This window comes from Lactuca sativa, chromosome 2, assembly GCF_002870075.4.
Source record: "Lactuca sativa cultivar Salinas chromosome 2, Lsat_Salinas_v11, whole genome shotgun sequence".
Taxonomy (NCBI): domain Eukaryota; kingdom Viridiplantae; phylum Streptophyta; class Magnoliopsida; order Asterales; family Asteraceae; genus Lactuca; species Lactuca sativa.
In genome coordinates, this window is record NC_056624.2 from 170,600,772 (window position 1) to 170,672,860 (window position 72,089).

The following is a 72,089-nucleotide window of genomic DNA, read 5'->3' on the forward strand; positions in this document are numbered from 1 at the left end:
ATCGTCATAGCGATTCATACAGAGTACAATATTTTCTTTAATCGTTCTTGTAATCTTCTAATCCTCTACAGTTGATGTTCTTAATCGAGCTCTTCTGAGGATTTTATTTAATCATTCGACACGTTTGATTCAAGCTGCTTTGTTCTTATTATTGCGTTTTTACTGTTTCATATTCATATACTTGTTCAAGATCTAATCGATCTTTATAGATTAAAAGTTGTTTTAATCCCATCAGGTTATAACCGAGAAAACTGCATTTTCAGGGACTTAAACTGTTTTCAATGAAAAATATGCTGAAAAATATCAATTTCAATAATTTTTGGTGTTAAAATGTCAAGAAAAATGATTTAAGGACCAAACCGGAAAGTTATTTAATTAAAGGGTTGAAAAAGTAAATTTTACAAACAATGAGGGGCTGAAAACAGAAAACTTCCAAGGCTAATTCAATACACGCAATTTGATCAAATAATGGCACCGCGACTATCGACGAAATACAATACACAACAATACCAAAAGTCGTTGTTAAACGAATTGGTTCGGTCTCGAACCAATAAAAATCCGAAACTACTAACACGACGATACTACGATTCATACAAGTAACGTTTGGGAATTCAATATACATGCGAGTGTGCACAGACGTCTACGCACCATCTTTGGGCCCCAAAAGTGTAAAATCTTGTTTGTTGGGCCTAGCTAGCCCAATGACCTGATCTTAAGGCCCGAAGACCTCTACCTTACGAAGTGTTGGGTTTTACCGATCTAACACAACGTAAAAGGACTTTCAATGGCTTGTATACTACTGGTCCCCAAGGGTCCTTTGGTATTGCTAGTAAAGTCGACATTTCATGCGAGGTGGGTCAGGGACCCCTCGTACATTTTTTATCCCCAACCGGTTAATGGAGTCATCGGGGTCTTCGTGTCCTCTTTCTCCTCGGATGTGGGACTACACGTAATCAGGGCGGTTGGATAACGTGATTAGTACGGACGACGCCTACGGGATCGTTAGTATAGCTATAAACTGGTCGTTTGTGTAACGCGTGTTTGTAGTAATTAATCATGCTAAAAAATAATCCAACGTCGCCTGGGATTGACACTACACGCGTTGCAATGGTTTCAATGTAAATTCATGGAATTCAAAGAATTAGGAAAACATCGGGTTTTCCTAGGGTTTTTTTTCAATACATACGGATTCGAAAAGCATACAACTCTAATGAACAATTCTTACAAGTATAGAAACAAACAAGCATACCTATGGATCTTCACAAACGTTTTCAAAAGCATTTCTTTTCAGAAAATATCGGATTTTCTGGTGGTTTTCAAACGATACGAAACATGTTTTTTTATTAAATACCGCTTATGAACTCACCAACATTTCACATGTTGACGTTTTTTCAAAATACTTGTATTCTCAGGTAACCAGTGAATTCAAGGAAAATGTACTCAGTGATGGCTTGCAGTTTACTTATTAACGAACCGAACAATTTATTTTGGGAATGTAATGTTTAAACAATGTACTTCATGTAAACTTTAATGGTTGTATTATATTAATGCATGGTGACGAATGTTGTTACGTTTCATATATATTCAATGTTATGGTATTCAATTGAGTCACGGCAGCTCCCGAACGTTTCCGCCGCCTGGTTCGAGGGTGTGACATTATACTAGCATACTGTGCCTAGGGCTAACCCCCGGGTCTTCTACTCATAACTATATGGGTCGGCATTGTGGCCGTAGACCCATTCATACAAAGGGAAACTCACCTGCACTGGCTGAACTCGCTGATGATCCCACTAGCTGCTTCCCGACAACTCTCTGAACTCCTGCTCCACTCGTTCCTCGAGCCACCAATATCAATGCAACACTGAGTCTAACTGACCCCCGAAAGACAACCAAGTCAACTCTGGTCAAAGTCAAAGTCCTGGTCAAAGTCAACCTTCCAGGTCAACCCTACTCACCGAGTCACCCTATTGACTCGCCGGGTTTATATGTTCAGAGTCCTTCTTTTTGCGACTCGACTCGCCGAGTCAGTCCATGACTCGCCGAGTCTACCGATTTCCGAGTCCTGACCTGTCCAACTCACCGAGTCTCCATTCGACACACTGATTCGAGTCTCAACTTGAAGGGTTTGGGGTTCCGCGACCAGACTCACCGAGTCCAAGAATAGACTCGCCGAGTTCCTGCCCAACATCATCTGACTCGACGAGCTGTTCATCCCACTCGTCGAGTTTCTCCAAATCTTCATGCTACTCGCCGAGTCCACTCAAAGGACTCGCCGAGTCCATTCAGATCTCCAATCATGCAGAGGACTTTTGAGTCATGCAGAGACTCCAAACCATAGATCCATACTTCTAAATCTCAATCCCCACGTAAAGTTGCAAACTTTACGTATAACTAAAGAGATCTAGGCTCAAAACATATTAGGGTTTGGTTTAAGGACAAAAGGGCCTCACCAACTACTCATCTTCTGATGCTTTATGACATATTGGACCATCCCAACACTAGATCTGAAGTGGCAACAACATATCTAAGCCTCTAAACTCGAATTGGGTCTCAATCAACCATAAAACCCCCAAATCTCATAACAAAAATAGATCTAGATGCAAAGAAGGGAAAATGGCAGCTTAATACCTCCAAGATGAACACAAACTGAAGTATATCTCAGATATACACCTCTCCTTTGAAGCAACCTTCTTGATCTTCAAGTTCCTTTCCAAAATTTCCTTCCTCCAAAGCTATTTCTCTCAAATGATGGAAGCCCACACGAAATATAGGGTTTACAGGTTCTCTAGGATGATATGGAGGCTGAGGGAGGGACATAACACCCTTTATATAGGATACAACTCCCGGAATTAGGGTTTTCCTCGCACAGACTAGACTCGCCGAGCCTCCTTGGCCGACTCGCCGAGTCGGTCACTTACTCCTCGACCCGGATCCCGCTCGGACTCGCCGAGTTCCTCCTTGGACTCGCCGAGTCTCCCCTTAAAATTAGGGTTTTTCTTTCCTTTCTTGGCCTTCAAAACTTTGGGTGTTACAGAGATTCCTCAATTGTGATATCAGCAGCCAGTTTGAGAGGTGAGTTTCCTTCAGTAGGAACGAGTCTAGGGCACCAAGGTCGGCCCGTATATGTGATATGTTAGTAGCCGAGTGTGGGCGGGGCCCGAATCTCGTAGTATTATTGAGTATAGTTATGTGACTGTTTGATAGGAATACATATATTTGTTGTCTGGGTGATACTTGTATGCATGTTAGTAGCGGAGTGTGGGCGGGGCCCGAATCTCCTAGACAGTGGAGTGTGGCCAGGGCCATAATCTCCTAGACAGCAGAGTGTGGGCGGGGCCTGAATTTCCAAGACATCAGAGTATGGGCCCCATGAGAGTGGGCGGGCCCGTATCTCCTAGTTGCATGTTATGTGCATGGTATGTGGTAGTTTGGGGAGACTCACTAAGCTTCGTGCTTACAGTTTTCAGTTTTGGTTTTAGGTACTTCCGGTAGCAAGGGGAAGAGCTTGGGATGACAGCATGGCATACACCACAGATCTTCAGCCTGGGATATTTAAGACTATGATATTTCGATACATGGTCTTGATACAACGTTTTGTTATGACATTTGAGACACACAATTTGTGATTTTACCATGTTGTTTTATGAATTGTGGGTTTTTCTTAAATGATTTAAAACGAAAATTTGGGACAATATTTTTGGGATGTTACACCCCTTAAATCTCACAAGAGCTTCAAGATCACCAAACATGGGCTAGGGGGTCGAATTAGGGTTTTTAGAGCATGGAGGATGTCTTAAAAATGATGAAAAAGGGTTATCATAAAGCTTATATAGGGCACAACACAAAAATATTAGGGTTTTCTAATTGACCCTCGTACGCCCAGCGTATGAGGCCTCGAACCCCTGCACCACCTTTGCGTTACGCCTAACGTATACCTCTTTATGCCAAGCATACTGACCTGCACAACCGTACGCCCCGCGTACTAGGGTTCCCTCCAAAACCCTAAATACTTCGAAGGCCATAACTTCCTCGGTCTAAGTCCGTTTCCGACGAACTTTATATCCACAGAAAGGTGTCGAGAAGCCATACACTTTTAGCAACCCATCATAGCCTTGAAGTTCCCCGAACCAAACCCAAAATTCATAAAGGACCAAGATAACAAATTACGATTATACCCTTAGGCTCCGAAACACCATCGTACACTCGGATCACTTAGACTTTAACATCCTCATCCAAAAAGGGCCAAATCCTTTCTTCCCCAAGTTCACAAGCCTTATGATAACTGATGATCGGGACACAACCTCGAATAATGAAGCGATTCGAAACCGGGTGTTACACAACCTAATAAACCTATATAGTTATTAGTAGTATCACAAACTTGTTATATCGGTGGAAATATCTCCGACAGTAATATATCATATGTCAAAATAATAAGTATTTGATTCGTGAATGTAAAATGAATGGTTATTTTAGTGTGCTGGATTAAATCTAAGTGTGTTGTAACCATATTTAGGTGTACTTGGTGATCTAAGAAGCTTATGATGACAAATTAAGATAATTCTTAGTTAAGGACCAAGGGGAGTACATAATATTGAACATATATCCCCATAAGATGCCTTGTGATGAGATATATTTTGTATTGCTTGTTAATGTATGTGTTTATCTGCGTATTTTACTCGCAATGAGTTTTTAAGATGAAAAAAGTTTAAAGACTGTGGATGTCTTTTAAAATGTTTTATCATTTTCTAACAGACATGTGATGTTGTATAAATCATGATCTTGTTGCATTCATTAATACAGAGATATATGTGAAAAGCCTAGTACAATATGGAAACTTTATGTTGTACATATGTGGTGGTTTATATCCTTCCTTAATTTTCATAGAAAAATGATATGATCAAAGTTGTTAAAATCGGGATCTTGTTCGGAGGATTGTAAGATCATGCGATCCTACCTATAAAACCTTGTCGGATTGCAATATGATCTTTTTGTATGTAAGATCGCAAACAAGATTGTATGATCGGTATTTGATCCGATCCTACTAATCCATGAAATTTTCCAAATTTTAATCAAAAATTTATTATCTTTACCTCTATTTTGTTTGACCTAGTTTCTTACCCAAAGGTAAGTCGATAATAGCTCCATTCTTGTACTGTTTTAGGAATTGTAAATAACCAACAACCTTATAATTCTTTTTCTTCTATTACGTTCATCCTCATCGATGGTAGAATTTGAGATTTAGATGCAGATTGTTATTAATTTCTCTCTTCAACAGTTCAAGCTCAACAATAGATGTGAGTTCTAGTTTCTTTTTTGAGTGCTCAAGCCCTTTTTATCGAGAGCTTGAAAACTTGTGGTTTTTAATTGAGCTTCAAAAGTTTAAATTGTTATTAATTTCTTTCTTATAGTTAAAGTACATAAGGTGTTAAATTTTTAAAGCAACTAACATGAAAGTTGTAAGTTGTTATTATTGTATGATAAATGATTAGTCTTAATACTCTTTTAAGATATTTAACCATGTCATTAACTCCTACACAACCACTTATTTTGTTGAGCTATTTAAGTTTGAAATTCGAAAAAAAAAGATTTTATAAACAATCAATTACCTTTTATATCACTTTTTTGTGAGATTTTAAGACTGCGAACCCGTTCTTGGAAACTTGAAAATGATCTTATGTATACTCCCGATCTTAAAACATTGGATAAGATGGACAATTTTTTTGGAAACTACAAGGACAAAGCTCATTCCTACAAAGCTCGTTACGTTTTCATAATTATCCTCAAAATGATTATGCTAAACCATAAGGACCAAACTTGTAATTTGAAACCAAAAAAGAAAAAGAAATACAGATACAAAATTAGAGCATATACATAGACTATGTTGAAAAAGGAAATCTCCACTCCACTTTCAACTATTCCCATAAAGATTTCTCCATACATTCTCTGCAAAAAGACACTCATTCCTACATACAGTAACCCTTCTTTTTTCTTTTACGAAGCTAAATACAAACCCCTGTCATTTTCCGTTAAATAAATCACACAATTTTTTATAACAGCAGAGATCAAATTCTAGTCTTTCACAATATACACACATTTTTTTTCTATCCTAATGATTTTTAAATGAAACATACACTACGTGTTTTCTAATTATACCTTTTTTTTTTTAAATCTTGAAAATCACAATACAATCTATCTTCTGTAAATGTTTTTCAAACTTCACATGATCTATCAAAAATAATGAGAGATACCAATCTGATCAATTGTTATCTAATATTATTATATTCTATTTTTGTCGTGAAGAATTGTTGATCGAATTTAATATTTCATTTTAATCTTTTTGTTTCAACGACAAGAAGAAAGTTTGTTGGAAAATCTTGGGGCACTGTATATCAATCAGATCCAGAAATTTTGTACAAATAAGTGCAAAATCAGTTTTTCAAATTTGGGTAAAAGTTGATAGTTTCTGTAATTACTTTGATTAAATTCAAGTAGAATCTAATCCACTTGTTCTTCATCGGAATTCTTATTAAAAAAATCGTAGAAGAAATTTTGAAACAAAAAATCAGTATTCAATACTACTACGCTGTTATTGTTATTGTAATGATTTCTGGAAATTATCTCTACATTTTCCAAAAATAAGATCAAAATTTATTCAGGAATTGTCACCAGAACAGGCCTCCATGCTCGTCTAAGTAACCGCTGCCGTAACGTCCCCGGCAAATGCCTAAATCTTCTTGACCCACCGCGCCGGCCAATCAGATCGCCGTCACCACTCCACCGATTCGTCTCTTCACTACCTTCACGTCCACCGTCATCAAGCGGCGGAGACACCGAAGACGACACAAACAAGTCCTTTAACTTTCGTCTTGCACCGTTATCCTTCCCATCCTCCGACGAAGAATCAACATCGCTTCCTCTCCGATCTACAAACTCATCAGGTGGCGGCAACCGCCGGGTGGTTTCGCCGCCGCCGCGACTCAGTAACATCCGTAGCGTCTTCCGTCGGCGGAGGTGAATAACAGGGCTTGAGGAAGGACTCCGCGTAGGACTTCCGGCAACCGCGCATTGTGTCGCTAACATCTTGAATTTCTGCAGCGTCGCCATTGATTCCGATCTAACAAAAGGTCATGTAAATCAAATTGTTTCTAGAAATCGTGATATGACAAGAAATGGATCAATCATGAAAGAAAAACCTAGATCCGAGATGCTTATCGTGTGATCTAGCCATAGAAAGTATAGATTCTTTGTTTTTTCTACACACTAGAGAGAGAGAGAGAGAGAGAGAGAGAGAGAGGTTAAAGAAGTGAAGGAAAGCAACTGTTAACGCCGGCAAGGTTAAAGTGACAGGTGATAATACGGGCGGATTTGTAGGATGGAATAGCGGTGGGCCATGCCACGTGGACGATAACAGGTAGTTCCGAAACGGTCTTTCCCCTGGGTCACGCCGTAGGGGATACTTCTACTACATGTACTTTTTACTTCTTTCTTTACAAAATAACAATTTTTTCATAACAACTTTAGAGTATACTTATTGTTTTCTAGCTATATATATACATATATTATTTTATTCAAAAATTTATTTTATAATGTGCATGAATCTAGTTTAGTCTTGTTGGTCTTTTATATTCTTTTAAATTGTTAACCAAATACACTACAAAAATTAAATACTTTATTTTCTATAAACATTATTGTTGGATAGTCAAAAGGTGTCTATCCCCCTTAAAGGTAGTGGATTTAAAGCGATCGTAGCTCATATGTGTCATTCTCTTAGTTGTTTCTTTCAACCTAAGCGTCTATTGGTTGCGACTTAAAGTTTTAGAATGGAGATTGAGATTTGAAATCGAGAAATAATTCTTTAACGGTTAGTGTTTCATAGTTTACAAATAATTTTATTGCTCTAGGTTGCAACATGAAATTGTCAATCACACAATTTATTTTTATTATAACAAATGGTGTATTGAACTATTTAAATCATAATTCATAAATTATAACACATACATGGATGCTGGGGTTACTAGGTATAGTGATGGTTGTATGTTGCTTGAGTTTACAACTGTGCACAATTTGGTGGTCTCAATCTTCTTTAAAAATATTGATGCATATTTGATCATCTTTTCAAAACAGGGGAATTGCACCCAAATTTACTTCCTCTTGTTGCGTAAATGAGATCATGTGACATGCATAGGTTGAAAGATGTTATCAAGAGAGGTATGCACACATCGCAACATAGAGTAACCAAGAGTCTTTTCCATTGTTGAAGCCTCGCTTTCCTCTTTCATATATTTCATGAATTACATACAAAGTTGAATGAAGAACAAAAAAAAAAATTAATGATTTGATTTGGAACTACTAAATGAAGGGCTAAATAACTCTAGATTTTCAACGCATCAAGAAATTGGTTGAGATATATGGGAGAGAAATCATCTCTTATGGCCTTCACCTCCAACACAACCCGAAAATAGAGAATTCAACCCTCTTTTCATCAATTCATTTATGCAAGTAGGGAGGATCTAAAGCTAACCCCCTTCTATTTGAGGTCAGGTGGCCTTACCCTCTATAAGTACCCAACCTTCTTTTTGTTCTTCCTTCTAGTCACCTCCACGAACATGCCACTTAGGAGTATCTACAAAACATATTCTACAAGATATCATATTAGGACTTGAGGTATACCCACCACACCATTATACCAAAAATGTTGTCATATCACTACCACATAATCACTACACCCACACGACACCATTTTAGTGTAATCAACACTCCAAATCATCATACCAGTTTTTTTAATTATCAAAGAGCCTTTGGCTAAAGGTTAAGGGTTCAAATCCCTTGGTGGACAAAAAATTAATTTCGCAGTAGGGTCTAATTGATGTGTTTTAACCATTATTATTTTTTAATTATTTGATATAATTGATATTGATTGAAATTTCAAATCAATTAACAACTCATGGTAAGTGTAACAAAAATTTTGTCACTACATTTTGGAGTTCATATCAAATTTATCCACATATTTAATTTTTTTTTTCACTTGAATCTTGTTCGAGTAAGTAAGCTCATCAAACACTCATTATTTTTTGTTACATTTATTTAATCTATTGGCAAATCACTTTTTTGTTTTCATTCGCCATTTGTGGAACCAAATATTACACAACTAAATATGTAAATATGTGGATAAAAATTTGATATGAACTTCAAAACACACACACCATGGAATGAGAAGAAGAGAGATGCAGAAGGAAAATAAGAGAGAGGAAGAAGGAGATTGGCTCAATGCATTGGAAACCATCATCTCTTCTCCTAGTCGTTTGTTGCCTTCCCTTGTAGATACCACGAGAGACCACGACCATGACACTGAGAATGGTGTGCATGACTGTGTCTACCTTGCTACTGGGCACGAAGGCCTCTTGTGACAAGCACATCCCATGACCTTAGGTTGTCAACAGTTGTGATCTAACAATTATGATATAGTCCAAAATACATTTATAATAATAAAGGCTATATATCATTCGTAAACAAGTAGGCACATAATGATAATAATATTTAAAAATAAAATAAAATACCAGAAGAGACTTTAGGTTTAGTCCTCTTGCCTGGGGGAGTTCACTCACACCCGGGGCTGCTTCATTCTCTTAAGCCTCAGAATAGACACCTTGCTGAAGCCCTAGGAGGGGAAGGAGTTAGTCTTCTAGTTTATCCCAGACTAATTGGACCCGGACCTTCTTTCTTCTCCTGCGGAGCCCTGATAAAGTAACCGGCGGCAGGTTAGTAAAGTTCTCCTGCTTGCGGATTTTTCCCTGCGCTGATTCAGGAGCCTTCTTCTTTAGTCTAGGATTGAAGCTAAGGGCCTGCCTTCCCAGCTACTGAGGTAAGGGGCAAAGGATCCACTTGATGAATGGTACTAACATGAGGGAAAACATTCCTCCAAACATGAGAGCTTAAATCAGAAAGAAATAGGCTTAGACACCACATCCAATGGATGACCCTATTTAGATCTCATAAACTTGCCCCAGAGAAACTGACCAACAACATAAGCCCCCGCAAGTTTGGCATGCAATTTTTTTTTATGCAGGTTAAAAAGGCGTGGAACTCCTGCTGGAAGACTCGGCTGGTTTTTCGAAAGTCTAGAAGATAAGGTGTAAAATGTAAATCACTAGGTGTTGGATTCCCCTATAGTGCCAGACTCTACCACAGTCAAGTTCGGTATTTACTAGCAAGGAAAAGGGTAGGATCTACCAATACGGGTGGCATGTGAACCGCTTTGGAGTGAATCGGTTAAGAACCGCAGATGGCACATCGAATCCCCGCAGCCACTTTGTTGAGTTGATAGATAGATAGATGAACTAGCCCGATGAAACTGGCAATGCTCTCTTCGGTTTTCATCCGGTTGGCCCCTAGCGAGTAAAGTGCTTACGCCCCTTTAGAGAGAGGGGCGCGCTAGCGCTTGACTAAGAGAATAGGGGGGAAAGTTTACTTTGAGAAAGAAAGAAAGGCCTTCTCTTCTATTTCGATTCTAACATTTGTCTGGTAAACTACTAGGGGCTCCCCATGGTTTAGTAAGGGAGGGGAGATTTGCTCCTCAAAAGCCCGCTTCTCTTTGTCTTCGAGCTTGAATTCTTCAATCCACTGATCCCAGTTCGATACTGGTCTTGTTGCACTTCTTCGAGTTAATGACGGATAGCCCGCTAGGGACTGCTTGGCTTGTTCTTATATGCTAATTGCCTGAAATCCCTTTCATTTTGTCAATAAGGGAGAGGTTGGGAGATAGCTCTTAGCAAACGAAGTTCGTTCCCTTTCGTCAAGTAGGTAAAGTAGGCATACGAACCACTTTAGCTTTGCCTTAGACTCTACTGGAACAAAGCAAAGAAGGAGGCGGAATGGAGAAAGGAAAGGGACAAGGGCGGTCTTGCTTGGCGCGAAGGCTGCTGGTTCGGAACTCCCCTATCTATTTGAATTGATTTACAACGCCTATTTTCAAGCGGAATTGCTTCTCTTAACTTGAAAGAGGGTCTCTCCTGTCCGGCTCGATATGAACAAGGTAGGCTGGTAGGCTTCTATCTGACTATTAGTACATGCAGTTCTCCCCTTAGCCTTAGGGCAGGTAGGAAAGAAATTAACAGACATTCCTCAGTAATATCATCATGACTCTCGAAGTCATGCGCGGTAGCAATACCAAACCAAATACGACGAGTAGTGGGGTCCTGAGCATAACTCATTTTCATAAAGGGGGCTATATCAAATGAAACATCCTTGAAAGAATCATACGGAAGCTCTCTCGGGGTTGATAATTCTAGTATTCAGGCTATGCTATTATGCCTATTTTCTCTCAGCCTGATCATGAACTCATAAACAAGATGGAGTCTAATATATCCCTTGTTTGACTTAAATCCAAAGATATGATGCTAACGTTCCAAAGGAACAAGCTGCTCAGACTAAGGGATACTTATAGGACTCTGAACCTATGAGAGAAGCAAACACTTCTTTGCTTTGCAGGAATTTTTTTTTTCCAGGAATTCTTCTCTAAAGTCTTACCTGTGCGGGGGTAGGGGCGGATGTAGCCAAGTGGATCAAGGCAGTGGATTGTGAATCCACCACGCGCGGGTTCAGTCTCAATTCATACTTAGCCGCGAGCAATCTACGTTTGTGATCTCGTATGTCTTTCATTCGTACCTTCCCATTCGGATTGGTTTACTTATACGGATGATATGCTGGAAGACTCAGCACTTTTAGTCTGCGCTGGTGAATGGAAGCCCCCCTATCAAGCAAGAAAGAAGCGGCTCTTCCCACGGCGGAGTCCGCATTGACTCAGATCTAACAATACAAGGGCAATGATCAGAAATGCCTCTAGGCAAAAATGCCGCTTCAGTAATGTGAGGTCGTCCCTATGTATTACATATCCTACTCGGAAGACCGTGGTAATACGAGTAGGGTGTTACCTGCGTAGGGAGCTCGACGGTTGTAGCACTTGTCCGAGTAAAAGATCAAACAACAAGAAGAGAGCCAATAGCTATTATAGAAGGACTTAACAATTCATGGCATGAATTAGAGTTGAACGTACGTATGCCCCTTTCGAATCGTTCTATCATTCGAAGTAGGAGCAGGGGTAGCGGGCAGAGAATGGTATAGACTGGAGCATTTTCTGCATCGGTGGATGAAGAATCGCGAACATAAGAATTTCTGGTTGACCAGGGAACGGGATAATTCCCACTACCGCTGGCAGGCCAGCCGGGCCGTGAGCACGGTGGGGACGGGCTTCCCAAAAAGCCAGCCCGGGCCGGAGTCAGTATAGAATGAAGGGGACGGCCCTAATGTTGTGTTGGCAAAGCCAACTTCTTGGGTTTCGGGCGGTGAAAGGGGAGATGGGATGAGTGAGGGTTCAATTCTAGAAGCCGAGATCAAAGCGTTAGTTCAAGACGTGACTTAGTGGATCGAAACAACCAGTAGAGATTTCGGATCTTATTATACGTGACCCCGAGCCCCGATTCTGATCTTCTTTTCTGGTAACTGCCGCTTCGATAGAATCTTCCGTGGCAGAAGCCTATGGATAGAGATCACCTTCTCCGCTCTATGCTGACTTGGTCAAGGTACTAAAATAAAGTAAAGAAGATCATGTTCTTACAAGAAAGAATCTCTTCTCCGAATCGAATCTACGCATAGAAAAAAAAGCCTTTGACCTTTCTATTCTTCTTGGTTGTCCTCTCCCGGCCCAGTAGTTCCGCAACTACTACCGTGGTTGTTGCCAACGGGGATCCCCCATTCCGAAAGGTTACTGGGTCGGCCGTTAGGTCCAAAGTTGTATGCCACAGCTATGGTGCCGATAGATTCATACTGAGAAACAGAAGAATTCCGTACGGGTACAACTTTTATTTGAACGAAGTGAAAAAATGCGATCTTTGTTGTCTAATAGAACAAAGACTAATACCTTAATTTTCAGACAAAACTTCATAAAGGGTCTCTGTGGTTTTCAAAAGTTGCATGAATGGTCATTTTTGATAACACCGTTCGTTTTATTTTGTTAGTATGAGGGTAATTTGGTCTTTTTAAGTAGTAGGGACTGAGTTTGTGATAACGGGTAAACCATAAAAACCATTTATGGAATTTATTTATATAATTTAATTTGAGTAAACTGCAAATTTGGTCCTTGTGGTTTGCAAAAAATTATGTATAGAGTCCAAAATCTTTCGACTTGCACCATTGGTCCAAAATCAGATTTTTTTTGTGGTTTTAGTCCCTGTACATGTGGCCCAACTCATATGTAGAAAACATAAATAAAATTAAGCACGAAAACATAGGTTGTCGATAATTGTGATCTAGTCCAAAATACATTTAATTATGATACTAAAGGCTATATATCATTCATTAAAGAGTAGGCACATAATGATAATAAATATTTAAAAATAAAATAAAATATCACATATACGTAAAACTGTCTAACCCATTTAAGCTATAATTTTTAGACAAAACTATATAAGCGGTTTCTATGGTTTACCAAAAGTCACAAACCCATTCCTTGCTAACTTTTTTGAGGAACATGTTCCATATGGTTTCCAAAAGTTGAATGAATGGTCCTTTTTGATAACACCGTTCGTTTTAGTTCCTTAGTGTGAGGGTAATTTGGTCTTTTTAGGTAGTAGAGACCGAGTTTGTGATAACAGGTAAACCATAGAAACCATTCATGTAATTTATTTCGATAATTTAAGTTGAGTAAACTGCAAATTTGGTCCTTGTGGTTTGCTAAAAGTTATGTATAAAGTCCAAAATCTTTTCGACTTGCATCATTGGTCCAAAAGCAGAAACTTTTTGTAGTTTTAGTGCCTGTATATGTGGCCCAACTCATATGTAGAAAACATAAATAAAATTAAGCACAAAAACATAAAAAAATAAATCGAAACATAGACAAACTTGAATTTATACCGACACATATATAAAAAACAAGTTAAAGAATTAACGAGTGAAAGTTCTAAAATCATGTCGATACGTTGAACACCTTCAATTATACCGACACATATATAAAAATAAGAACATAAAAAAATAGTTCTTTTAGGTTAACGAACGGATGTTATTTTGGAAAATCAAATTATGTACAATACGGGGGATAAACATGAAAGTTTATAAAATGTAGGGATGAAAATAATATTTTACGAAGTTCAAAGTGAATGGTGAAAATGAAATTTTAATAAGTAAAAGGGTGAAAAGTCATAAGCTCTTAAACTTAAAATATAGAAAAAATGGTATCTCTAGTTTACCCCTGTAGTAGAGCCACATAAATTTTAAGTTTGGGGTACAAACATTATCAATATATATTCTATGTAGTTACCCATCATGGACATTAAAAAACATTGTACAATGTCTTTAGCGGGGGTACAATAACATAGAGCATGTTTATAAATAAATTTATATAAAACATATTTTTTGGGGATGTTGCAGTACCCCCAACGCCCATATAGCTCCGCCACTGGTTTACCTATTGTCACAAACTCAGTCCCTGGTATCTAAAAAGACCAAATTACCCTCACACCAACGGACTAAAACCAGTGTTAGCAAAAAGGATCATTCATGCAAGTTTTGAAAATCACAGGGACCATGTTCTTCAAAAAATTTAACAATAACTTAGTTTGTGACATTTGATAAACCATAAGGACCATTTATGTAATTTTATCTCATTATATATATATATTAAAATTATTGTCCCTTATCTACAGTAAAGTTGGTGTCTTTTGCCATCTTTGATCCATTTCCTTTTTAGATTTACTGTTTTGTCCCCCTAATTGATTGTCCCCCAATTGACCACAGGGTTTTGAAGTTATTGCCTCTTTTAATCCATCTAATTTCAGGGGTTGCTGATTTAGAATTGAGTCCCTGGTCAACGGTCGGTGACTTGGTCCACGATGGGAAACATGTGGCTTTCAAAATGGCTGCCAGCTGCCTTCCACTATCTTCTCCACCGTTTCTATACTCTTCCTCATTTCTTTTTCCCTTTGTCACCATTTCCTCTCTTGATTCTTGCTCCTCCAACTTTGGCGCCTCCCAACAACTACTGGAACCATGCCGCTCTTTACAACCTATCATCTTCCCCATTCTCCCAATCTTTCATCTTCCCCGTTTTCCCTTTTCTCTCATCTTCATTCACAACTAACACCGCCATCTCCACTATCCTGTCGACTTCTACCAATGACAGCAATCCAATACCCACTGACTCTACTTCCTTTTTCGATTATACCATAAACACCGACTTCTTGAAGCGGGGATTGTTGGTCGGTGGGTCGATGGATTTGGGAGTGTCGGATGATTCTCCATCTGTTTATAACTTCTTCCATAACTTTGATTTTTTTTAATTAAAGGCAACAACGTGGGTCAATTTTGGGGACCATGATGAACTTCGGTATTCTCCTTCGTTGGATTTCAACCAGGATCAAAAACTTTAGGTTCAATCTAACTATTTGAGGTAGGCTATTTCTAAATGGCTTCTCTTACCTTTCATTTAATCAATAGAATTTATACAAAATTACAATATAAATTATTACTTCCTGGATATATGGTTATCGATTGCTTTCATAAATCTTTTATGGTTTATAATGCCATTATTGAATCCATCTAACGATGGATTATTCAAGGTAGTAGTAGTTGTCATTTGCCATTGCACTAACGACTTTCTTTTGCACATTTGTTTCCCAAAATGACCTTATGTTCATGGTGCTCAACGAAAAAAATAAGCATTTGTTGCAAAATGTGCAAATATTCAAATTCATTAAAAACTCCTTAGTCCTAACCCATACGAAGGTAGCTGTTGTTAATCAGGTTAGCATTTTGACTTTTAATATAACATAAGCACGTTTAATCTTTGATTTTAGTAACTCTTCTTTGGCAACAAAAATAGACCACTACCGTTACAGTACTCTATAAAATTTGAACAGGACACTGAGTGTGGTGGTGATTATATCAAACTTATGTCTGGATACGTTCTCAACTGATATGGTGGTGGTGGTTACACTATTTATGACTTATTGGCTTTTGATTAAGCCTTTTAATGAAAAATAATCAAATATTACTAATTTACAGTTTTTCTATCCAATTTGCAGCCTTCTCTACAACAAAGGATAAAAGGATTTCAAGAGAAATTGGAGGTGTCTTTTAAGGAAATTCAATCTTCGACCTTTCAGGGGATCAAATTCATTTCTGAAATGTATTTCAAAAAGCAATGAAACAATAACCCTAAAATGGTAATGCACTTCCAAACATCAATCCAAAATGGTGATCTACTTTCGGTTATATTTTAATTAAATACAACATAATACCAATTTCTTTTTTCTATTACAACAACGTAATTTAATGTATTTATTTTTATTTGTTTCGGAATAAAAAAACATATTTTATATTCATGAAATCAATGCTTTTATAGGTACATGGCACAAAACCATCTGAATGGGGAACTGCCAAAGCTTATATACCGGAATAAATTTTTAGAAAATTTGTAAGTTTCCAAGCCTCATTTCTATTATCTATAGATTATTGTTTAATATATTTTGACCAGATTATATGATTCTTTTGACTAAGAGGATTGAGAGGCAACAATTTGGTTGGAAATCTGTTGCAAGATATCTGTCAACTAACTGACACAATTCCTTCAAATAATGACAATTATCCTTGCTTGCAAGTATTGTATGTATCTATCTCCCATGAACCATTAAGATTACTTCAATATCCAATAATTTTTATTTTGATTGATTTTTGTTCTAATTTTTGCGGCAGGAACCAAAAATAGAAAACGAAGTTGTTGAGCTCTTATGCGGAAGAGATTTTTCATCAGGTTGACTATTATGTCTTTGCTTTTTTGTAGAAAGCTTTAGATTTGATGTTGAGATTGAAAATAATAAATGATAATAACAATAAAGAAAAAATCCATAATGATTTTCTGTTAAATGTGGAAACTAGATGAACCATTTCTTATATCTTGGTGGCATACCGGTAAAACATACAAAATGGAGAGAGAGATGAGAAATAAGGGTGAAGACTTTACCTGCTAAGGCAGAGGTAGTTCCAACAACATTTCGCCTATTATTTTATACCATACAGGCTCACAATATTTGATTATTTCATGAAAATTACTTTCTTGGAACTTCGCAATAAAAAAATAGTTGTCCTGCTTTCACTATACTTCTGAAGAAGGTAGGATAAATATTCTTGACACATATTGCTCTTAAAAACTTCATGTGTAACAACTTTACCCTTTATTCTGTAGTTGATTGAACGAAGAAAAGTCAATTTGAAAGATGTAGCCTCAGAGATTAATGTTTCTGCTAATTTTTTGCCACAACTGTGTCTTATGGGATTCTTGCTTCTTGCAGGATGAAATGCTCATGTTGATGGGTTGCAGAAAAATTTAAAGGGTTAAGTTATGTCTCCATGTATATCCAAGGCTGAGAAAGAATTTGTAGCATTAGAAAACTGTGTGGGGAATTCTCCTGTCTCCATGTATATCCACATTGGAGGACAATTTCCAAATAAACTCAATGGGTGTGCGACGGACTTCGTGAGGCCGACGCTAACCATCACCAAGGTGGTTGAAGGTTTGATTTTTTGTTTTCTCTTTATTTGACCCCTAATTTTTTTTTGTTTTCTTTTAATTTCTTTGAAGATTCTATTGACCGAATGACTGATGAAGAATCAACAACTGTGTGTTGTTTCATTTTTTGTTTTCAGCTAACTCTTACCCAAATTGCCTTCTCAAGAAGCTACATAGGATGCCATCTGTACCAATGCAGAAAACAACACATTTTCAAGGGAAAGATGATATAGGTGTGATACCTGGTGATTGTCTAGGCTGTGGAAAATATCGTGTATGGGGAAAACCTTAAGTTCTTGGTCTTAGAACCAGATTGAAAATGTTATTTTCTGTCGACAGCCAAAAACACCCAAACCAACATGTGAGTTTACCATCCTTTTTCCAATTTGACAAACCTACTTCCAACTTTCTAACAAATTTTGAGCAGATATTGGTGATCCGCTTTTAGCTTTTTCAATAGGCACGTCTTAATTGGTTGTAATAAAATTAAATGTGCGTGCCCACTAAAGGATCCAGGCACCAAAAACGTAATTTTTAGAAGGTGATCTTGGAAATGTTCGATCTGGGGAACATAAGTAGTTTTATTGTGTTAAAGTTTTTGTCCTAATTGACACCATGTACTTTTTTTTGGTGAAAAATAGTGATTTTAACAGTTTTTGTCCAAAATACTCATACATATTGTTTTTTTTTTTGATAAAAAAACTAATAATTTTAACAGTTTTGACCAAAATACCACTATATACTGTTCTTTTAGTAAAAAAATCGTGATTTTAACATTTTTTTTTGTCGAAAATGCCCTTGCATGGTGTTCACTATCTATCACTACAACATATACATAACTGATAAATAAAAATGTAAAACTCTGATCTTAACCGAACCCCGCGGAGCGGGGTTTCACTTCTAGTTTTTATATAAATAAAGCTGAAACATAAGATGAGAAATTTAAGTTATAAATTATTTTGTGGGAAGATAAAATTGATATAACAGTAGTTAGTTACATCTAAACAACATTAACCATTTTAACAACCACGGTGCATGATAAAAATCATGCTATATGTTTGGAAAATGAAAGAATTGAATTCAAATTATAAAGATACTGTTATACTAGTATGAAAATAAAATATGTTAGTAATTGTAAAGATACTGTTATACTAGTATGAAATAATATATATATATTTTTTTGAAAGGACATCAGGACATGTCATTTCAAGATTGAAACTTGTCCTATTCCAACTTCACATACTTATATCATTTTAGTGTTTTTATATCACATTTGACGTTATCTATTGTTTAGAAGCATACAACAGTTATGACTATCTTATTTGATAAATTCATAGTAAAATAATTTGTAGATGTATTTTTCGTATAAGCCCATCAACATACTTAACACTAGTTCACATGTGTTTACGTTTGTATTGGTATAAGCCCATGAACCTACTAAACTCTAGTTCACATATATTTATGAATTACTAACCTTTTATTTTCGTTCTGACAACTTAATTTATAGTTGTATTAGTAGGGGAAAAAACACGAAAAAGAGTGAAAGGAACTAAGGAAGTATCAAATCATTTAATACAATTTTAATTTTAATAACAAAAGTAGTGAATAGTAATTCTAGGAAACAAATATGAACTATGAAGATGAAATAAACTCAATCACCTACCTTCCTGCGCCTAACTCTCAACCAATTTGCCGGTGATCCCTGAATCAGATGAAGGCGGATTACCACCGTCCTCCACCACAATGTCAACCACCTCTGGTTTTTGAACATTCATCTTCTCATTCTGTATCCCTCTTAAATTCTCCACCACTTCTCTCATCGTCGGCCTCATATCCTTCTCAACTTGCAGACACCAGAAACCCAACTCCGCCACCAACGTCACCATCCGCCTCACATCACCATCGTTCTCGAACCCAATTGCCTTGTCAACCAATTCACCCAACCGACGATTTTGAATCCTGTCAATAGCCATGTTAGCCAAGTTAATATCATGCCTGTGTCTACTCGTGTCAACGGCTTCTAACGACGATAGGAGCTCCATCAACACCACCCCGAAGCTATAAACGTCGCTCTTATCTGTCAACCGGTAGCACTGGTAATACTCCGGATCCACGTATCCCGGCGTCCCTTGTGGCGCGGTGGAGACATGTGTGACGTTGAACGGAAATAATCTTGACAACCCAAAATCAGCAACCTTGACTTTGAAATTTTCGTCTAGAAGGATGTTGCAGGTTTTCACATCACGATGAATGATGTCAGAGTCATGGAGGTATGCTAATGCTTCCGCTGTCTCTAACGCGATGTTCAACCGCAATCGCCAGTTCAGATTTGAGTTCGAGTTGGCGAATTTTCCATGAAGATGATCGGCGACTGTGCCATTAGCAACGTACTCGTAAACTAAGAGAAGTTCTCTGCTTCTTCTTGAAGTGCATCCATAGAATTTCACCAGGTTTTCGTGATCTAACATCGTCAAAATCTCGATCTCGTTCATGAACTGTTCCACACGCTTGAAACTGTTCTTGTATAAGCGTTTCACCGCCACTTCTCGACCATCCGTCAGCTTACCATAGTAAACGGTGCCGAAACCACCGTCTCCGAGTTCTCTTGAATCGTCAAAGCCACCGGTAGCTGCTTCCAGTTCATCGCAAGTGAAAACCCTAGTTCCGAAATAGGTGCTGGTTCCCAATTCCATTGTTGAAGAAGAATAAGAAGTAATGCTCGCCGGAAAATTGGTAGCAACGCCTTTGCTTGAAACAGTCGTTGTCGCACTTTCTTTGTTCTGAGTTTCATCATCTTCTCCGGCAGGATACCTTTTCTTCCGTTTCCTGCAAACAAAGAGTCCGGAGACAATTCCAATGGCAGCAAGAATGGCGCCGGTGATAGGAAGAGCTATAATCATGGATTTTTTCTTTGACGAAGAACTGGTTTGAGTTGCGTTAGCCATGGTGCACGTTTCTGCGATGAAAGGTTCGGTAGAACATGCACATGAAGTTCGATTTGAATCATAATCGTAGAAACAACGACCATTTGACTGAGTGCATTGACTGCAATTAATGGCATCGAGTTTCCAATTAACCTCAAATCCTCCCCGGAGAACTTGATCCAAACCGGTTGAATTCACCAATCCAGTGGATTCGATTGCCATTACAGGAATCGGGACAATGACACTGTGATTACAGATTCCAGGGCCTTGTTCTCCGGGCAAAACAAGAACTTTATCAATCCCATTATCATCACAAGACAATGAATCAAGAGGAACCCCATGAAGCTTGAAGGAATCTGGGCATCCGTAAAGGAAAGTGATGTTCATGTAAGCTGGAGAGTAATCAAATAGGTTGTGATTAATGGTGGTGTTGACGAAATCATGTGGACATATCGATTCCTTCACATCTTCTCTAACGATCTTTAAGATATTGGATGTTTGATCGATGCTTAGAACATGGTATGTCATGTTGTTTATGTCGATAGTAGGGGCATTTTTGCCATTACAGTCGAGCTCGAAGCCTGGATACCCACAGTAGATGGGATCTTGGTGTTTCAAGAAAGGGTATCGGATGTTGGAAATATTCCCACAAGTGAATGACTCGGCACAATTTTCATAAGATTCATGGAGGCTGCTTGAAGCTCTTTGAGCTACAATGAGAATTAACAAGTTGATTATGGTTAAAGAGGAAGGACACCAAGAAAGGATTTGGGACTTCATTAGGAAATGATGATCTTTGTGTTTGAATTGATGAAGGTTTATTAATTGCTAGTTTTTGTTCAAGATTATGGACCTAATTATCCAACTAACTACAACCATAATTAGAATTTCACTCCATCATCAATTTAGGTCAAGTTTTGGTGGAATTTGTTGACTTTAGTGTTGGATAAAAGAAATTTGGATTTTGACTTGTTAGTAAAATTGATGTGTTGTTACATTCAATATGATATAACCAAAAGAGGTCGTTGACCTATATATGCCCATTTCCAATTGCCAAGCAACAACACATAAACACATTAAGAAGATGGAAGATAGTAATTATATAGATATAGATATGTTAATATATATTTTCGGTATCCCAGTATAGTACTATAGTTAGGGCTACTATATAATATATAGTATATTGTAGAGTGTAGTTATTCACCAAAATTTCACTTTTGGCCTTTTGGGAGGGTATATATAATTTCAGAGGTCCACTCGGCGTACTTTAAAAAGAAAAAAGAAAAAAAAAGCTACAACTATTTTGGCTAATTGGGCTCGCTAATTCGTAAGTGGGCAAAAGTCCACAATTTCATCCTTAATTGAATCTTAGTAGAGTTGGTAACAAAGTTCACAACGGGTTTTCTTAACAACAGAAGAAAAAAATTCTTACTGTGTTTTTTAATAACCGGTTCAACTAATACTGCCGGTAGGGAATAGAATTTAATAAAAAATAGAAACCGTTTTTTTTTCCCCGGTTTTCTACAATAACCGAAACGAATGGTTTTTGTTTTTTTAACAAAAGTAAAACTGGTTATAAACGAAATTTCACTTCTAAAATAACTGAATCGGTTAGAAAAAAACCGGTTTTAAAAAAAATGAAATTGGTTCAAATCCGGTATATATGTTGATGGGCCTTATATCTCCAAACAAATAAATACACTATCCAACTATGTTTAATAGTAGCCATGCATGATGTCAATGTGAATGATTGTAGTCATGGTTTCTGCCTCTTCACGATCCAACCTCACATCTCTCTCTCTCTCTCTCTCTCTCTCTCTCTCTCTCTCCCTCTCTCTCTCTCTCTCTCTCGTGTGTGTGTGTAGAGTTCAGTTTGTTGTGAATATATTCTATCGAAGTCTTATGATCATCATGTCGAAGGTTGACTAGTTGTCTATATCAAAGGTTACGCACCTTCGATATATCTATGTATTTCATAGAGCACTTATGTTTTAGCACTTAGATGTCGAAGTCTTTATGTATATTTTATGACTGTTGATAGCACTATGAATAGTGTTGTGGCATAAGTTATAGGAATCACACTTTCACATAACTTACTCATTGTACTTGTAACTTTGCTACATTCCATTCAATCGGAGCTAAGCCAGATTTATTTACCTTCTGTGTTCCTTTACATTACAAAATCATAATTTGACTGAATTCTTAACTCATCAAGTGGTATAAGAGCAGGAATCATCAAATGGTTTGGAGAATTCCTTTCACGTTTTCTTTTGTTGATTCAATCTTTATGAATACAACATTTTCCGCATTTGAAAGACATTTTTCTTCGAACGAAGTTTGAGATTGTACGATTATACAATTAAGATTCAATTAATCTGATTTGATTTCAATCCAATTCAATTTTCTCATTCTTTCTAAACAAATCGATGTCTAACTTGAAGGTTAACACAATGATGAACTTTGCAAGTATTTTTGGATCCTCCACAAAAAACCCAATGTTGATTCCAGAGTATTACGATCAATGGGTTGATTGTATGGAAGATTATATGAACAGAATTGATGAAGATCTATCGCGTCTAATTAGAGATGGTCCATTTCGTGCAACTTTAGTTAAAGTTGTTGGTACACCTGCTCCAAATGAAAACATAACTGTAAAACGAATAAAGAAAGAAGTGAATAACAAGAGGTGCATCTGTGAATTACAGCGAGCATTCCCTCCAGTCGTTTATAACCATATTCGGGGTTATAAGACTACTTTAATAGCTCTGGAATACTCTGAAGGAAAAGTTCCAAGGCAATGAACGAACCAAGAAAAGCTCAGTAACTCAGTGTCTCTTTGAGTTATCAAAATTCAAGCAGAAAGAGATGGAGTCAATTGAAGCTTACTATGATCGATTCAACGATCTGATTCATAAATGTTCAAGGTACAATGTTGTTCGATCAGTTCTGGAGTTCCGTATTACGTCCATACAAGGTTTAAGGAAGGAGTGGAAAAACATTTGTCTAATGATCAAGACTCAAGAGAAATTTGATTTATACTCTCTCTAGAACTTATACAATATCTTGAAAGCACATGAAGCAAAAGTCAAAGAAATTGTAGATGAAAAGGATAAGGCGAGTTTTGGTGGTCCTTTCGCTCTAGTTTCTAAAACCAATGTCAATGAAGCTTCATCTGATGTTGAAGACAGTGAAAATGAAAAAGGTTTGATTGTGAATTCAAACAATGAAGTCGTGACTTACTATTCCAATAACAATGTCAAAAAGTTTTACAAAAAAAACCAATGAATGGAAACTTCAAAAGTAACATATTCAAGAAGAGTGCTTCGACATCTAATCTTGTTGTTGAGAATAAGAAAGATGTTGGTTCAAGTGAGAAGAAGTTAGGTGTTGACTCTGGATATGATTGCAATTATTGTAATGTAAAAAAACCATTTGGCAAAGGATAGCATTGTAAGAACCCAAAATTTTGATAAGGTTGACTTTTAGTCAAATATTGACCAAAAGGGTAATTTGATCATTTTTGAGAAAAAGATGGTAAACTGAAGTTGTAAATTCATGGAAATGGACAATAAGAGTTTACGTCACATAGAATAAGTTAGATGAGTAAATTGTAGAGAAATAATGCATGAGAAGATGCATTTTTGGTCAAAATGTGATGGAAATTTTGTACTTTTAGGCCAACTTTGTGACTTAATAAATTAAGACCCATATTAACTCAGTGAAAATTGACTTAATGGATGTGCAGAGTACGTTCCCACCTATACGTGGATATAAAGAACATCGAAAACGGATAAGAAACAAAGAAGATATGAGAGTTAGAAGTTGGGACAGAGTGTCCCAAAGTTAGAATGAAATTAGTTAAGCTAACTATTGTCAAGCAGTTTATGTGGCACGGAAAGTGTATGTCGTGGCTCATAAAGTATTTGAGCGGCATTTTACCAAGGTTGAAGGGGTCTCCGCGACGGGGATAATAGAATTTGCACCGTCGAAACACATTAAAACACAAGTATTAACCTATATTCTCAATCATTTTCTTTGGGAAATCGATTGGAAGCTTGGAGAAGACGATTTTGGTGCCAAGAAGGAGGCTAGATGAACTAGAGATGGGGTCTAATAAGGATTAACATCCTTTCTCCATTATGGTAAAAATTTATCCTTTAGATTAAGCTTTGAGCTTAAATGGTGAAAGTGCTAGATTGGTTAGAATGGTTGAATTGATCAACCTATAGCATGTTATGATGTTATTGAGAGTGTACAGAAGCTTTTTACAAGATTTGGAAGTGATTTCCAGGGTGAAATCAATCCATTGAGAGTTAGGGTTTGAAACCCTAACTAGTGAGTAGTGAATTGATGCATTATATGTAGATAATGATGAGTTGAGTAGTATGAGATGCTTAATTCATGGTTTGAGTGATATTAGAAGAAGAAAATGTGAATTTAGAATTTTTATCCATTAAGTGGTCATTTTGACCTTAAAAAGCATTAAGCTCTGAATGGGAAGAGACATATTAAAAAGCTTATATATATATATATATATATGTGTGTGTGTGTGTGTGTGTGTGTATATGTATGTATGTGTGTGTATGAATAGGCCAAAGAGTAGGAGATGGATATATATATATATATATATATATATATATATATATATATATGTGTGTGTGTGTGTGTATGTGTGTGCGTGTGTGTGTATGTTAGTATTCACTAACTAATAAGGTGAGTTATATCTTTCACACTCTCCTTTAATTATGTTATATATATATATATATATATATATATATATATATTATGTATGTGTCTTATACCTGAGCATGACTTAGAGAAAGAAAAGAAAGGATCTTATAGAATATGATTCTGTGTAAGGTTAAGTTCTTGTGGTTATACATGTAAGACCATGTAACTGAGCATGTATGTATAACCAAAGCATGTGTAAATTAGCAAGGAAAGATGTGGGTATTATTAGCAATACCCATAAGAGTAGATAAAGAAAGAATAGGATTATATGCAATATAATCTTATGTATGTTTAGAGATGACAATGATGTTTGTTAGAATACCCAAGAGAAAGTAAATAGAGATAGAAGATGATTATATGTAATATAATCATAAGAGTATGTAAGTATGTCTAGCTACCATTAGTATTGTAGAATGCTATATGGTACTAGACATAGATATAGATTAAGTACTTAATGTATTAAGTACTAGATGAGTAATAGAAGATATCTTAATGAGATAAAGGGTAAGGTTCCTACGGGGACAAGATAAAGAAGGTCCTTCGGGGAAAAATGTAAAGTTCCTATGGGAACAAGGGATAGATGGTTCTTTCAAGGACAAGTGTAAGGCTCCTAAAGGAACAAGTTATAGATGGTTCCTTCGGGGACAAGTGTAAGGTTCTTATAGGAACAAGTGATAGATGGTTCTGTTGAGGACAAGCATATGGTTCTTACAGGAACAAGAGTAAGGTTCCTTCGGGGACAAGAGTATGGTTCTATCGGGGATAAGATTATGGTTCCTACGAGAAAAAGAGTAAGGTTCCTTCGAGGATAGGAGTATGGTTCCTTCAGGGATAAGAGTATGGTTCCTACAGGAACAAGAGTAAGGATCCTTCGAGGAAAAGAGTAAGGTTCCTATAGGGAAAAAGAGTATGATTCTTGTGGGAATGATATTATGTCCCTATAGGGAAATAAATAGACAATTCCCTTTAGGGAACTTATATGATTCTTGTGAGAATCAAGATTGAGTATTCTTAGAAGAGATAGAGAAATTTTCAATTCGAGGAACAAGATTATAAAGTTTTTTGTAGGAACTTAAATGTAACCTACGAGGGGTTAAGAGTAAGGAGTCCGTGAGGGATTCAAGAGTAAGAAAAAAGATTAAGGATCCACGAGGGGTCATAAGAGAAAGAGGGGTAAGTTTGGGTTAGCGTGCCCAGTAATGAAATCGGGTGTTATTCCCTTAGAGTAGAGCAAGAAATGAGGTCGCAGGGGCGAACCTATGTATACTAAAAGGGTGTCCTTGGACACCCCTTACTTTGAAATTGTATTTAGAGAATATATGAGAGTTTTTAGAAGGACACCCTTGAAATTTTTAGAAGGACACCTATGAATTTTTTTAACCAAACTAAATCAATAATCCATATATAACTGTAAGATACTATAAAAATATATAACATGGAAACGGTGAGAAAGAAACGGAAACACAAAGTGAGAAAAAAATTAAGAAAATATTAGTACCAAGTACCAACCAATTTCACAACCTAACAATTTCACAGAGTCATTGATTTTCCATATAATTCGAGTTTCCTGGATCATACACTACCACTGGCCGCCGTCCTTAACCTCCATAACTCTATCGATATACGGCTCTTTGGCGGCCGCAACTACATCCCGTCGCTTCCCTATTTAACTTTGTTCAGTCTCTGTCGTCCATCGACATTTGCTTCTGCACCCTTCTCCACCTCTTCGGTCGGTGATATTTATTCTTCAAAATCAGGGATTAGTCTTTCTTCTCTTGGAAATCATGTAGGTGGTTTTTGAGTGAGGAGTGAATGAGATTTGGAAAAGTATTTCTCTGTAAACTGAAAAGTAGGAGAAAAAGCCTGTTGTCTGCAATTGATAAGGGTACTAGCGATTTTTACTATTCCTATTAATTTATGATATTTCAAATATACTATTACTTAAATTCAATATAGGGTTTCTGTATTTTCTATTATTTTATTATTTCCCATATTTTTATTAGATTATTTAAGTTTTTTGACATTAGAAGATCTAAATTGAAACTAACTTAAGTATAGACCAAGTGCATTATTATCTATCATAAATGTCTCGGTAATAAGTAATCGCAACTCAATGGCATACTCTAAATAAGATGTGATGTTAGTTCATGTCCATAGCTTATATTAAATAATAAATATGAGTATCAGTAGTTTATATTACATAATTAGTAGCTTATATTGACTCACGTGGTATTATCGATAACCGACCCGATAAACTATATCTTTCTTCCAAAAAATTTAGTCACCTAATTTTGAAGTGGACACCCTTTAGTTCAAATCTTAAATTCGCCACTGTGAGGTCGTTTGGTCTAGTTGAGAAAAGTATGTTGAGGCATAAGAATAAAGAAGAGTAAGAGTATGAAGAGCCTATTAGGAGGCAAACAGAAAGAGTTGGAAGAAATAATAGAGAAGAGAAAGAGTATGAGAAAATCTTGTTAAGAGGCTAAAAGAAGAGATAAAGATAAAGACAGAATCAAAGTATGTATAGATTATGAGAATAGGATGTCAAGAGGCTAATAGAAAAGTATGAGAAGAGACTGTTAAGAGGCTAAGAGAAAGAGTAAAAAGAAATAGAAAGAGTAGAAAGAAAGAGATATATGAAAGTAAAAAAGAATAGGAATGTATGTTATTAAGAGAAAGAGAAGAGATGATAAAGCATGAGAAAGTGTTAAGGTATGAAGTCTTGTCCAACATGGAGCACTTGTGATTCATGTAGCATGTGACAAATTAATGGATCATCTGAGAAGGGAATGGATCTCCTGATAAAGGAATGGATCTCCTAACAAAGGAATGGATATTCCAAAAGTGGGTATAGAGCTCCTGGAAGTGGAATAGAGCATCCTGGTGTATGGATGCACAATCTATTATCAAGATACGCCGTCCTATGCTTGTATATGACACAGAGTGACAAGATATGACACAGAGTGACATAATATGCCAAAGTGACTTGAGATGCCACAAAGTGACATGATATGCCATTCAAGAGTGGATGCACCATCCATGAGGTGGAGGTGCAATTATGGATGAAGAAGTGGTATCCATAATATGGAATCTCCACTTATTGTCTATATATGCCATTTTGGAGGAAGAAGTGCCACTTTGAAGGTAGATGCGCCACTTATGTTCCTTGATGAGTTGTATGCTATGAAGTCCCCGATGATGCTCAAGATTGTTCTAGGAAGCTTAGAAGTTGAAGATGCTCAAGGGTTACTGCTTGATGTGCCACCATGATGGTTGATTTGCCATGGTGATCTTGATGTGCCAATCTTGAATATTGATATGCCATTATGGATCATGATGATCCATCATGTGTGTTGTTGATGCTCATATTAGGATAATGTTCTAGAAGATGTTGCATGACGAATTGTGATTGGTTGACACCTTTCATGAACCTATGGGCCAATGGGCTTGGCCCATTAGGGTTTTAGGGCTGATCCTTCAAGTATAAATAGGCTCATATCCCTATCATTGAAATGTACAGAACTTTCAAGTTTGTGAGGTTGAGAGCACTCCTTTGGAGCAGTTAGTAAGCAATATAGATTCTCTTGTTTTGAGAGCTTAAGTGAGTGTAACCTATGTATGTGATTGTATTTTTTTCTTAGAAGTTAATAAAGTTCTCTCTCTCTCTCTCTCTCTATCTATCTATCTATCTATCTATCTATCTCTCTTTCTCTCCCTCTCTCTCTCTCTCTCTTTCTCGTTCGCCCGTAGATGTAGGTCACATTGACTGAACCACGTTAAATATTGTGTTCACTTGATTTACATTTTCAGAAGTTTTATTTCCGCAAGTTAATTGAAGTTTGTTTTGATATTTGTCTGAAGTGCTTAAATTGTTTTGTTATCACCTAACAAACTGGTATCAGAGTTATGGCTGAAGACGGGAGAGTTAAGATCGACAAGCTCAATGTTAAAGATTTAGGTTTCTAGAAAATGAAAATTGAAAACTACCTCTACCAGAAGAATATACATGAACCATTCTGGAGGTGCTAAGCTAACATTCGAAGGCATTCACGATTTAATCCATGGTGAGGATGTACGTAGACGAAGTGATGGAGAGGCTTCTAGTAGTCTTCTAAGTATTGAAGACAGAGGATGGGAGTTCAACAGAGAGTGTGGTAGTAGTGGAAGATCAAAGTCAAGAAGGAGAGGTGGACAGAACAACAGGAGGGGCGTGACCTGTTGGAATTGCAAATAGAGTGGTCATGTTAAAAATCACTGCCCAATGCTCATGGAAAATAAAGGCCAAAAAGAAATGAATATGACAGAAGATTTTGAAGGTGACACGCTCATATGTTTAATTGAAAACTCAATAGAATCTTGGATCTTGGATTATGGTGCGTCATTTCATGCTAGTCATTCCATAGATGCGATGCAGAACTTCAAGCATTACCAAGGAAAGGTTAGATTGACAGATAACAAGTGTATGTATATCAAGGTTGTCAGAGATGTGGCTCTCAAGACGACTCTAGGTGCATATTGGACTTTAAAGAATGTCAAGTTCATTCCAGATCGAAAGGGGATGTTGATATCAGTTGGAAAACTTGATAATGAAAGTCATCCTGTTACATTTGGTGATCACAAGTGGAAGGTGAAGAAGGGAAACTTGATCATTGTTAAGGGTCAGAAACATGGTACACTATGTATGGTGGAGGTTTCTGAAGAGGAAGAAAGCATTGTTGAAGGAGTTGGAACATCCACTCTATGCCACAAAAGATTTGTTCATATGAGTGAGGAGGGGATAAGGAAGTATGTATCCATTAGGAGGATGCTAGATTCGAAGATTGTGATAGATGCTTCTAAGACATGTTCTATTGGAAGGCTGAAGAAAGTCAGTTTTGCGAAGATAGGCAATCCACCTAAGTTTGGGAAGTCGGGTTCAGTTCATTCTGGTGTTTACAGTCCAACTTCAGATTCTTCAATGGGAGGATTCAAGAATCATGCAAAACCTATTTCTGGTATAATGATAGGTAGATATTCAGGAAGCAATGGGAGTTCTGATAAACCTGGAAATAGTGGGAGCTCAGGTGATAATGGTTATAAGGGTGGAGCTGTAGGTGTTTCAAAAATCAAACCAGATATTATCCAGAGGACCACCAAGAAAAGTACTCAAGTGAGGTATTCTCTATCAATCAATGACACGTTGATGTGTGAGAATGAGTCAAAACTAGAGGCCTTGAGGATGAACTCCATGCATTGGGAAAAGGCTATGGATATCAAGTTGAGTGGACTTCAAAACAAGAAGATGTTTCATGTTAAGGATGAGATAGATGGTGGTAAAACTTGCAAAGGAAGATTGATGGTCAAGGGAATCCAACAGAAGGCAGATGACGATTCTCCAGTTGTGAAGATGACTACAATCACTTCTTTGTTGAATGCAGCGGCCTCTGAAAATCTACTTCTAGAGCACCTGGATGTGAATACAAATGATCTCCTTCATGATAAACTAGAAGGAGACATCTTTAAGGAACAGCCAGAAAGTGCTCTTACAACTGGTAAGAAAAAGTTGGTGTTCAAGAAGAAAGAAAACATGTATGGCGTGAAGCAAACTTCTAAGCAGTTGTACTTAAAGTTTGATAACTTCATGAAGAGGAGTGGTTTTAGAAGACGTAAGGTTGATCACCTCTGTTACCTAAAGAAGTTAAGCTCCTCCTATAATCCAACGATGTTTACTTTTGCACAATTCAAGCTTGCTAATAATTTCCATGAAGATGAAAACTTCAAGTATGTCGAGATGAGGTTTAATTCAGTGCTTGGGAAGAAAGAGGAGGAGATTTGGTCCTTAAAGAAAATTGTGAAGCTGGTGTCCATATTGAAGGATGATGTGTTTGAGAATCTCCTTTAGAACTATCGATACAAGGTCATTAGAGTAGATCAGAGTGTATGTGAGTTCACCATCGTTGATTTCCTTTTGCTGAATCTAAATGATCTTATCACTTTGGAATATCTTATCAAAACTTTGGATGATAAGCAAGTGAATGATAAGAGAGCTTATGTATTAGGGTTTGCTTATATGAATAACTTTATAGATTGTTTTCCAACCCATCTTGGTTTATCTGACTTTGAGATAGCCAAAACATATGACAAGCCTAGGAAGAATTCAAAGTCGATAATTAATGGTGTGGACCTGGAATAGTTTGATGACAGGGAGATCATTTTGAAACCTTTGAGAGTGGTGTTCCAAGGTAAGAAAGTGAAAGGGAAGCAGAGGAAGCATTTCTTTTACACTGATGTTCATGTATTCGACAACAAATTTTACCAACATCCTGCTCAGAATTGCATAGTACAAGAAGAATTCTAATGTTGATAGGCAGGAGATAAGGAAGATTATTTGTTGGTAATTTGAGATAAAGAAGATGTCGATGGAAGTGGTAAAGGCATTACCTTCTGTTTGAAGACTTGAATACTCTTCACAAAGGGGGATAATGTAGAGTTCAATTTGTTGTGAAGATATTCTATCGAATTTTTATGATCATAATGTCGAAGGTTGTTGAGTTGTCTATATCAAAGGTTACACACCCTCGATATATCTATGTATTTCATAGAGCACTTACGTTTTAGCACTTAGATGTCGAAGTTTCTATGTATATTTTTGTGACTGTTGATAGCACTATAAATAATGTTGTAGCATAGGTTATAGGAATCGCACTTTCAGAGAACTTACTCATTGTACTTGTAACTTTGCTACATTCCAGCCAATCAGAGCTAAACTAGATTTATTTACCTTATGTGTTCATTTACTTTATGAAATTATAATTTTATTGCATTCTTGACTCGTCAGTGTGTCTCTTTCTTTTCTCTATTTTTTCCGATATAGGACATAATAACACACACAAGTAACGAGCTTCTCTTCAAATTTTAATCTAACTTATTGGTCATTTAGACATAAGAACACATGAAAAAGCCTACTCGCTGAAAAGAGAGTATCTCCACGAAGAGAATCAAGTAAAAACAATATCATTTTTGTTAAAAAAAATAAGAAGGCCATTTGAAAAAAAATGTGTATATTGGGAAAAATTCGTGATCTTGACATATATTGAGAATTTACGGCTAAAATTAACGTACTTTTTTGTTAGAAAAAGCGATCCTTCGAATTCACGGAATTGTGCACATGCACTACAAGAATAAGCACCTATAGGGACGTCATTAGTCGTCGCTATAGAGTTGACAATTTTTATTGACATTTTAAGATATAGGGACAACATATTGTCGCTATATAGAATCGTTCATGGTTTCATTTCATAAATCGATTAGTCTGCAAATCAAAATCTCACCTACTTGGAAAACGATTGTATTCATACAACTTCATTTCAGAAAATGATGCCCACAAAATCTTTGATGAAACAATCGAACAATTTCGAGTTTATTTCAATGATCAGATCCATCTCATCATACTTTGATCATGGGTCTCACTGAAAATTGTGAAATGTGAGAGCAACTTTATCATTTTTAATACAAAATTTTAAAATTCGCTCCATGATCAATTTAGGTATGATTTTGTTGACTTTAGTTGGATAAAAGGGGAAATTGATTTTGACTTGTTAGTAAATTAGACATGTTGTTTTATTTAATATTATATAACCAACAGGACATCGTTTGACTAATACAGGCCCATTTCCAACTGTCAAGCAACAACAAAGAAGGTGGAAAATAGTGACAACATAGATAGATGCATGTGAAAATGGAAAAGTAACATGTTATTCACCACTTAATAAATCTTTCTGGACGGGTAGTTAACAACAAGATTAATCTTTATTATTGTTAATTCATCAAGATTCATGTGATTCTTGATAAAGAAAACTAAAGATTATTATTGATCATGGGTTTTTTGAAGCTGATGTTTCTCCAGCATTTCAGAACAAATCTGGCCCATCATGTGGTAGAAGATATTTAAATCAGATAACTGTTCAATTGTCATCTTCCCCATCACAACTCTTGCCAATTTCTCTCTATCTTCATTCAACTTCAATCTCTCCATGTATGAAGATGCATTCCTCACTGTTGCTCCCATTTGCTTCAACCTCGTCTCTTGTTGCAAACTCAATGCTGTATTTGACTGAAATTAACAAATTAATTCCAAAAGCTTAAAAAGAAAAAAAGAATCAAAAAATGAAACCAAACTCCATTAATATGTACATATTTCATACCTCAAGAAATTCTGCTCCTGGTCTAAGATCAGATTCTTTAGGTTGACGAATATTGCTACCTCCTTCATATAAGTTTCTTGCAAGAGAAAAGCTTCGAACAATAACCTTTCTCTTTTGCTCCAACTCCTTATCAAGCTTTAAAGATTTTGGCACCTTTGTTGTGCTATTCAGCTTCTGTTGATATGCCACAACCGCTTTAACAAATTCCTACAACATTACACATCATGTTACATATAATTCATTACAAAATGTTTGATCATCTGGTTTTGAAAAGGGATGATGGTGCTCACTGTTTAATAGAGTAATTACCTTATAAGCTGCAGTGCATCCAGGATAATCGAATTCATCTGAATTTTGTTTTCTCATTCGCTCAGGATGAAACTGTAAACCCATGATGAATTTACCCTCTTCAGGATTATAAGCATCGGGATCATAAAAACCTTCGATCAAACCATCTGGTGCAAAAGCCATTGGCTTAAACCGGTGGGCCAGCCTCTTAACTCCTTGGTGGTGATAACTATTGACACGAATCTCCATGTTGTCTTCTAAAGACTCTTCAAACCATTGATGCAAAGGGGTGTCGTTTACAATTTCAACCACATGACGATGGCCATCGTAGTTATCGTAATCCATATGGATCACTTTGTTTTCTTGCGGCCGACTTTTGGTTAGTTCTTTCCCGATGTCTTGGTAAAGGGTGCCACCACATGCGACGTTTAAGATTTGTGATCCTCGACATATTCCTAAATAAGGGATGTTTCGTTCGAGGCAAAGTTTAGCGAGCGATAGTTCTATTGTGTCTTTTTCTTTGTCAATGGCGGTGTCGCTGACATGCAGACGCCGGATTTCTTCCAATTCTTCCGGGGAGAGATTGGTTTCTTCAGCTTCGTATAGCGATGGGTCGATGTCTTCTCCTTCGCACAGAAGGACTCCATGGATCGGCTCGAAACTGTGCAACAGCATATGAACACCGGCCACTCGGGGTACGATCACCGGAACAGCTCCATATCCGACTATAAGATCTAGATGATATTCGCCTGATAATTAAAAAAACACCTATCTCAATTAATTATCGTTTTATCGACATGATTCCGTCGTTTTGTTCATAAAAAGACGATTGATTTATGATAAATATATGATGAAAAGAGTGAAAGTAATTAATCAAAAGCACAGCCACATTCATAAAGAAAAAGATCCGAATTTCTCGTGGTTCAGATGGGATCGATTAGCAAAGAAATTAATTAATACGTACCCACGAAATCAACGAACTTGTTCTTGCGAAGGCTTCGTCTAGATACGATGATGACACGAGGTAAGATGACGGCGAGATCAGAGGTTGACATGGCGGTTGTTTGAGAAATAGAAAGGGAGATGAGAACGAAAACAATCGAGGCGCCGCGGATGCTGTAGTTGTGGAACTTGATGATGACATGGAAGGTTAGGAGGTGATATGTATTTATAGGGAGGAAGGAGTGGAAGCCACGTGGAAATATATGGGTAGTCATCAGATGGCGACTAGGGTAGGTCAAAACTGAAGGCAGTGTGACGTGTCAAGGGTTATGTGGATATTATAACTAAATACACCACCGGTGGAGGTTTTATCCATTTATAGTTCTTGGCTATACTTTAATTTAGGGATTTGGGAACAATTATTATTATTATTATTATTATTATTATTATTATTATTATTATTGGATGTATTTTGTGTCGGTTTTAGTGTTATATGTTTCATTGTCATGTATTTTTTTAGAAGTTATGATATTAAATAGTAGTTGTAATTTTGATACATTTATAGCTAGCTAACTAAAATAAAGGCCTTACAAAAAAAAAAGCTAAAATTAAAGATTTTTTGTGTTGAACGTGTTAAATATAGCTTAAAATACATACATTTTTCTATTAAAGATAAATACGTTATATTATACTTATATAATTTAAACAAAATATTATTTATATATAAAGTTTAGCTTGTTGAAAAGTAATATATTTGCATATGAATTTAACTCGACTCATGTTATCTTCAACTCAAATATTTATTTATTTTAACCGATTATTGATCCACTCTTTTTGTTACTTATAAAATCGACTAATCCAAATCAACAGTTACAATAAACATTCAAATGGATATTTGGAAGAATATGCTCCCAAGTGTATTTAATTAAAAACCAAAACTTATTTCTTCTTTGGTGATTTTAAATAATAGACAATCTAGAATCCACACAGTTAGTTGATGCTATTTAAATAGTCTTTAAAACAGGAAATATTAAGTGATAATATTATCTATGTTATACATTGTAATCCACTAATGTTAGAAAATTAATTAATATGTTTTATACTTACAAATCAAATTCCAATTTTTCATCTAATTCTTTTTTAAATTTATCATAGAGATGAATTATGCAGATGCCATCCAGATTAATTGGATCCCTACAACGGGTTTTAGAATGTACGTACATATGACCATTAAAGGTGAAACATTATAAAACATGTTAATTATAAACATTATAAAACATGTTAATTATAAACTAAACTGATTATGAGACTCATGTATGAATTTATTTTAAAAAAATATAAAGGTTTAAATATTTGAAAAACTTGAATTTATAAGAAAAATAAAAAATATTGAATTATTAAAATTGAAGTTTTTTTGTTTTCTTTTACATTTAAACATATAATATAAATAAATAAACAAAAGAAACTAATGAGGTTTTAATTTAGAAATTTAAAAATTAAAAAGTAAGTCCTCTAATAGTATTGATATCTATTTATTATTAAATTTATTATAATTATTACATTTAAATACTATATGAAAAACCATAAAATAACATATGGAAAATAATTAATTTAAAATAACCACAAAACGATACATAACAAAATAAATAAGAGTGTGAATATATAATAAAAAGATATTTATTTATTAAAATAGATCGAAATTATTTTTTCGTGTAGAAGAACCTTTACATAAATTTGTGAAGCAAAGTACTACGGCATGTTTATGTGTTAAATAGATAGGAAAATTAGAACAACGATTGAATCCACCTTCATGGAACATGGTGCACTTTCATGAAAGTCATATGGGCTTAGCCTTAAGAACTTTTTTTGGATAACAAATATATATATATATATATATATATATATATATATATATATATATATATATATATATATATATATATATATATATATATATATATATATATATATATATATATAGGTTCAAATGTTTTTCACATCTATTGTGTGCTAGAATGCACCAATAAGAATTTAGTATTAATTATATGTATATTAAATGATATCCTTACTTATAACTCATTTTTATGGAAACTAATTAAATTCGTCATTAATGTCAACAATAATATTCTTTCAGAATGAATTCATATCTAGAAGAATGAGAGTATATTCTACTAGAATACACTCTCGTTCTTCATATTCCATGCAACTTTATTGTATTTTAAACGACTGAGTCCTGAAACAAAATACGAACTTATATATAAACACTTAGATGCGAATTCATTCTGAAAGAATGTTATTGCTGAGATTAATGACGGATTTAATTAGTTTCTACAAAAAGAAAATCATAATTATGGATATCATTTAATATACATATAATTATGGAAATCATTTAATATCTATATTTATTTAATTAAATAATTATTTAATTTACTAAATTCTTATTGGTGCATTCTAGCACATAATAAATGTAAGAAACAAAATAACTTAGCCCTATATATATATATATATATATATATATATATATATATATAGAGAGAGAGAGAGAGAGAGAGAAAGGTAGGTTCAAATGTTTCTCACATCTATTGTGTGCTAGAATGCACCAATAAAATTGAGTAAATATTAAATGTATATAAAATGATATCCATATATATAATTTAATTCGTCATTAATGTCAATAATAATATTCTTTCCGAATGAATTCATATATAAAATAATAAAAGTGTATTATAGGAGAACGAGAGTATATTCTACTAGAATACACCCTCATTTTTTTATATTCCATATAACTTTATTGTATTTTAAGTTAGTAAGTCCTGAAATAATGTTATTGCTGACATAAAAACCTAGATACGAATTCATTCTGAAAGAATGTTATTGCTGACATTAATGACGTATTTAATTAATTTCCATCAAGAGAAAATTATAATTATGGATATCATTTAATATACATACAATTACGGAAACCATTTAATATCTATCATTATTTAATTAAATAATAATATAATTTTACTAAATTCCTATTGGTGCATTATAGGACACAATAAATGTAAAAAACACTTTAACCTAGCCCTATATATATATATATATATATATATATATATATATATATATATATATATATATATATATATATGGGCTTAGTGAAAGAATTAGCCTTATGCTAGAGATGGTGATAGCGGTGTTATAGCACCAGGTAGAAAAATGGTGGTCACCATCATTGTAGCCGGTAATTGACGTAGGTGGCGCATAATGGAGACAAACGAGAGAGGGAGTTGGAATGAACCATAAATCGCCCATAGGGTTTTTGTAATTTTTGGGGATTTTCTTTTCCTTTTCCAGTTATAGCTACTAATTAGGGTTCTACCACTGTTCTTCAAGTTGCCGCCTCCGCCTCCACCTCCTTCTTCAATCTCCGGATCTCATGACGTCATCGAAAAGATGATAGTTAGGTGTTGTTTGTTTTTTCAAAGATAAAATTCATAAAGTCTATGGACGACCTCAACAACCCTCTACATCAGAAGAGGAGGACCAAACAGTTGTAGTCTATAATAAAAAGCTTGTTTCTTTTTTAACATCTGCAAGCTACTGCAATAAACTGAAATTTAAATAAAAATGATTTTATAAACTGAAAATAGTTCTCAACACCGAAATTTAAATAATTTTAGTCTTTAAACAATGAAAGAATACTAAAAAGAACATGTATAAAACAAGAATATAAAATTTCTATAAAAAAATCTAAAAAATGTAAAAGAAGCTATGAGTTTTTTTTCTAGAAAAAACTAATTTTAGAGAACATAAAAAAATAAAATTATAAAAAAATAAAAAATATATTGCAAACAATGTCTAGAAAATCCGTAAAAGAATCACACTTGTTAAAAAAGATACAATCGAAACTGAAAATATTATTTAAAAAAACGGTAAAAAAAACTTTAAAAAATTAAATATATTTTTTTTACAAAATTACGTTATAAAAAATTGTGGAAACTATACAAAGAAATTTTATGAAATCCATAAATCAAAGTTTTAAAAAGAAAACCAAAGTTTAAAAGAAATAAGTTATACTAAATTTCTAAAAAAAAATCACTTGGAAACATGAAAGTTGAAGAGGTTTGAAGAGGTAAGTCAAGTGTGTTTTGAGCAGAACATGCACAGATGTTTTGTAATCCGAAACCTTCCAAAAAACAATTTGCTATGAGATTGCAAGTGTTGCGCGTGTGCTATGATGTGCAACAAAAAGTTGTCTGAAGAGATTTTTCTAAAAAAACAAACAACCTCTTAGTGACTGTAAGAACGGTGTTTTAGATGGATCGTTGGTGAGGGAAGAGTAGTGTCGATCGAAACTAGTAGGGATGAAAAATATGTACTACGAAAAACCAACCAATATGTTACCAACCGAACCAATAATATTGGTAACTAATATGTTTAGTAGCCAACATGTTTGGTTTGTAGTAGCATACCATTACATAATCATGGTACAATAATGGTACAACGTTGTCAATACCATAGTAGTATCGTACCAACCAATTCAATATATATATATATATATATATATATATATATATATATATATATATATATATATATATATATATATATATATATATATAGATTTCAAGTTTAAGTGTGTTTGATGTTTAAGATTTAAAGGCTCTAATCTTACCATCTACCGTATTAGGTAAGTTTAAAATTTAAATTAATGTTGAGGTGCCCTATTTTTTCCCGTTACTAAAAAAATTTAAATTCATGGTAGAAACTAATAAACTCTTTCTAAATCGTGTTTATAATCTGATCCATTCACAAAAGCCTCATTCAACTTTCACGGTGTTCAACAACATTGAAATATTCATTCACAAAACCTTTAAACATGTTGGTATATACCGTTACCAACATATACCAACCGAACTTATTGGTAGTCAAATAAGTTGGCACCAATTATGCCTGGTACGGTTGTTAGAATTTTTTTATACCAATTATAATTAGTACGGTAGACGGTTTAGGAAAAAAATTAAATGGACGGTATCATACCAATTTCACTCCTAGAAACTAGGGTTTTTGAGAGAGGGAGGAGCAAAATAAGAGGTGAGCCTGATTATCTGTCGCGATTTTGTTATAAGAATTAATAGTTGGATGCGTGTTTGAAAATTATAAAACTACGTAGCAGTTCTGATAGTTGTCCTCACTATGTCACTCCTCGTAAACCATATGAATCAATCATGTAATTTTATTTAATAGACTGTCAATTTGAAATGATTTATTTTATTTTTTATACAAAATATGTATCTTATGTAAAAGTAATTCAATTCAATTACCTATTTCTTAATGTAATGCACCTAAAATTAGAGGTAGAAAATCGGGTCATCGTTTCGTGTTTTTATCTGACATAACACGACACAACAATGTTTTATGTAACACGAATGCTATACGACACGACATGATGTCTTGTTTTTTTGAAGTAACACGAAAACGACCCAATTAAAAAACGACAAACAGGACAAAGATAATATAAAATGACAATTAGTTTATTTAATTAATACTTAATCATACATAACACGGAAAACACGTCAAACAAATGTTAAAGCGTGTCAATTTCGTGTCGAATTTTGAACACGCACACGACACGACACGTCGTTCTGTTTTTTACATTTGACACGAACACGACACGAACATTAATTCAAATTACAGTTTCGTTTCAATTTTGTTTCGTGTCTTATATTTTTTTTAATGTGATGTCATCAATTGTCACCCCTACCTAAAATATACAGCATATATTGCATATAAACAACATTTTCTAAATATTTTTAACAAGTTCAAAACCACTTTTACATTTAAGGGTAAACCGGTTGTTTTCCGATTGTAGCTAAATAATGAAAAGCAGATTCAAAAGAACCTGTAGGTTAGTTTGTTATTTCGAAATATTTTGGGTTGGTAATGGTCATAATTAAACCACAAGGGCTCTTATGAAACTAACTGGAAACTTGTTTTCGGCCTGTGGATATCACGAAAGGCCAACGTCTCTGTTCAATGTATCGGTGTTTGTGTATTATGTACAACTTTTTTCTAGGAAGTTGTCGATTTTATCCTTGATGATGAGGTGTAATTTGTTACACTTAACCATATACAATGTCTTGCACCTTCAGATAAATTTAAATTGCATACTTTTATTCAATAAACCCAATGTTTCACGTATATATATATAATTGCCTTCAATTTTAAGTAGCTACACATTCAAGATTTACATTTAGGAAACGGAACTTTACATGTTGCTGCTACCTTCCTGGCATTAGGGGAGTTGACAAACTTGCCAAAACTTGGGTCCTTCACGTATCGACACAGACAAGGCTTCTGTTCCTTGAGCTTTTTACAACACCTTGAAGGTGGTGGTGTTCCTTTAACAATCGGATTCAAGCATGCAACAAGTTGTGTGGGGTCACATGAGACAGCCATGGTCTGTGTTGCACCGTTGATTAGTAATACCACCAACAATGGAAGTGCAACCATGGCTAACGACTTCATCTTTAAATGTGGATGTTTCAGAAAATGTGACGAATCATTGAATTGTGCTCTATTTATAAATGTAGGTTTACGTGAACGAATGAGATTAGCTAAATTCATGCATGAGGCATGAGCAATTTTGATATACGCAACGAGATGGAAGAAAAAAAAGGAATTATATCATATAAAATTTAAAGATGATTAGATTTGTTTTTGTATATATAAATCTGTACGTATGTTGGAGATGATCAGAACCCTCTCTGTTTATTTTAATTAACTGAAAATTGCACAAAAATTATTATTATTATTATTATTATTATTATTATTATTATTTTTATTTTGACACTTTTTGCAATTTAAACATTATGTTTAAGATTTGTTACAATATTGACCATTTACCGGCACCGGGTTGCCACCAGTGTGACATGTTGACATGTCATATTTAAATACCTGACTGCTGACATGTCAAACTAAAAAAATAGCATAAAAATCACTAATTAGGTTTTTATTTTTATTTTTTAATTTCGAAACTAAATTTTTGTTTTGTTTTGTTTTTTTAACATTAAGTTCTCAACATTTTTCAATTTTGACAAAATAATTAGACTTGCACTTGTTTGTCTCTCGGTTAGGTTTTAGAACCACAAAATGGAGATTGTTTTCTATTAAAGTTATTATAAGTCTTTGGTATGGTAATACTATTTAGAAAACAAACATTTAAACCCCACTTTAGCTTTAAAATAAAAGTTCTAGGGTTTAAAAGCTATGTGGATAGATAACAAATGGTCCCAAAAGTAATTCGAAAGCTTAGTTAATCAAAATGTGAGGTGTCAATCATGAGTATTATAATAATGTTCTAGTACCCCGTCTAAAAAACCATCCCTTAATCATAGTCTCATAGTTTTCAATCTTAAAACACATCAAAATAAATTAGGCAATGAGTTTGCCTAGTGAATTACCCGGCTAGGGATGGAAATCGGGCAGGGATGGCGGAGTTAATCATCATTTTTCTCATTCTCGAGTGGCTAACCCCATCCCCATCCCCATCCCCATCAGTCCATCACTGACGAATGCGGGAATCGAATCCTCTCTCCTTTATATTTTGGGCTTTTTTTGGCACATTCCCTATAGACGCGGGAATCGATATTTGTTCATATATGCATTCTGAATTAGTAAAAGAAGGTTCTGTTTGATTTACTTCTTAGTAGGTCCAGTAAAAGATTTTTTTCTTACTCGGTCCAGTAAGAACGTTTGATAGTAGCCTTTTTACCCTCTTACCCGGTCCCCATAACTCTTACCGAGTCCTCTAAAAAAAGATGCTGACCAAATCGTATACATGCTTATTCCCTCGTTAGTCCTTCTCCTTCTCATTAGCTCTATGCGAACCACCTCCATCGTTCTCCTTCTCCTTCACCACTCTAGACTTCTCTGCCACTCCTCTTATAGTCTATCGATTTCCTCCTCCAACGCCACCAATACAGTATATCAAAAGGAGCCTTAACCTGATATCCATCGAGTCTTTCTCATCGCTCTCAATCTCTTTGTTACTGACCATATTTTCTCTGTTCTCCCCTCACCGTTCTATACTTCTTCTCTATTGATCATCAACATTCACGACCATCAGCTCTCTTCAACATTGATTTTGCTTCTTCGTCGTCGACCATCAGCACCATCTTACATCGACCCTGCTTCTTTTACTTCTCTATTCCTCTGTTGTTCAACGGTTCGCTGCTTCTCCCAAGAATTCATCATCTGCGATGGCTCATCTTCTCAAAGCTACCAAATGTCCGATTCAGTTTTTCTTGCCCTGGTTTTTTAATTTGAAAAAAACTTGAGCTTAATTGGGTTCGAAATAGGGCAATTCGTTTACTGGAATGATGTATGATTGTGGGGTAAAGGCTTCAGGGATGATTTGGGATCATTATTTTTGGTGTGAAATGATTATTTTTTGGTTGTGAATTTGAGTTTAATGATCATGATTCATAAATATGATTTTTGTTTATAGTGTTTATTTCAAAAGTCATCGACAAGCTTGTCAATGGATCTTGCTATTTACTTTGTTTATTTACAGATTATATGACATTTGTTGATGTTTTCAAGAAAAACAAGTGTGGTTGTGAAAGAAAAATAAGATTATGGTTTATAACTTTTGGCCAATTCATGCTACTGATGATAAACGTTGTAAGTTTGAAGGGTTATGTAGGAAAGGGCAAACATAAAGCAATGGTTAGGTGTAGATCTGGTGTGATTGTTTACAATCATGTATAGACTTTGGTAACATTTGTTATGTATAGACTTTGATAACACTGTGTTTACAGACTTTAAAATTATTTATGCTTAATTCGATGTTGTATGATTATTCATCAATTTTATCCAAATATTTTATTAAATAGATTCATTTTATCCGGCATAAAACAAAATAAAAGGGTAAAATGATCATTTTTTTATAGTCAACACAGCCAATCAGATGCTTAATCAAACAATATAGTTTCAGTCAGAAACAAATACAGTCAGAGCTTCAGACCCAGTCAGGTCCTGACTCAGTCAGATCTAACTCAGTCAGCAACTATCAAACAACGCCTAAAGCACTTTGTAGCTCACGTAGCCATGTTCCCAAATTGAAGCAGCCATGCATTTTCAAATTGCACATTCAAAAGCATCTTTGACTTTTTGAGGTAATTTTGACTTGCATGTGTAAATATGTAATTGTGAACTGTTACTTTAACTTTATATGTTAATTGTAATCTTTTATAGAATTGATTTTTGTAACTTACAAATCACTTTCTCATACCACAAAGCGTTAAATGTACACTTAAAATACTATTTATATTTCAATATAAGCAATACATGACATTATAATTTTTTGAATACATACCAAATCCTACCTCTTCTAATCATATCAGTTCAACATTTCCAAGGTGGGTTGACATTTAATTTTACGTATTTGATCGATTGATGACTTCAAGTTGAAATATTTTATAAAAAGGGTCCCATTTTTTTTTTATCTTCCAGTGATCATAGAGTTTGAACAATAAATGGTTTGTCATGAGTTTATTTATCTCTATTAGTTAATTGGGGGTTTATCGTCATTGTTTTTATTAATTAATTCCTTATTGGTTACTTCCAAGTTATTCTTAGAGCCGAAGAATATATTTTTTAGGTTAGTATAGGTTTGCATTTACAGATATTTAATCACATACGATTTATATGAACAAGTTTTATTTTTAGGTTATTGATTCAATAGTTGGTCTTTGTCCATATTAATCATATGTGATTAAATACATATAATCACGTATGATTAAATACATGACAAAACTATTGAATCGACAACGTGAAAACAAATAAGGTCTATATAAATTATATGTGATTAGATATATATAATCATACGTGATTATATACACAAGAACAACTATTATATCAAAAAATAAAAAACATATATGAATAAATACATATATCATATATGATTAAATACATATAATCACATGTGATTATATACATGAGAATAACTATTAAATATTGACCATATAAATCACATATGATTAAATACATATGATCACATGTGATTATATACACGAGAATAACTATTAAATCAAGATATGAAAAAAAAACTTTGTCCACATTAATCATATGTGATTAAATACATGACACCAACTATTGAGTTGTAAATGCGAAAATAAATATTGTCTAGATAAAACAGATGTGATTAAATACATATAATCACATTTGATTATACAAACGAGAATAAATATTAAATATTGACCACATAGTGGGAGGTGGGTAGTGGTGAAGATGGGTGGTAGGTGGGTAGTGGTGAAGATGGGTGGTGGTGGGTGGTGATGACGTGAAGGGGTGGTGGGTGATGGGTGGTGGTAATGGTGTATGGTGGTTTTGGTAGGTAATGGATAGGGTGGTGGTGACGGGTGGTGCTGATGGGTGGTGCTGATGGGTGGGGGTGGGGGTGATGGGTGGTGGTGGCGACTGGTGGTGATGGGTAGTGGTTGGTGGTAGTGGGGGATGGTGGTCATAATGGTGGGTGGTATGATTGGTGGTGGGGATACTAGTAACGGGTGGTGGTGATGGTAGTGGGTGGTGGTTTTGGTTGGTGGTGGGTGAGGGTGGTGTGGCAAGTGGTGGTGATGAGTGTTGGGAATAGTGTCCAAGGTCATTAACTATTGGTAATATTTCTAATAATAACAGGGTCCTTTTGGGTTGCCCTCAAGACCCAAATTGAGTAGAATAAATAAAGGAGAAATTGGTTTATTAATTATTATGGTTAATAGTTAATTAGAAACTAATTGGAAATATATTATGGATATTAATTAACAGTTTAATTAATTAAAGGGTTGAATATTTAATTAACCAATAGTTGGTTAATCAGGAATATTCCAGAACCCTTATGGGATTAGGGTTGGATGAAAATCACTCCATTCCACATGCGAAAGGGAGTGAATTTCGTTTTAGGTATTCTATGCCACACGGGAAGGAGTACAAAACCTACGAATGGATCCAAGGATATAAATAAGGCCTTAGGGATTTCATTATTCCTTGCACATTGGCTTGAAGTTTTGCCAACTCTTCTTCCTCCTCCCATAGGGACGATTTCTAACCCTCTTAGGGTTTGTGAAATTGACCCTTCTCCTAGTTATTTTTATTCTACTCTTTGGTGTCATTGGGTGTGATACCATTAGAGGGATTTTGGTTTGGGTCCTCTCATCCAAGCAACTTCGTGGATGACGAGATCTCAAGCATGGGGATCAAGGGCTACATAAGAGGTATGTTTTTCTTCTTTGTATTTTTGTTTTCTAGGGTAGATATAATTAGCATGAAACCATAGATCCATAGGTTGCATGTACACTTAGGTATATCGTAGTTTCGATTTTTCTACTAGCTAGTTTAGAGTACATTTGGTGCGTAGAAAACCCAACAGTTGTAAGTTCCGTAACTCTCGCATACAAACTCCATTTTTGACGTTATTTATATCCACGCGTAGGTGGTGACACATGCTACGACTTTCTTTTAGACTTCATCGGCCAATTTTGACATTATTTTTAGAGTTATATTTTAATAGATTTAGACAATTAAAATACGTTAAAAATTCATAACTTTGTCATCCAACGTCTGTTTTCGTCTGTCTTTATATCGTTGAGTTCTTATTAACAATATCTTTAATTCTCGTTTAAATTGTGTCGACTAAAAATCGATCGATCAAAAATTCGAATTCCGGGTTATGCATTGTCATGCTAAATCTTAGAAATATCATAACTTACTCATACGAAGTCAGATTTGGACGTTCTCTATATACACGATTTTGGTTTAACATATAATATGACTTTAGTTTAGATTGCTATGGATAAAAAGTAATTTATCAAAAATTCACTTTTTATGTTACGCGGTGTCGTGCCGGTTTAGCCGTAAAACTTCGACGGGACATAACTTTTTCGTTATAACTCGGATTTCAACGTTCTTTATGTGTACGGAACCCTTGTGACATATATTATAACTTGGTTAAGATTATTTATTGTAAATATTCTTTTATTTAAAAGTCATTTTTGACGCATATTGTCTCTAAATTGACTAGCCCGAATCTACGTGCGTTACAATTTTCTCTCCCTTAGGATGATTACGTCCCGGAATCATTAAAAAAAGAAGTCTTGTATAGTGACTTCACATGTTATCTTTTCATCCTAGGTAATAACCGTAACTCTTATGTTCTTTCAAATGAGTATCTAACTCTTGGACTTCTTGACCTGCTCTTTATCCTATGTTGGACTTTCCATTGTAGCCTTCGAGTTACAAAATCAATCCTTATTGGAGACTCTTGCTCCTTCTCAAACATACTTTACTTCGATTATTGTAACAGACCGATGGGTCATGTTCTAATGACCTCTTATTGTATGATACAATGCTTAGACTCAGGTATTTTAGAGTCAGATTCCAGAATGGAATATACCTTCCTTCACGTTCTATTGTGATATAATCACATTATAGCATGTAGCACTTCTAGCTACAAGCTTCTTACTTTAACACTGATCATAATACTTCTATTGACCACTTCGATTATCTTTCACTTCAATCATCTAGCTTAAGTCAGATGTTACATCGATCTTGGTTCTCTGAACCACGTAGCATACTCATCTTAGTCGGAATCGATGTGATATGACCACTAGGATCGGAATAGCATTCATCTTGTTAGTCACTACCGAAACAATGGTAACGACATACATGAATAAAACGGAATCATTTATTAGCACCCTAGTAACCTTGTGAATTTCCCTGATCCAAGTGTGAGTCCTGTGCTTCCAGTAGTATAGGCCTCTACTACTTTTCACACCTACGCATACTCGTCCCAAGTATTGTCTCGCAGTTCACCAAGTCACCATACAAGATTTTTACATATTCATTTAACACATCAGATAATATAACTAAGGTTTATATTATTTCTTGAAACGATTACATAGACACTCAAGTTCACCCTACACTATGCCTCTTATATTAGGCTACATCACATGATACTATCTCTTTGGCTTCTTCATATCCCAATCTTTGGATGTATAGATTCTCAATCCCGATCCCTTGCATTGTCACCTACTTCGTCAAGGATCATCTGGAATGCTCTTTCCTTTGGCTTCAGTGGTACGTTTGGCTTTGTAGTTCCTTCCCTATTTGTGCAGTCTTGCTTGAAGTGTCCTTCTTCACCACACTTAAAGCAAACTTCTCTCTTGGCCGTGCATTCGTCAGCATAGTGACCAGTTTTCCCACATTTGAAGCGGGTCACCTCTTTGGAGCATCTCCCAATGTGTTTCCTTCTATACTTGTCACACCATTTTTCTTCATTATTATCCCCATACCTATTGTTGTTGGGGTCAGACTTTGGGAACCTATTTTCGTGTTTGGATCTTGAAGACCCATAATACTTCCTCTTCTCGCCAACTTCAACCTTATTGGCCATTCTGCCTTCGATCATTTCTTCAACAGACTTAGCAGTCTAGATGGTCGCCTCAAGAGTAGGTGTATAGCATACTGACACAATGTACTCCCATGTTTGTCCCTTTGTATACTTGTCGATTTTCATTAGCTCGTTAGGTACGATGCGCAAGGCAAACTCCATATTGTCCGTGAAGGCATTGGTATACTCATGAATGGACATGTTGCCATTTTTCAATGTCAGACACTAGTTTTCTAGCTCTAGCATGTTTTGGGCTGAGCAGAACTTGCGTTTAAAGTGTACTAAGAATTCTTCTCATGTCAGTTGTAGTGGCTCATTGGGGCTTATGATCTTTCCCACAGTGTTCCACCAACGAACATCACCACCCATAAACTGACGCACAACATAAGTGTTTTGTAGCTTGCCCAGGTAACCACATGTTATGAAAGCTAGCTCCATCTTAGAGATCTAGTCCATAACTCTGATTGGATCTTCTTTCCCAGTAAAAGTTGATGGTTTGTAAGTTGTGAAGTTTTTATACTTGCAACCATTCTTTTCAATTCCTTCGTCTTGGTTATTTCTTCTAACCACTGACGGTTCAACTTGACTAACGATTCTACTATAATTTCCTTCTTCTGACTGTCCTTCATTCAACTCAGGTTGCACAATGGGTATAGTAGGTTCATGTAACATCCCAAAATTCAGGTATATCTATTTAACCCTTCTTCCTTTCCAAGTTGTCAAGTTTAGCCCTTAAAGGAAAAACTATGGCCATTAAGTACGCTGGGCATACTAAAGAGTACGCTGCGCGTACTCATGCGCTTAGTTTGGATGCGGACTCGCTTAGGTACGTTGGGCGTAGCTAGCCCATATGCAAACCCTAATTGTGGCTTGTGGACTATAAAAGGAATAATATGGTCTTGTCCCCAGCCACCATTCCACAGAGAGAAACCCTAAGAGAGCAATATTATCATTCTAAAGCTAGTGTGTGAGTGTTCTTGAGCTAGAAAGTGCCTTTGTGTGTTAGAGAAGAAGAACAGGAGGTTCTTGTGGAGGCTAGAAGTTGGAGTACAAGCTTGGATCTGAGTTCTACAGAGGGAGGATCTTTACTTGGATGTAAAAAGCTCAAAGCTTTCCTTGTCATTTTTGATTTGTGCTTCATGGACCATTTTTTAGGGTTTTTGGTCCCAAGGTGGAGACTTTATGATCAAATGCTCTCGATAAGCTAAGATCTGCCATATTTCAGAGTAATATGAGTTGTAGGTTCATAAAAATCCAATCTTTGACGTGGATATTAAGTCATGCATGAGATATTGGCTTCATGGGGAAAGAGGAAAGTTGTTTAGAGTGATTGGTGACTTTTACAGCCATGCAAAGGCTTAAAGGTTTCAACTTTATGGATTAAGTGACCTTAGAAAAGTCAGATCTGGAGTTTTAGTTTATGTCTTAACCATTTAAGACCAAAAATCCAAAAGAGCATGAAACTGAGACTTACGTTGGGCGTAAATCTCAGTACGCGCAGCGTAAGGGTTTGAGACCCCGATTCTGGATCGCCGGAGTACGCCCCGCGTACAAGGGCTGGTACGCGCCGCGTACTGCCCCTATTGACTTTCGTTGACTTTTAGGGTTTTAGTCAACATTTGGAATTTTAGGTCAAGGAGGTGTAAAATGGTCTTTTACCCTTCTGTGGGATGGTAGAAAGGGATTTAATCTAGCCTTTGAGAGCCATTATTTATTTAGGATATTGTTTATGTGATTAGGCGGTGGCTAGATCAGTATATTCATGTACGAGGTTATCCGAGTTACCCGAGGTGAGTCTTTTCACTATATATTACCTAGAGTGGTATCTATGTGTAGTCCGGAGGGTCTTGTGTGCTATTTGTATGTATGAGATTATGTGCATTGTGATATATATATGCTATGTGATGTATAGACCAAACTAGAGGGTCCAACGATATAGACCAGACCGAAGGGTCCAATGATACAGACCGGACCGAAGGGTCCAACGAGCTACGGGACTGGAGGGTCCTGCTGAGACACATCGACCATAGGGTCGTACTATAGCCTCAAGTGGCGTATGTATTATATGTGGTATTTTGGGGAGCTCACGAAGCATTTATGCTTACCGTGTTATGTGATATGTGTTTCAGGTACCAGCGAGGATCGCTGGAAGGCGCCAACATAAGTCGTACACACTGAGGGATTTTATGTATTGAGATCTTGGGATTTGTTTTATTCGGATAATATGTGAAACGTTGGATTTTTGGGATTTCTTTACGAATTGAATTATGTGTTTAAAATGAAAAATTGTTTTGAAAATTTACTATGTTACAAGTTGGTATCAGAGCCTTGGTTTGAGGGATTCGGCTGCACCATCGGGCGTATTTGAACTCAAACTGAGGATTTGAGAAATTTTTCACAATAAAACAGTTTTTCTAAAAGAGTAAAGGGTTTTGAAACGAGCAAAACAGAGCAGTGTGTACGATCAGCCAACGCCGGAACGGTACGTGCCATTGTTGGGTGGTCATAAGTGATTGCTAAAGACTTAGGTTAAGCTTTCTAGTTGATTTATTTGCTCATAGTTTTCACGAATCAAATGAATTTTAGTTGTGTAAAGGTTTGTGAAAACCTACCCCACATCCTTGGAGTTTTAAACCCCGACATTTGTGATTTCTTCACTTTACATTCCTGATCCAAAACTGCACATTTAGATAAAAAAATGCACATGATTTCTTATGATTAGAATCCTTCTTGTTGATTAATCACTTTTCTCATTATCGCATCTTTACTTGGTTGCATCTTTACTTGATTGTTGGTTGTATTTTGTTATGGAAATTTAAAGGTATCGATACGATCAATTGGATTCATTATTGATTGTATATATTCCATTACTATTTGTAACATGATTTATTTTTTTTAATAGAGTTTTTTATTGATTGTATATCTTCCATTACCGCTTGTAACATGATTCATTTCTGAATACAACTTTTTTTTTTGTGATTTTGTATTATAAAATTGTTTTTTTTAATTCAGGAAAATGGTGTGGCAAGTTCATCAAAGGTGTTTTGGATAGTAAAGGGCTTTTAGGAAACATTCAAGATTATTTAGAAGACTCTCAAGTGAATGTAAAAATTGATAAATCAGATTTTATAAAGAGATTGTTTGACTTTAATCATCAATGAATAGAACTATATTATAATCGCATCCGTTTATACCTTAATGATTGATGTTTTGAATAGGTTTAATCTAAGAGCTTGATATTTTGAATAAGGATAACTCTAAGTTGGGAAATCGACAACATGATCAAGGGTGCCTCTCCTTGTTTCTATGTGTATGGTAGCAACAAGAAAATTTGAAGAAAAATAATGACGTATGAATTCATTTATGATTAGTGGTATATGTATCAATGAATATAACCACTGGAAGTGTAGAAATTTAGAAGTTTTGTATTTTGTTAAAATAAAGTTGTATTTCGTTTATGATTATGAGTAGAAGTTTATTCTTCTGTAATGAAATGAGTTTGTTTAGATTTGTATTCATTTATGATTATGATTAGTGGTTTATTCTTTTCGAATGAAATGATAAATTCTTAAACATTCTTTGTTTTCAATTCATGGAAAAAAATTAGTCTAGTCATAGCATCTTCACTTATGAATATGACAATACTTAATAAAAACTAAAGCAAGTCGTTTATGTATTCAAGATAAATTAGTTTGATATTTTTTTTCATTTATGAGCATGAATTAGGTAAAACAAGATAAAATATTTTGATTTTTAATTTAGACAAAGTATTGATAAAATATTTTTTTTTATCTTTAATTAATAATATAAAAAAATTAATAATTCTCGTTTTTAGTAACAATAATTTGAATCCCTAAAATTTAGTAACTTACCATTTTAATTTATTTTTTGTAATTTAATTAAAATACACATTTACCCATATACCTTTGTATATTGATTGGTCCAGAACTGTTCTCGCGTTCTCAACCTTTTAGGTGTTTTCATTTGATCATCTCCACATATATATATATATATATATATATATATATATATATATATATATATATATATATATATAGGAACTCACAATATATATACAATTTCACCTCATATAAGCAATTTTACCCCATCCCGTCAATCCTCACAATGACATGATCTATACTCTCAGATCTAAAATTAACCTCTTTACCCCATCCATACTCCCAGAGCAGGTATGTCTAATCCATGCTCTCAGATCAATACTTACACCCATTCTGTACCCTCGGATTAGGGACAATTAACGATGTCTAATCTATGCTCCTGGGTTAATGACAAATAACTATGTCCTCTCCATACTCTCGGACTAAGGACAAATGACTATGTCTAATCCATACTATCGGATCAATGACAAATCTTAAAGTTCGACCCTCCATGTATATCTGACCCACATTTATAAGTAGATACTACCTGATGTCCATCTCAATTAATTTAGGTTTGTTATGTATCCTACATCATCATATATTATCAGATATGCTCTTAACACGTATTTTAGGAAATAACAAATATTTTACACACAAACATATAATATTTTAATCAACAATTGTATTAACAGGTTCATGAAAGGGACTATTCACTCACTTGTTAAAGTGATGACTCCAAACTCGGGCAGTGCTTCGCTTCTAACAATTTTATTTTCCTTCGACGAAACCTAGTATCATTATTACTAGATTTTAGGCTAATATTTATTGCGACTAATTATTAGTCTAGATTTACGAGCGATATTATTTTATAAGTGTTAAAAAATACTTTTCAACTACTATGTACAGACAGGGGTCAGACATGAAACACCGGAGGGCAAGACTATTTTAGCATTTAAGTTGTTCTGAAATCTAACAATCCTATGTGACCCTTAAAACCAGATTCCCTGTACCAAGAACAGTTAAAAGGTATTATAATAACACTTTTTATATTTTATACTTAGCACATATATTTCTTATCAGTTCATAATAACGATAATGAACTTAAGTATAAGTTATACTTAAAGAAGGGTAAGCATAACTCACTTACAATGGAGTTTAGCGAAGAACCGGGCTCTACACGGACATAACTTCTAAGCCAAAAGCTCTTCTTCTCAGAGCCTTCTGGCAATCTGGGACTCGCCTCTTAGCACTTAGGAAGTACTAGGGATTAGGAGGGGTTTAGAGAGATGTTTGAGATAGAAAGAAAGGCTTAGGTGTGAAAAATATGGGAGAACCTCGCACCTATTTATAGGAGGCTGGATGCGAGTGCGCAGGACGTACCTTTGGTGTGCAGTGGGCATACTCAGTATACGGGGCTTCTAAAGTGCTATGTGGCGCGTACTAGGGTCAGCTGTCGAGATCCGAATGCACGACCATGGGGAGAAAGCAAGAGCCAAGATTAAGCCACGTGTCACCATTCGCATCAGCCTATTCCCGACTTCTAAATTATGTAACTTTTGCATACAAGCTTCGTTTTTGACGTTCTTTATATCCCACATAGGTGGCGACGTATTCTATGACTTTTGTTTAGAGTCCTTTTTTGCTAATTTTGACTTTATTTTTAAAGTTATATTTTTACATACTTAAACAGCTAAAATTCGTTAAAACTTCATAACTTTGTCATCTGACGTCCGTTTTCGCCTGTATTTATATCGTTGAGTTCTTATTAACGAGATCTTCAATTCTCATTTAGATTGTGTCGAATAAAAATCAATCGATCTAAAATTTGAATTTCAGCATGTACACTGCCATGCTAAATCTTAGAAAAATCATAACTTCCTCATACGAAGTCATATTTGGATGTTCTGTTCGATTTCGGTTTAACATATACTACGACTTTAGTTTAGATTTCTAAGGCTAAAAAGTAATTTATCAAAAATTCACTTTTTACATTACGTGGTGTAGTGTCGGTTTAGCCGTAAAACTTCGACGTGTCATAACTTCTTCTTTATAACTCGGATTTCAGTGTTCTTTATATGTACGGAACCCTTGTGATATATACTATAACTTGGTTAAGATTATTTATTCTAAATAATCTTCTATAAAAAATTCCTTTTTTACACTTATTATCTCTAAATTGATTAGCCTGAATCTACGGGCGTTACAATCTGTAACTGGTAGTTATAAAGGATATGTCCATGTGTGTCATGATGAAATAGAAAAAAAAAATATGTAGTTGAAGTTTATTTGTTCCTTCTGCCTTAATAGGAGAAGCTATATCTATGGGTCACTTGATGATTTGGTGCTGACATCTAAAGTGCTTGCCCGAGCCCTGACTGAAATTGATGTGTTGAATTTAGTAGTCAGATGTAGTCGTCATAAATCTATATCGAGAAACATAATCTTAAATATTAATATAGAACACTATCCATGTCTCGAATTCATACATATATCATATAACAAAGGGATAGTTGATCACTTATCTAAGGGTTGAATCTTGATTAGATCAAGAGTTCGGTAGTTGCATTCGATGGCTAACTCTCTGTTGATTATTGGAGACATTTTGGACGTCATATAGTTGATGAATTTTCCAGGTGGGAGACTGTTGGAAACAGTGTCCAATGTCATTAACTATTGGTAATATTTTAATAATAACATGCTCCTTTTGGATTGACCTCAAGAACCAAATTGAGTATAATAAATAAAGGTGAAATTGTTTTATTAATTATTATGGTTAATAGTTAGTTAGAAACTAATTGGAAATATATTTTGGGAATTAATTAATAGTTAAATTAATTAAAGGGTTGAATATTTAATTAACTAATAGTTGGTTGATCAAGAATATTCCAGAACCCTTATGTGATTAGGGTTGGATGAAAATAACCCCATCCCAGTTGGGAAAGGGAGTGAATTTCATTCTAGGTATTTCATCCAACATGGGAAGGAGTAAAAAACCTAGGAAGGGATCCATGGCTATAAATAGGGCCTTGGGATTTCATTCTTCCTTGCACCTTGGCTTGAAGTTTCGCCAACTCTTCTTCCTCCTCCCATAGGGACGATTTCTAACCTTCTTAGGGTTTGTGAAATTGACCATTCTCCTAGTTTTTTTTATTCCAATCTTTGGTGTCATTGGGTGTGAGACCATTAGAGGGATTATGGTTTGTTTCCTCTCATCCAAACAACTTCGTGGAGGAAGAGATCTGAAGCATGGAGATCAAGGAATACATAAGAGGTATGTTTTTCTTCTTTGTATTTTCATTTTTTAGGGTAGATGTATTTAACATGAAACCATAGATCTATAGGTTGCATGTACACTTAGGTATATCGTAGCTTCGATTTTTCCACTACCTAGTGTAGACTGGTGTAGATAGGTGCATGTGTTGTTGGATTGTTTATTTGTTTGTTTATTATATATGTCGAGATATCTTGTGGTGGATTAAAGTGGTCCTGCATTGTGCAGTAGGCAAGATACCCGGGCGGACTAATGATGTGTTGAAGGCCAGGTGCAAACCAGGTGTATGCTAAAGGCGAAAGGGGAGGACCAGTCATGGACAAAAGGTCATTTGTATGTATGTTGTGGTGTGTGGTATTTTAGGGGGAACTCACTAAAATTTGACTTATAATTGTGGATTAAATATGTCAAACACGTCAGATGATCGTTGGAAGACAAAAGTCGACCCATCCCAGAGGGTAGGCGACATGGGTGACAATTCAGGACCCATCTTGTAAAGTGGGCCAAAAATTTTATAGACTCTATTAATGATATGTGAGACAATTTTGTTCTTGAAGATATTATTAATGATTTTGCATCTCAAAAGTCTAGAAGAGGTATTTTTCTTTTATATATATATATATATATATATATATATATATATATATATATATATATATATATATATATATATGGATTTTTATAATAAAAAATGTTATATAGAAACTAGTATAAGTAATTTTCTTACATTTGTTGAGTTATTATAAAAACGTTGATGGAATTTGTGTATTTAAGGGCATTTTTTCCCCTATCGTCCTAGGCCAAAAATATGTTTGGAACGACCCTTAGCGAAAATGTGACTATATACACATTGATAGCTTCCGTAATTTATGATTCCACACTTATGATCATACTATGATTTTGGGATGTAAACTTTTGGAACATATGTTTTTTATACTGTTACTTTACAAATGGTTTCTTTTACATGAGTTTAAAATCTTAAATTTTATCATGGAAATTAGGACGTCACGAATTTATTTGGTAAAAAAAACCTAGAGTGATATAACATACATGATTATGGTAATTGAACTATGTAACATTGATTATTTTCATTAAAGTATTATATAGCTAGGTATTTTATTATAATTAAAAAATTGTCGGAGGAGGGACTCTTTCCCCCCTAACTCACCAAATCCGCTGCCACTTCAGCTTCACATCAAATTTTCTCTCTCCTTTCTCTTCCAACCATCCCAAGCCACAACACATAGAAACCATATCTTTTCTAACCCACTCAATTTTTAATTTTAAAATTAATACATACTAATTAAAATCATTTAAAATTAATTAACTAAAAAATTAAAAACATACAAAATTAATTCACAAATTAATTAAAAACATACTAAATTAGTTTGGTACAAGTATTAAAGCAAGAAGAATAACTACTCAATGCACAAGGATTAAAGAGAGCGAGAGAGGGGAGGGGGAGGAATCGGGTTCACAAACCCGTTTGTTAGATGTCATTTTATGCATCTTTTAGGGTATTTTTTAGAATCATCTAGAATCATACTTTGTACGTTTGCATATCATTTGTTTAAATAATGTTCAACTCATATTTTATCAGAATTGTCGTAGTACCACTAGCATTTTTTGTGTCAATTTCAGATAGTTCGAGTGAAACACTACTTTGGGAGCAGGTGGATGCATATTTGGAGCCTAAATGGAGTTGGGGCTAAAGGAAGATGTTGAGGAATGCGTGGAAAATGTTTTGGTCAAGAAACATTCAATGTAATTGATCATACAAAGATAGATTCTACAATCTGAAGCTAAAGGATGTTGTTGGCAGCTTTGACCTCTTGTCAGTATTTTGACGATATCTCATGAATCGTAACTCTGATTGACAAGATTCAAAATTATATGAAAACTAGACACAATTTCGGACAAATTTAATGTTCATGAAAAAGGCCAAATCTACGATTACATAGGCCAAAAATTCGATTGCATGTATGATCGCATGTTTTTCCTGCGATCGCATGTTTCCCACGAAGTTTCCCAGGGTCAAAATAAGTCATCTGGAGTCATCTGAAGTAAAAACTCAAAACCTGTGATCACATATAGCATACCTACGATAACACAAAAATGGCTCAAAGTTCTAAGAACATCGAAAAACGCATCCTGCATCATTCAGGGGCAAATCTGGTAAAAATTCAAAAATCTGCAATCGCATGTTATCAGTTTCTTTCTCCGAAAGTTTCCGTTTTGCCTATAAATACAACCATCATTATCAGATACAAAGGAGAGATGATTCCAAACGACAGAATACCCTTCTGAAGACGATTTCTGATACCTTTCAGCAACTTTTGGAGATCTAAAGACTGCAAATCATCTCACAAATTTAGTTTAGCTAGATTAGTCAGTAAATGTTTATTTTTATTAGTTTAGTTTCATTTTTAGCCATGTATGGCTAAAACTTAGTTTTCAGTTCTGCATAGATTAGCACTTTTCATGTGATCAGTTATCAGAACTGGTTTTCGTTTTGTGTTTCTATCTAGATTTTTTCCGTTTTTGAATTTAGTGATTGTTTGATTTTAATTCTTGTTAGTCTGATCACCTAGCTAGGGTTTTATCATTCCAGTTAATCAGTTAATATAATTTGTAATTGTTCTTATCAACTGGTAAAAGTAACAAGTATCAGATTGGTTTCGTGTTGGGATTTAACTATGGTATAAAATGTAAATATCATATCTTTCCGCTTCCGAGCTTATGAGAAGTATTGAGTATTGTAGAGAATTTTATATAGAACTTAATACAATTTTACTGATTTAATTATGAGCTTGTTTAATTGAATAGTAAAAAGTTAGGGTTAATTCAAAGAGCTTTTTTTGATTAACTAATTTAAATCAAAGAGATTATACTAGAGTTTGTTAGTTTTTCTCAATACCAACTTAGATAGAACGCATTCTGGATAACCAGATCTAAACTGATTGCATGATTAGGAAAGTCGTAGCAGAATTGAAATCGTTTTTAATATTGATTTTTGTTTAATTTAATATCACTGCAAATTTTAGTTTTTTTTAGTTAATTCAAAAACGCCTTTTATATTTACTAGATTGTGCCTGATGCAAAAAAGGTATTGACCATTAGGCTGTGTCCCTTAGGATTCGACCCTGCTTCCCCGTGCTATATTTTTAGTGCAACCAGTAGTGATAAATTTATTTTTTTAAATCGGGTGCGACTACCGGATTAATAAATTGACGCCGTTGCCGGGGACACGGTGTTTTCTAATAGTTTTATGCCCATAATTTTCCGTTCAGGTATACCTTTAGTTTTTTATCCAAAAATTGAAAGAACTGCAAGGAAACTGAAGAAAGAAGTAGCAAAGAAAAACAATCAGTTGGTTTCTTTGGTTCATCATCATCCTCCGTACCTCCAAAAATCATCACACCACAAGGCACTCCCTTGTGGAACGAACCAAATCCGAATTTTCAGTATTTTCTGAAAGTACCCCGATCTTCACCTTCTGATAGTCCTTATAAAACATATTCCCCACCCTATTCCATTAAATCTGGAACCACAGACTCTTCAGAAACCGAATCTAAAGAATCATGCATGAGTGGAGATGAAGCAGAAAAGACTCTCAAAGAGTGGGCTACTCAAGAAGTTAATCATCAGCCCCTCTGTATTTCTTTTCTAGAAGCCTAGAACTTTGAGTTGAAATCTAGGCTGATTCATCTTCTTCCCACATTTAGAGGTCTAGAAAACGAAGACCCACATAAATTACTTAAGGAATTTCATGTGGTTTGTTCAGGAATGAAGCCTCATGCTGTCATTGAGGACCAGATAAAGCTAAGGGCATTCCCCTTTTAATTTCAAGATTCAGCAAGAGAATGGCAGTATGAACTCCCATCCTGTTCAATTACCACTTGGACAGAACTTGCGAATATGTTTTTAGAGAAATATTTTCCAGAAACACGAATTTCCATTCTCAGAAGAAAAATGCTTGGTATCAAACAAGGAAAAAGAGAAGCTTTACATATTTACTGGGAAGGGTTCAAGAAGCTTCTGGTTCGGTGTCCACAACATGGGATCAATGATTACCAACTCTACAACTGCTTCTATGAAGGTATGGCACCCATGGAGAGGTGCCTGATAAATGCTTCTAGTGGTGGTTCCTTACGAGATATGACGCCAATAGAAATCCGAGAGCTTATCAAAAACTGGCGATAGAGTCAAAGCATTTTGGAAATGAAGACGAGTGGTATCCAGATAAGCCAAGGGGTGTCAAAGAAATCAGCAATGTTCGTTTGCTAGCTCAGATATCTGCAAAGAAACCATGTGGTATCTGCTTGAAGACAGAACATCCGATAGATATGTGTCCGTTACTGCAAGAGGATGTTGCTCTAGTCAAATATGTTGGAGGCTATCAGAATAATTTTCAGCAGAAACAACAATATCAGATGCCATCCGGATTCCATCAGCATCAAAATTATTAGCAACCGAATTACCAGCCCAACTTCCAGAATCCGAATCACAAAATTGTCAGGGTACGAATTTTCAGAACGAGAATTCGCATCAGCAACCCAATAGTTCCAACGTGGTCGTAGAAGATATTGTGAAGAGTCTTGCCACGAGCACCCAACTTGCCACTTATGTGGGTCGTTTGGAATCTCAAGGAAAGTTATCGGAGCACACTAAAAACAATCCAAAGCACAATGTGAGTGCTATTTCCTTGAGAAGTCGGAAAAGTTATGGAAGCCCAAGCGCATCTGAACCAGACGAAGATGAAAAAGAATTTTGAAGAAGTTCTGGTTGAAAATGAAGCTGCAAAAGAGCATGAAAAAGAAGAGGAAGAATATGAAAATGTGTTGGTTGAAGACGAATCTGAAAATTTGGAAGAAAAAGAAACTACAAAACCAGTCCAGTCAAATCTGAAAGAATATAAGCCCTTACCTCCAATCCCATGAAGACTAAAGCATATGAAGTACGAAAGAGAGGATGAAGACATCATTTAAATTTTTCGCAAGGTTGAGGTAAATCTTCCACTTTTAGATGTTATCAAACACATCCCTCGTTATGCCGAGTTTCTGAAAGATTTATGCTATTCAAAGAAAAAACGAATTTTAATGAAATTATTAAAGCTGGTGAAAATATTTCTACTATTTTGCAAAAAGGTTTGCCCCCAAAGTGAAAAGATCCGGGGATTTTCTTAGTCCTTTGTAAATTGGGGAACCTTAATTTTTCAAATACCATGCTTGACTTTGGAGCTTCAGTCAATGTCCTTCCCTCTTCTGTTTTTGAAAAATTAAAAATAAGAACTTTACAAAAGGCCGGGACAAATATCCAGTTGGCTGACCACTCGACAGTATACCCAAAAGGTGTACTAGAGGATGTTCTTGTCCAAATGGATAATTTTATCTTTCTTGTTGATTTTTATATCCTGTACATGGGAAATTTGGACACTTCAGATACAAACTCTATCATTTTGGGAATGCCACTTATGAAAACTGCAAAAACAAAATAGATGTTTTTAATGTCATGATTTCAATGGATTTTGATGAGGATGTGGTTAATTTTAAAATTAATGATGATAATTTTCCTTCTGATAATATTTTTGTTAATTATTTGTGTACCAACAATCCTTTTTCTAAGGGCTGGTGTAAGTTTTCTAGTATCTATGTGCAAGGAATATTTGTAGATAAGAATTTATCAGACACATCAGAAGAGTTGGAAAAAGAAAAGTTTGGCGAAAAAGAAGAGAAATTGGCTATTGAAAAGAAATTAGTAGAAGCTGATAAAACTGAAAAGGAGAAGGAAGATATATTTCTGATGAAGAAACACCAAAGATGGAGTTGATCAGAAATAAGCTTGGGGAGGAAGAAAAGAGGATTTATGGAAAAAGGATTCAAGAAAAAGTGATGATTTCTACTGAGGAATTTTCTAAAAAGAAGAAAATTTGAAAAGAAGAATGACAAGAATTATGGAAATAAAAAGAAGATCAGAAAGAGAAAGAAGTTTGAAAATCAGAAAAAAAATATTTAAAGACAATCCGGAGTCTTTCGAGTCTGCTGAACAAGTTCCAGATCCACTCATCTTGCCATATTTGAAGGGATCTGGAATGACAAGGAAGAGAGTTGAGCTTCAAAGAAGTCCCACCCACACCAGTTAATAATCTGGTTGGACAAAGTCGATCCAACGACTTTAACAATGGTCAGCTTTCTGGGAGGCAACTCGAGGAGTAGTTTTTAGTTTTTAGTTTTTTACAATTTCTATAAAGAGATGGCAGCAGTTCCAAGCAAACTTAGGGAAATAAGAGGATTGACAGAGTTGCTGAAATTCAGATTTTTCGCCACATCTTCGTCAAAATCAGATTTCTGCAAACTTATCAGGTATACTCATTCCTAGCTGCACCATTTTTATTTTTATATGATTTATTGAATACTTCATTCCTCTCTGAGCATTGAGGACAATGCATCATTTTAAACTTGTGGAGGGCGTTAAAAAATTTTGCATTTTTTGTTAAAAAATTTAATTTTTCAGTTTTGAGGTAAAAAAATTTCAAATTTTATTTTTCTTTCTGCATTTTATTTTTTGCATTGCATTTTCATATACAAATATGAAAAAGCTAAAAAAACATTTTCCTTTTTATTTTTCTACATTCATAAAAAAAACCCAAAAAAAAGTTTTATTTCTAGTTATTTTAGTTTTTTATTTATTTTCTACATTTATAACAAATGCAAATTTTTGAAATTTTTTACATAAGATGAGGATATATATTTACATTCGATAGCTCTGTTAAGATGAATCGTGATAGTTACCGAAAATAACAGTCTCATGACAATCAATTTTAAAGAGTTATCTTTTCAAGTGCTTTAAATGTTTTCAATATGAACCAACATAACAGTCAGATAATTTTTACAATGGAAGTGAGGGATGGAAAAATGAACAGTGTTTTAGAATTAATTTCATTAGATGCCTTACAAAGAACATAGATTGGATAACCCTTATCATTCCTTAAAGTACTGAATCCTATACTTTATGCGCCTTTTGAGGTTGGGAGGGAACTCTAGTTATACCCATAATTTATTATCATTTTTGAAGTATTGAAGATATGGTGGGCCTTAAAGTAAAATTCGCGCCCAGTCAATATATATATATATATATATATATATATATATATATATATATATATATATATATATATATATATATGTTAGAAATTGTACATCAAGCAACTTGAAAAATCTGAAATTCAAAGTTAAATCCAAGTCAAGTTCTAGTTGAAATCAACAAGCAAGCAAAGTAAAATCTGAAGAGTTGATCAAGACAAAGAAGATGTGTGGTATAATGATATTGATCTCTCGATAGTGGAATCATATGGTAAGCTTGGATTTTCTGTCCATAATGGAGCTTACCGCATTTACTGGACGAGTTCGAAAAAAAAGGATGGGTTGGTCAAGCTAAGTTTTTATAATCGAATTTTCATGAAATCATTTTTAAAAATACACTATTTTCACAAATTTAATTCGGCATAAAAGTTATTTACTCAAGCTTGGTTTAACTTATTAAATATGAATTCTGAATCTGCAATAAGGTATTCAGACTGTTGTCTAGGTAGTAATTTCATTAGAGCTTCCTTGTTGTGAAATTTGATCATGTGGAGAAAAAAAGTGAAGTATTTTAGTTTAATTTTTTAGTTTCTTTTATTTTATTCCAAATTCTTTTTAGGTCATCTATATCTTTCCATTTGTTTATAATGTTTAACCTTTTTTTTTCTTACGTGAGGGCAAATAAGGTTCAAGTTTGGGGAGATTTGTTAGATGTCATTTTATGCATTTTTTAGGGTACTTTTATTATCATCTAGCATCATATTTTGTACATTTTCATTTCATTTTTTTAAATAATGTTTAGCTCAAGTATTTTATCAGAATTCCTGTACTGCTAGCATTTTTTATGTCAATTTCAGATAGTTCAAGTGAAGCAGTACTTTAGGAGCAGCTGGATGCATATTTGGAGCCTAAGTGGAGTTGGAGCTAAAGGAAGATGTTAAGGAATGCGTGCAAAATGTTTTGGTCAAGAAAAAAAATTCAATGTAATTGATCATACAAAGATAGATTCTACAATCTGAAGCTAAAGGATGTTGCTGACAACTTTGACCCCTATTAGTATTTTGACGATATCTCATGAACTATAACTCTGATTGACGAGATTCAAAATGTTCTAAAAACCAGAAACAATTTCGGACGACTTTAATGTTTGTGAAAAAAGGCCAAATATGCGATTACATAGGCCTAAAATGCGATCACAGGTATGATCGTATGTTTTTCCTACGATCGCATGTCTACCACGAAGTTTCCTAGGGTCAAAATAAGTCGTCTGGAAGTCATATGAAGTAAAAACTCAAAACCTGCTATCGCATATGGCATATCTACGATCGCATAAATTGCCCAAAGTTCTAGGAACGTCGGAAAAAGCATCCTGCATCATTTAGGGGCAAATCTGGTAAAAATTCAAAAACCTAAGATTGCATGTTATCGGTTTCTTTTTCCGGAAGTTTTCGTTTCGCCTATAAATACAACCATCATTATCAGATACAAAGGAGAGATGATTCTAGATGGCAAAATACCTTTCTGAAGACGATTTCTGATACCTTTCGGTGACTTTTGGAGATTTGAAGACTGTGAATCATCTCACAAATTTTGTTTATCTAGATTAATCACTAAATGTTTCTTTTTATTAGTTTAGTTTCATTTTTACCCATGTTTGGGTAAACCTTAGTTTTCAGTTCTGCATAGACTGGTACTTTTCATGAGATCAATTATCAGATGTGGTTTTTGTTTTGTGTTTCTATCTAGATTTTTTCGTTTTGAACTTAATGAATGTTTGATATTAATTCTTGTTAGTCTGATCACCTAGCTAGGGTTTTGTAATTCCATTTAATCAGTTAATAGAATACATAATTGTTTTTGTCAGCTGTTAAAAGTAACAAGTATCAGATTGGTTACGTGTTGGGATTTAACTCTGATATAAACTGTAAAAATCATATATTTACGCTTCCAAGCTTGTGAGAAGTATTGAGTATTTCTGAGAATTTTACATAGAATTTAATGCAACCAGGTTGGTATGTGATAAGAAATAGAGTTCAGATCAATTAGCATATTTGAGAGTTCAACCAGGATGGTATGTAGGTAATTAAAGACTTTCCATTAAAGCTCACATGATGAGATTTGTGGGTGGAAGCATATTATATAGATATTTAAGAAGAATCTTTCGATCTGGAAGGTAAACATGTTATCTATCGTTGGTTAGGTTATGCTTTTGAAGTCGGTTTTGGGTTCTTTGGATATTTATTACATGTCTATTTTTTCATGTTTGGCATTGTTAACAAACACTTGGAAAATTGGGAAAATAAAAAGGGTTTTCTGGGGAGGTGAAGCCAATGAAAATAAACTAGATTAAGTGGGAAGAGATTTTAGCCAATAAAGAAAAACATGGTCTCAATATTGGGTCTTAATTTATCATTTTTTTTTACTAGTGCATTATTGTAAAAATGAAGATGTCGTGTTTTTGAGTGAACATCGAGCGTTATGGGTCAAAGTGATAAAAGCTACAGAAAGGGTTCATGTTGGTTTTGAACTTTTACGGTCTCCAAATTATTCTAAAGGTGTTTGGAGTAGGACAGTTGGTCTATTAATCAACTACATGAAATATAATTTTTTTCTCAAGCAGATTATAAATGAAAAGTAGGAGAGTGTTAGTTAACTTTATTTTGGAAGGATGCTTGGCTTGGAGAGTTGCCATTGATAGTGAGATTCCTAAGATTTTTTTTTATTTAGATCTTTCAAAAAGATTGTTGCTTTAAAAATAGACTGGATGGAAATTCTTGGCGTTGGAATTAGTCACATGACATTCGAGGTGGAGCTGAAGAAGTACAAATGGTGGAGATGAGGAGTTTGGTCAATGATTTCCACCTTTCAGGAGTGTAAGATTGGTGGACGTGGAATCTTGGTGTTTATGATTCTTTGATGGTTAGTGAAGCTAGAAAACCATCGATGATGTGGTAGTGTTGAATGGTATGATGTTAACTCCTAAGGAAAGTAAACATTAAATTGGAGATATTAGAATAGACTATCAACATATGATAACTTAGTGAGCAAAGGTGTTGATGTTCCTTTAATGCTTTTCCCTATATGTTTGGGTCACTCAAAAAAGATATCACATGTTATTATCACTTATGAAGTTGCTAGTGATTTATATGCTTCAACTGGAAGATAATGTGACTTATGGGTTTTGAATTTTGCAATGTTAGAAGATTGGATAGACATAGTCCACTTATTAAGTTCAAATATATGAGAAGGTATGCTTTAAAAGACTTGATTTTAGATTATTCTTTACTTGGTTTGTATATAGGAATCATAAGATCAATGTTAGTTGGGTGTCATGACTCAATCCTACCATGTCTATTCCTTTGCAATTGCTTTTCTTCTACGTTAACAATTTACTAAGCATTTGTATATAATCATCTAATTAAAGAAAATACATATATCCAATTATATCTGGTTAAGGAGTTAGTCGTAGTCGGTTTTCCCATTCTTTTCCTTTATTAAATTGGGTGATTATGATCGACGATGATAACTGATAAGTAACAAGTGACAATTGATATACATTGAATTGTTAGGTCAAGTTCTAAATGATTCTAAAACGTTTAAGGCCATCATTTGGCACGAGTTAGAAGTTTCAGAACGTCATCTATAATTATATATCAATATATCATGATATGATGATCATTATAAATTTTTGTTTAAATTATTTTCGAGGAAAACTTATCCACATATTTACATAGACCATGAACAAACAATATGCAAGATGATGTATAAAATTTACATATTTACATAGCACATGAAGCATCTATAAAATTTGCAAGACTGTGACTAAAGCTATTCGGACAGATAAGATAAATATATATGGACAACTCGCTATATAATTACAACATTTATATTTTATCTGTACTATGTAAAATATAATTATAATATATTATTTTAATGTTGTCGTTGGAAATTGAAATGTTATTGATGAATGGAAGTAAGAACAAAAATTGTTCTAGAAAATCTCAAAAGAAGAATGTTTATAAAGTTCAAGATGAAGTATTGCCATTTTTTCAGAAATTAAAATCGATTGAAATTTTGTTGAAATTAAAATTTAAATCAATCGTGTGATTTATAAGTCAAGACTGACAAACATAGATTGTAAAATAGTAAGTAATTTTTGAGAAAATTAAAATTTAGAGGCTTAAACAATGAAACTTGAGGAGTGACCTGGAGGAAAACCGCCTTTAGTTGTTTGTTAGGAGCCGTCAAGAGTTTTTCGACGATGTAAGGCGGACCTCAAAATTCCTGAAAAATCAAAAGTTTTGACCACTTAAACAAGTGTGTTCTTTTGGTCATTCTTATCATTTTCATATTTGTCCATTGACACTTTTTTTTTTAATGCTCATGATGTTATTTAAAGTCTCAATTCAAAAATACAGAATAATAGAAAACCAAGAAAATTGAAAAATGGTTGGAATTTGAATATCAAATATTTGAATTTTTTTTGTTGATAATTTAGTATCAATAGTTAACAGTTAAATAAGAGTTTAATTAACTGTTTAATGATCTTGACAAACAAAGTGATGCAACTTAAAAAAAAAAACAAATCAGCATCGTGACTTAACAGAATAAACATGTATGTAATCAGTCAGACTTAGGTCTTATATAGTCTTGGTCAATTATTACAATGTTTATAGTAAATCAAAGTGTAAAAAAAATAGCAAGATATTTAAAACAAAGAAAAATTAAAATGTGATAAATACAATTTTAAAACTTTAAATAAACTGTAATGCGAACCACCAAACTATTAATCCATTTTTGTCAAAATGTTATATTTTATCACACAATTATGTTGTTGCTAACATGATTATAGTTCTAAAATCCAAATTCATATATATTAAATGAACGATTATAATTCATACACATATAGTCTCAAACAACCATTAGTCAAATGATAAAACCACATTAATTATTTATTAATGGGAACCAAAAAAGGATTTGGACCCAAACATAAGTTCATAATATATAGTTATATTCAACAACATTATATTTGATAACAAGAAGGTATAACCAAACCACAAGCCTGAACTACTCTACGAGGTCCAAACGAGCTTAGCAACTGACCATAATTTGTGTTCATCACATATTCACATAAGCATGGGGCTTGTTCTCTTAGCCTCCCACAACACAAACCTGGTGGTGGTGTGAAGAACAAAGCCGGTCCTAAACATGGGCTCAATGATAACAGGTTGCACACCACTGCTTCGGCCGGGTGCACCACCATAGTCATCAAGAAAGCCATTGCAATGATGGAAGCAAGATTGTTTTTCACCATAAGGAAACCAAATTTGAAATGAAAGTAGAAAGATTTGATTACATTTTGTGAGAATATTTGGTGTACGTTTATAGCAACAAAAAGTACAATGAAGTGAGACTTTTTGCTTGGCCTTTAGTGCTTTCGGTTGCACATTGTGTAAAACTGGTTTACGACTTTGTATTTTTAGCCATTTTCACAAAAAAAGTCGGTCTCCTCTCCACGTGGTGAATCTTGCAAAAGGTTGGTTTTAAGCATTTCATACATATCTTTGGTAATATAGTACTCCAGTATGTTGTTTTTGTAAGTAATTTAAACCAAAAATGTTACATTATAGACCAGGTATTTGATTTTTTTTAAGATGAGTTCACTCATATATTCTAAAAATAATTAAGTTTGTCCCATCTCAATTGGCATTGTTTAAATATGTGTGATTATTAACTTATTTTTTCTAAAAAATATTTCCGCTCAGAGCAAGCTCTCCAAAGATAGTTCATATATATTCATACAAAACAAAAGTGATATAGTTAGAGTATTTATAAATTATAAATATATGATTTATAGATATAAATATCTCTTTCAGATACGTAATATTTTAAATTATAAATATATGATTTATAGATATAGATATCTCTTTCAAATACATAATATTTTAAAGGCAAAAACTATCGTACTTTTCTTTCATACGTATATAATAATTTTTAACTATACACAACAAATTATGTTTTATAAAGTTGTACAGTACAACCATCTAAAACATAAATTGTTATGTACGGCTAAATAATATTGTGCAGAAATCATTGCCTGTAAATAGTATAATCACGAATATAACAAGAAATGTGATACAGAAAATTTTAAGGTTTTTTGGTTTTTATAATCGAGTAAAATAATCCATTAATAGCATATTTCGTCGTATAAGAATATCAAGAATATTCATTACATATTATTTTTTATTAACATTTATTTTCTAAAACGTTATCCACTATTGGGTTACTAACTTATCTCCCTAGCTAATGAAATAGTAGCACATTTGACACATGTCAATCAATTAGAGATTCACATTAATTAGTTGTCACTTGTCATTCTAAGGTTTTTCTTCATTAATTAAATTTCCACTAATTCACTCCTCTATTTTATACATATCAAACACGTCAACAAAAAATTTATTTGTAATATCTATTGCCTAATTTATTAAATTATTAATTTTTTTATCATTGCTCAATAATTACCTTATAATTTAATTAAAATTATTTTTACCTTTCTAATCTGTGGTGCCCACAGGTTATAAACTAATAATAAAATATATCAAAGTCAAGATCAGTTTAGTTCTGTTTTGAAATTTAAATACAAACCCAAAAGCCCAATAATGTTCAACTAAGTAGGCTCATTAAGTCTAGAGAGCCTTTGATTTTTTGCTAAGATTCTTTTAAATTTAAAGAACCATATCCAATCATTACACCAATGAGATAAGATTGATATTTGATTTTACTCTCGACGAGTCCATACATACATGAACTTGTCGATTTCATGCTCATAAGTGACGAATATGTCGAGTCCATTATCCGACTCGACGAGCTGGATCATCTGTTGTCAGTTTTTCAGGTTTTTTGGCTTCAATTGGATTAGAATCATTACTATAAATTGTTTTGTGTCATAAAATCTGTTTTTCTGATATGGTAGTTATTATTCTCATCCAATTAAAAGATAAATTGTCAATTTTTTAGATAATTACTAGTTTATATGATAAAGGTAATTATTTGTAATTTTTTATTTGAAATTATCTTACTACAAGGTTTGTATTATAATCAAATTGGTAAAAGATAAAAATGGTTATTTTATAAGTTTATAGTTTGATCTAAATGTTTTAAGGAGTTACAAATTGTGCCATCAAATTTGGAACTCAAAAGTTTTTTAAGGAGTTACAAATAAATATTAATTAAATTGGTCTTAATGTTTTTGAAGAGTTCTATAAGTTATAGAACTTGAAAAGTCTCATCTTCATAAAACAAATTAATTCCTTAATTTATGAAGTTCAAATATTTTTCAACAATTACAGAACTTTCCCTCAAGTTTTAAAAGTTGAAAAGTCTCAATTAAGAAACATTAAATTCATAGAAACCCTAGTAAATTGAAAAGCTTTCAAAAATGTAACTCATGGGTTCATAACTTAAAATTAATTAAATAGTTTTAATTTGATTTAGCATCTTGATGTTTTTTGAATAAGTTCAATTAACTCTTATGGACTTTATTAATAGTTAATTAAATGTTTAATTAAAAGAGTATTATTAAAACCATAATCATATGGTTTAAGTTTAATTAAATTAAGAATATAATTTATTAATAGATTAACCCATCAAGTATTTTAAAAGTTTAAAATACACCCTTATACTATATAAAATTAAAAGTCTAATATATTATATATGTATAAGTTAAAGGTCAGTCTTACCGTTAGTAGGCCTCATTCACGAAGTCGGTTTATAAGGGGGAATAAGGTTACTGCCTATAAAATGGTGGTTTAATGGGTGTCCACTCTCACTCACCGCTTCCTTGAGTGGTGGAGGGTTATTAGCCTAATGGTTAGGATAGGACACTAATCTCTCATTAAAAGTATAATGAATTATAAAGTAACTAAACCCTTATAAATTCTCAATCTTATTTACTTTAGGAAAAATGTGAATTTGGTGCTATTCCATGAAATTGCACTTTGCACCTTGCTAAGTCATTAGTGGAGCGTGTGTGGTTAACCGGCACACTAATTTGGGACTAACAAGGGTGGCAAAGGGTAGCTTGATGTTAATCATGGATCAATGGAGTGTGTGAGGTTAACCGACACAATGATTAAGTAATTTGTAATATTAAGTGCACCAAGCTAAATTGCATGGTTATTTACACCTTGTTTGTGATCCTCGACATCCCAGTCACAAACTTGAGAGGGCATAATCGAGATTAAACATTCTATTGAAAATTTCAATGAATCTAGGAATTTCAGTTCATTTAAAACCTAAAGTTCATTTTCGTTTTTCATGGTGAAAATTGGTAAATCGCCATTTACCTACCTTCAAATAATTTGCAATTGGATTACGGCATCCCTCTTCCAAATTGTAAATTATTATGCCGGGTCCTAGACTTCATATTTCATTTGGGTGTTATATTAAGGACTTAAATCAACTAACTTGAATTTTTGCCCTCATAGATGTCTAGTGTTGACAACTACGGTCCTCCCGAACCTTTTGCAAAAAGCTTTTCTCATGAAGATGATGTTCCCATAAATCATACTTCACTTCCTCCACCTCCTCTAATAGTTCTCCCTAACCCACATGTTCGTCGACTTGAAGTCAGTGGGAGTCTTAAAGATCTTGAAAAGTTTCAAGAAATAATCAAGAATAAAACCTATTGTTTATCACTAGCACACGACTTGAGGTTTGTAACCTATCGTGTTGACATATTCTTGTTTTTGTGCCCATTCCCGTTAAGTTGACTACACATGTGAGTTCTATGATCTCTCAATTGTTTGCATAACAACCTGGAAGTAATGGTAGGCCCTTGTGCTGCCAGGTTGCAAGAAATTAAGATTGAACAAGTTTAGTCCATATGAGTTTGGATTTGTCACTAACTTTTTCTCGTGATTATAGTTATGACAAATTCACATGGATAGGAACACTGTAAGTCCCAAATTTTGCTTGATGTATCAACCAGATCCACTTGATGGTGCGGAATCCGAATCAAGTGGATGATGCAAGATCAAATGGAGAAGAAGAAGAAGAAGAAGAAGAAGAAGAAGAAGAATCTATGATGTATTGATGATAAGATTGATGCTCCAGCACAAGATTCACACACACACACACACACACTCTTTTTCTCTCTAGTTTATCTCTCTACAATATGATTATGACTCTATTGACACTATATATATATATATATATATATATATATATATATATATATATATATATATATATATATATATATATATATATATATATATATATATATATATATATATATATATATATATATAGGGAACAGTGGCTGCAAACACGTTTACAGCCGCAAACACACCCAACTGCAAACACCACATGAACCGTAAACCCAAGGTTGTTTTCAGTTCTAGACCAAAAACTACTAAAGCCTATAAAAGTAAAGTATAAACCATATTTTTAGACCCAACAATCTCCCCCTTGGTTTATAGTTTTCTTTTCTTTTGACCCAACAAACTCCCCTTAAAAATGTAGCTGCCTTTTCTTGTCAATCTTCATTTGGAGCTTGGCTTCAACTTTAATCTTCAATTTCTTCACAACTTCAAGATGAATAACTGAATCTTCTAGTTGAATGACTTCATCTTGAACGGATGGGCATTTCTTCGGAATTTGGCTTTGGACGAACGTTGGGTTTAGAGATGAGTTAAGGCCCTTAAATAGGGTCCAAGACCCTAAAATAGGTTTTGACCTTGACTTGAGTACAGCTGCGTACTCCAGGTACGCTTAACAAACTCAATGGCGCACCCC

The 72,089-nt window shown here is 34.5% G+C and overlaps 3 protein-coding genes and 1 long non-coding RNA gene across 11 annotated transcripts; 1 reads left to right on the forward strand and 3 right to left on the reverse strand.

Moving 5' to 3' along the window:
• Nucleotides 1-6,547: 6,547 nt before the first annotated feature.
• Nucleotides 6,548-7,348, reverse strand: LOC111903088 (uncharacterized). Its single transcript, XM_023898875.3, has 2 exons — nucleotides 7,194-7,348; nucleotides 6,548-7,114 (listed from the first exon to the last, which is right to left on the reverse strand). Exons 1-2 carry the CDS (start codon nucleotides 7,226-7,228, stop codon nucleotides 6,649-6,651), a joined length of 501 nt encoding a protein of 166 aa, XP_023754643.1. The 5' UTR covers nucleotides 7,229-7,348; the 3' UTR covers nucleotides 6,548-6,648.
• A 7,577-nt stretch (nucleotides 7,349-14,925) lies between these two features.
• Nucleotides 14,926-18,209, forward strand: LOC111903091 (uncharacterized). Of its 8 annotated transcripts, XR_006188285.1 has the most exons (10): nucleotides 14,926-15,439; nucleotides 15,709-15,792; nucleotides 15,909-15,969; nucleotides 16,074-16,214; nucleotides 16,394-16,465; nucleotides 16,549-16,653; nucleotides 16,744-16,801; nucleotides 16,927-17,025; nucleotides 17,340-17,561; nucleotides 17,695-18,209. It is a non-coding gene; the product is annotated as an uncharacterized LOC111903091 (long non-coding RNA). The 8 variants fall into 8 exon arrangements; XR_006188286.1 differs by lacking the exon at nucleotides 15,909-15,969; XR_006188282.2 differs by lacking the exon at nucleotides 14,926-15,439 and having other exon boundaries at nucleotides 15,446-15,792; nucleotides 15,909-15,975.
• An 898-nt stretch (nucleotides 18,210-19,107) lies between these two features.
• Nucleotides 19,108-21,261, reverse strand: LOC111903089 (LEAF RUST 10 DISEASE-RESISTANCE LOCUS RECEPTOR-LIKE PROTEIN KINASE-like 1.4). Its single transcript, XM_023898876.3, has one exon. It carries the CDS (start codon nucleotides 21,259-21,261, stop codon nucleotides 19,231-19,233), a length of 2,031 nt encoding a protein of 676 aa, XP_023754644.1. The 3' UTR covers nucleotides 19,108-19,230.
• An 11,582-nt stretch (nucleotides 21,262-32,843) lies between these two features.
• Nucleotides 32,844-34,836, reverse strand: LOC111903092 (putative glutamine amidotransferase GAT1_2.1). Its single transcript, XM_023898877.3, has 4 exons — nucleotides 34,648-34,836; nucleotides 33,705-34,432; nucleotides 33,396-33,602; nucleotides 32,844-33,304 (listed from the first exon to the last, which is right to left on the reverse strand). The coding sequence occupies exons 1-4, from the start codon at nucleotides 34,736-34,738 to the stop codon at nucleotides 33,059-33,061; spliced, it is 1,272 nt and encodes a 423-aa protein (XP_023754645.1). The 5' UTR covers nucleotides 34,739-34,836; the 3' UTR covers nucleotides 32,844-33,058.
• Nucleotides 34,837-72,089: the final 37,253 nt, after the last annotated feature.

What these genes read in the sequence shown, in the direction of transcription:
- LOC111903088 (XM_023898875.3), bottom strand. Translation starts at nt 7,228, where the DNA reads ATGGCTAGATCACACGATAAGCATCTCGGATCTAG. An exon ending in GATAAGCATCTCGGATCTAG is followed by an intron (nt 7,115 to 7,193) that starts GTTTTTCTTTCA and finishes ACCTTTTGTTAG; the next exon opens with ATCGGAATCAATGGCGACGC.
- LOC111903089 (XM_023898876.3), bottom strand. Translation starts at nt 21,261, where the DNA reads ATGAAGTCCCAAATCCTTTCTTGGTGTCCTTCCTCTTTAACCATAATC.
- LOC111903092 (XM_023898877.3), bottom strand. Translation starts at nt 34,738, where the DNA reads ATGTCAACCTCTGATCTCGCCGTCATCTTACCTCGTGTCATCATCGTA. An exon ending in CAAGTTCGTTGATTTCGTGG is followed by an intron (nt 34,433 to 34,647) that starts GTACGTATTAAT and finishes TTTAATTATCAG; the next exon opens with GCGAATATCATCTAGATCTT. An exon ending in CAGGAGCAGAATTTCTTGAG is followed by an intron (nt 33,305 to 33,395) that starts GTATGAAATATG and finishes TGTTAATTTCAG; the next exon opens with TCAAATACAGCATTGAGTTT.